This window comes from Mixophyes fleayi, chromosome 6, assembly GCF_038048845.1.
Source record: "Mixophyes fleayi isolate aMixFle1 chromosome 6, aMixFle1.hap1, whole genome shotgun sequence".
NCBI classification, from domain to species: domain Eukaryota; kingdom Metazoa; phylum Chordata; class Amphibia; order Anura; family Limnodynastidae; genus Mixophyes; species Mixophyes fleayi.
Genome location: NC_134407.1, coordinates 167,573,986 through 167,646,074, shown reverse-complemented (window position 1 = coordinate 167,646,074; position 72,089 = coordinate 167,573,986). Strand labels below are relative to the sequence as shown.

The 72,089-nt window shown below is 40.9% G+C and overlaps 2 protein-coding genes across 2 annotated transcripts; one reads left to right on the top strand and one right to left on the bottom strand.

The window, feature by feature from the left end:
• The first annotated feature begins 39,654 nt into the window (after nucleotides 1–39,654).
• CCR7 (C-C motif chemokine receptor 7) lies at nucleotides 39,655–53,664 on the top strand. Its single transcript, XM_075177128.1, has 3 exons — nucleotides 39,655–39,817; nucleotides 45,593–45,639; nucleotides 48,551–53,664. The coding sequence occupies exons 1-3, from the start codon at nucleotides 39,796–39,798 to the stop codon at nucleotides 49,619–49,621; spliced, it is 1,140 nt and encodes a 379-aa protein (XP_075033229.1). The 5' UTR covers nucleotides 39,655–39,795; the 3' UTR covers nucleotides 49,622–53,664.
• A 10,310-nt stretch (nucleotides 53,665–63,974) lies between these two features.
• On the bottom strand, nucleotides 63,975–66,698 carry LOC142160469 (death-associated protein 1-like). The gene is made up of 4 exons (XM_075215352.1): nucleotides 66,558–66,698; nucleotides 65,865–65,955; nucleotides 64,437–64,479; nucleotides 63,975–64,341 (listed from the first exon to the last, which is right to left on the bottom strand). Exons 1-4 carry the CDS (start codon nucleotides 66,682–66,684, stop codon nucleotides 64,222–64,224), a joined length of 381 nt encoding a protein of 126 aa, XP_075071453.1. The 5' UTR covers nucleotides 66,685–66,698; the 3' UTR covers nucleotides 63,975–64,221.
• Between the last annotated feature and the right edge of the window lie 5,391 nt (nucleotides 66,699–72,089).

Here is a 72,089-nt window from a genome sequence, read left to right as displayed (position 1 = left end):
TCATCGGCTTATAGTTAGGGGCCATCCTGGACATCACACTTCCACCAAATAATAAATAGAAGAAAACAATAAAGGGGAGACAATAATAATTTGCACAGTATGTCTTTTAAAATTTTGTAAGCCTTGAGCGTAAATTAGGATGCTGACTATCTAGAATCACACACCACTAATTCACTAAAGTTCTTATGATAGAAAGAAAAATATTGTCAATCCCACCAATCTGCCAACCAGTTTGTCTCGAATGCCCAGCCTGTCCCAGGAACAGCAATCTGAACAGCTGACCCGTGACTAGCGTCACCTTAGTCACTTAGCAATGAAAACACCTTTTCTGCCACCATGAAGGATTTATTATGGTGTCCTTACGTTCACCAGAACCACTTATTAATGTTTCCAAAGATTCACAGAGAATACACTAGATTAAATTTATTTAATCTGAAAAATGGTTCCAAGGCTTAGTTGGAGTTTAGCTGTCAATAAAGACAGATTGATCTCCCAAATGTCACAGGGCTTTTGAAGTGAGCTAAGGATGTCCTGAGATTGGGAATGTTCACAGGACCTTGAATTCTCACCTCTGCTCGAGTGGCTAGATGGTTTACAACTTTGGGGCTTCATACGCCTCCAAGATCCTATCTCTCCCTGGTCTGGCTTTTTTCAGCAGATTAATGAAACTTGCATAAGTTCAAACTCCTGTCATCTAGCAAAACACACATTGAGATTACTTTACAAGGTTACATAAGATATTCACATTGTCATACATGAATTCAACAGAAAATAACAATCAGTCATTAGATACACTACATAATTGTCATAGTAGCGCTCACCTTCCCTTCTCCGGACAAGCGTTTTTCCAGATGGCCTAAACAATCTGCAAGGGAATTCATTAGAGAAAATTACTTTACCCCAGTCCTCGGCAGTCCAATCAATGTACCTTTTGTAGAATATCAGTCTGTCCCTGATTTCTTTCTTTGCAGATAACCATGGTTAACAGAGAAGAACAATGATTTCAAGCAGCGCCCTCCTTTTAAAGTTTCCAGTCTGTTATTCTAACTCAATCAGCATGACAGAGTGATCTCCAGCCTTGTCCTCGTCAACACTGTTTTTCGGATAAAGTTCATTGTCATAGCAAAGAGGGACTTTGAAAGTAATTGCAATTCATCTGATCACTTTTCATGACATTTTGAAGTATAAGCAAATTGCATCATAAAAACTAAGGCAGCAGACTTTGTGAAAAATAATATTTGTGTCATTCTCAAAACCTTTGGCCATGGCTGTACACACATACACCGATCAGCCACAACATTAAATCCACATGCCTAATATTATGTAGGTCCCCCTTGTGCCGTCAAAACAGCTCGAGGCATGGACTCCACAAGACCTCTGAAAGTGTCCTGTGGTATCTGGCACTAAGTCTTTTGCAGCAGATCCTTTAGTTGAGTTGGGGCCTCCATGGCTCAGACTTGTTTTTGCATTACATCCCATACACGCTCGATCGGATTGAGATGGGGGGAATTTGGAGGCCAAGTCAACACCTTGAACTCTTTATAATGTTCCTCAATCCATTCCTGAACAATTTTTGCAGTGTGACAGGGTGAATTATCTTGCTAAAAGAAGCTACTTCCATCAGGGAATACCGTTGCCTGAATGGGTGTATTTGGTCTGTAACAATGATTAGGTAGGTGGTACGTGTCAAAGTAACATCCACATGAATGCCAGGACCCAAGGTTTCCCTGCAGAAAATTGACCAGAGCGCCACACTGCCTCCGCCGGCTCGTCTTCTTCCCAGTGTGCAATTGTGCATCCTGTTGCCATCTTCTCACTAGGTAAACGATGCAGAACCGTGATTCATCAGACCAGGCCACCTTCTTCAATTTGCTCCCTGGTCCAGTTCTGGTGCTCACGTGCCCATTGTAGACGCTTTCAGCTGTGATCAGAGGTCAGTATGGGCACTCTCACCATTCTGCAGTTATGCAGCACTATACACGAAGGTGAGATGCACTGTGTGTTCTGACACCTTTTTATTATAGCCAGCATGAACTTTTTCAGAAATTTGTGCTGCAGTGAGATTAAACCAGACATTAAAGAGGAAAGTAAAAGCAAGAAGGTGTTTGTGCGTGCATCACCTGAAGTGTGCCCATGTCACAGTATATAAATCATCTGTTCCTCCCCTTCATCACACTATCTCCTTTCATCACACTGTTACTTTCCTTCAATACATTGTTCCTCCTTCATCACACTGTTCCCTTAGATCATCGCACTTCTCCTTTCTTTCATCACACTTTTCCCCTTCATCACATTATGCCCCTTCATAAGATCTTATTTTCTTACCTCACTAAGACCTTCTTTTCTTCAGTCCTTTATACTTCATGATGACACCACACCCAACAGTCAGTGAGAAGGTCGCTGGAGTGCACAGCACCCGCAATTGCAATAGAGGGAGCAAAGCACTGTGTGACCGCCAGGTCAGACTGTACCACTGCCCTTGGCACTAAATATCTGTGCATAGCCTAGTGTGCCTCCCAGCACTAATGGTAATGTATCCTGTATGCAAAACACATGATGCACATCATATGAGAAGTGATTGTGTGTGGAAAGTGATATTAGTATTATATCCTTTTTATAAGTCTGTGTCTTACCAGTCTTTTTGTCTGTCGCGACCAGGCATACGAGAAAGGCAGGTTATCTTGTTGTGAGAGTCCCTAGTTGGGGACAATTAGAGATAAAGGGGTTGTCACCAGGATCTTCATTGTCATTCCCTGGACAGATCCTAGACTGGTTGTTGTCACTGCCACATGTGGACTTCTGCAGGTATCCATATTTATGTAGAGGAGGAATCCGACATGATCCTTCAAGGTCTGCCACCTCTCGTTCCTACTTACTAGCATCCCTTTCTTCACAGCCCAAAGCAGAACAAGTTTTAGATTAAGCCAGTGTGCGAGCTGACAGTAATCACCATAGTATTTGTACTTTAGAAACAACTACAGGGGGTAACAGAGAGCAGAACCCATCACTATAGAGGATCTGGTTTGGGTAAGACATTTAGAAAGGATATGCTGATAGATTCAATGAACAGTCTTCTCTTGTGCCCCAAAAATCATGCGTCCTTGGCAGTAGCCTAGTCAGCCTAATCAGGCACTGCTCAATAGACAGAAAATAATGTTTTTATAAGTCATTCTGCACAAACAGCCTTAATTATTTGTATATTCAACATACTAGCATAGGTTTCTGCTATTACTATATGATTATTAGAATCATTTATTCAAAAGGAGCACACTGTCAGTGGGGAACTGGGAGCACACTAGCATGAAGCAAAACTGTACCCAGGATCATGGGCGCAACAAACAAGACAGAGATACTGTAGGTGGATTCTGGCTGTATATACAGTACACAGCTTTAGGTGTGAAAAGCGGTCCCCCGGAGTGATGTGTTGTCAGTCTTCTTTGCTTAAGACTTAAGTTACTGAATTAATCAAAACCTCTATCTTGAATATTTTAATATATTCTCTGTTCCGGCAAGTATACAAAGTCCAGTAAACTGTGGTTGGAACTGGAAAACTTAGGAGACTTTGTCCATTAAAACAGTGTAGCTCAGTCTCTACCACCTCAAGATCCTATGGGTTAATAGCTAGCAAACAGCTGTCTTTGCATATGCGTGTTAGAAAACAGGAGAACAAATGTTATGTTACTACTGATGAAATGAACATGAGCCAGGTCATCTTAGTGTGAAAAAATAATTAAGATTTAGTTATGTAAATAGTTTTGAAGCAAGGGGACATAAGTTTTCAATGTTTTTCCTCTCCTTTTTGAAAGAGCATACAACCCCGAGGACCAATCAGATCACAGGTAGGCAATTTATGGCTTGCCAGCTGCTGTGGAACTACAATACCAGCAGCTGTACTGTATAGAATGGATAGACCTTTCTGTACTACAATCACAATAAATAGATGATAAGTTATAATGATGTTTTGCATTTGAAATACTTCTTTTTTTTTTAAAACTATTTACGGGACTAAAATTTCCAGGTACATAGCTGTAAATCCTGCACCTGTCATTTAAAATTAGGGACATTTGGCATTTACCTGGGGTATAAACCCTTAAACCTGTCTTCTTCCTCACTTTCTGAAAACATCTATCTAATTTTGTAGCTGTATTGATAAATTGCTGATCTAAGAAAAATATCATTCAGACCTCATGTTTGTGGTGACAGAAATGACTTTATGTGCAGAAAAACATGTTTTTCAGTGTTCATTTACAGTCATCCCTCAACATCTCCCCTTGTACTGATCACTCCTAGCATGTATAACCCCCACAAGGTTCTCACATCTTTCAGGCAAGGGGTCAACTTACTGCAAATGATGATTTTGAAGACAGTTTTCTTAGCTGTCTAGTAAGGAAATCACATATTTATAATTATCAGGAATATATCAGTAATTGGCACTTTTGCGGGGTTCTCAGTTTGATGATAAAACAAGATGTCCTTTTTACCTGGTTGAACATACCATATACGTTTTGATACTGTCCTGAGAGTAGTCAGTTCTGGGGTGGATGTTTTAAAATTCATTGAAAGTGATTAAAGCCAATGCTGGATGATAAAATGAGTGGTAGGTAAGATAATTCCTGTAGCTTCTGTCCACACTACATTTTTAAGTTCGGTAAACTCAAGTAAGTGGAAACACCAGGTGGCCAAAATGAACAGCTATGATTTGTTGTAAATGCATGAAACTACCTATACCAGCTCATTTCATTGTGGCCCCTTTCACACAGTAGTGGTATTGGCACAGGAACCTGCCTCTGGCACAATACATACATAGATGTTGAATAAACCAGCCAGATCATCTCATATTGGATTCAAAACCTTATAATATGCTCTGTCACTTTGACAACATTATATATTGCAGCCAGTTAATTTGCACATTTATCAAAACTGCTTTGTACTGGTGAAAGTAGCCTGGAGAAATACCCTAGTGGTTTAATAACAGATCCTACCTGTTGTAGCAGGGCCACTGATAAAAAAAAAACCTCTGGACTGGTGTGGACCCAAATTGCTATTTCGCCCCCTGGGTATGTAGTAGTTACTACTAGGGCAGAGGAGGTCTCTTTTCAGAGCAGACAGTGCCTCTTCCTGCACTTTTGCCCAACCACTGAATGAAGATTCTTCAACTCTGAGCAACATATAAAGGGTTTTGCTTTTGTAGCAAAATGAATCACCTGATGAAATTTGCAAACCAACAGGAAATTTAAGTTAAGTGTTCCTCCATAATCTTTGTATGTCACCATACATAATTCAACAGACATTCTTGGTGTGAGAACACATTCAGCACTTTTGATACTGCCTGGTGAAAATCTATGGGATTCCTGTAAAACCTTTAGCTTAATACACAAAGCATATATTGTGTATCCCGCACAGTAAACACAAATTTATAGCAGCAACAAAGGACTCATTGCCCTTGGAATTTGACTTTATAACCACCCTCTTGAAGTCAGTCTTCTACCACTCATTCCACGGCTTCAATGGGAAAACGATATTGAGACCGAGGTGGAGGACTAGAACCGTATGTCCAACTGGACTACAATCATCCTTCCACAGTCTATATCCCTTATCTTTGGATACTTCTACACAATTGCTTTAAGGTCTGTGTTGTGTCAGACATCTCGCCATTTGTGTACAAACATGTTAACTGCTCCCCAAATTGCATGTATGGGTGACCCTTCTACCATAACACAAACCCTTGAGTTTCCTGAACTCTTCCATGCAGTTTACTAAATCTAAGATCCACCCATTGTGTCCCATTACATCAGTTCCAACTATGCTGACAGACCCTGAGCAATATCATATTAGAACTTTTAAATTCAATGTTAATTTCCACAGTAACTTTGTTAATTCTATGGATCTGTGCGTTCTGTAATACTCTTTGTTGTTCATCTGGGCATATCTGATTGTTAACTGGATCTAGACATTGCTGTGTCTGTATTTGTAAAGGTACCAATGCATATACTTGCATGTAGGTTAGTTCTTCTACTTGTCCTGTATACATTTCTGTATCTGGTCTGGTGGCTGTAACTCTGCCTGTGTATGTGATTGCACATACGTTAGCTCTATCTATTTGGCATAATGACATTTATTTTGAAACTATGATAATTACCCTAATTGTCAATGTTATTTGCATTCTCTTTGCGAATTGACCCCTGGACAATTCGTTTTATTTGTCCATATTTTAGATTCCCCCCTTTCTCCTGTGATGGCGCTGTAGAGTGAATTTGTCTGTACAAGCTATCATATTGTGTGTAGCAGCCATCTTTTGATCTCACGTTCACCACAATATGTTCTCTGAATTTAAGCCACTTCCATTTTTTTAACAAATCTTGTCTGTTTTCTTCTATAACCAAAGTTGCATCTACAAGCGAGGATTCTTTTGTTGCACTGAAATGAATTGTTGTATCAGTATATAGGAATTTTTCCGCTAATGATACCTTGGTCTTTGGTCACCTTTTTGTACTTGGCTTCAACCAGCACAAAGGTTTAAAGTTAGATAAAATGGATAAAGTTAGATAAAATAACTAGGGTTACTACAAAATGACGTGTTACTAATTTCATGAGATCAGAGAGTCTATCCCCTCCATCATGAAAATGATCATTATTTGGAATAGCTTTCCCTGTTGCCCCATACCTTTAGTTGAGGTGAGTGGGTAACCTCAATTTAAGCAGCTTCAGGCAGTGTTGTGGGGCAAAACTAAATTTAGCACGAAGTCTCTCACAATTATTGCAAGAAGTAAAAGGGTCTATACAGTACAGTACAGTTTTCCAGCCACTGCTTAACCAATAAAATAGATTATCTATAATATGCGTGATCCATTCCCCATGGGTATTAGGGAATCATTTAGTGTTCATGCTATTGGATATCTGGGGTCTACTGCAGGGGGTATTGTGTCCCTTTTGTCTCCAATAATAAGTATAACATAGTAAATCCTATGCTCCCCGCCCAACAACCCCTCTTTTCTGATACACATACTTGCTTTGTAGGCATGGACGTATTATGTGAAGAGGACAGATTGATACCATGTTAGACAATTCATTTATAGCTTTTGCATATTTATTACTAGCTAAATCACTCTTCAATTCAACAGTTAAAGCCATGTTAAATGCTGTCTTATATATAAATACTTACATTTTTGTGCAAACAAACTTATCTATGTTATCATAGCATTTTTATTTTTCTAATAATAATTTCAGGCCCCAGCAACTAAGAATACCCGGGCCAATGCTAAGTAGCATTACCCCTTCCTGGTAGCACTGGTTGATGGGTATGTTATAGCTTAGTTTTTACCAATCATTATGAAGTCAAAGACAAAAGCCACCAGATCCAAGTGTCCGTTTCTTTATTTCATGCAAGCATGGGTGCAGCACTCTAACAAGAGTCTGAACAAGAAACAATGCAATTGAACAATCTTATATACCTTTACTATTGCTGGGAAGATTTTAAGTAACACAGAGGGGTAAATGTATGAACCCCTGGATTCTTCAACTCCGGCGAGTTCAGCGTCTTCAGCGCTTAAATTTCAATCAGCGCTGCCTTGTAAAGGGAAGTTTCCCCCTTTACAAGGCGCGCCGCTTTAAATTTAAGCGCTGAAGACGCTGAACTCGCCGGAGTTGAAGAATCCGGAGATTCATACATTTACCCCCGGGTGTGTTTTAGCACTATCCCTCTATCCAGAATTTGTCTTTGGAGGGGCCCACTACACATCTAGTTTAATCAAGTCTTCTGGTACCTTGGTACAGACAAACAGCAAGAATGTGTCTTATCTTCCTCTTTGTAAGGCCTCAATCGAACAGACTATTCTTCCCTGCAGAATATTAACTTGTATTATTATCTATTAAAGTATAAACACACATATATATATATATATATATATATATATATATATATATATATATAAATTAATTACTTGAATTCATCCAAATTCCATTAAATCTATAACAGGTACTAGGGAAAATATTTTAAAAAAATGACCCCTTTTGGCTAAAATATTAAATCTAGTGTGCCCCGGTCAGTAAATAAATGTAGTGTTACCCGTTCGTATCTTTACTGAATCTAATTTTCCCTGGCATCTCCATAACTAATCATCATCATCATCATCATCATCATTTATTTATATAGCGCCACTAATTCCGCAGCGCTGTACAGAGAACTCATTCACATCAGTCCCTGCCCCATTGGAGCTTACAGTCTAAATTCCCTAATATAGACACACACACACACACATAGACATATACATATACATATACATACAGACAGAGAGGTAGAGACTAGGGTCAATTTTTGATAGCAGCCAATTAACCTACCAGTATGTTTTTGGAGTGTGGGAGGAAACCGGAGCACCCGGAGGAAACCCACGCAAACACAGGGAGAACATACAAACTCCACACAGATAAGGCCATGGTCGGGAATCGAACTCATGACCCCAGTGCTGTGAAGCACAAGTGCTAACCACTAGGCCACTGTGCTGCCCACAACTAACTCATTTGTCTTTGTATATCTACGCTGTAGAACCAGGGTCACATCCAGCACCTCTGGGGTAAAAATGTTAAATGTCTACCAACATCCTATAAAGAGATTGGCACAGCTGCCCTTGGGTGATACCATTAAGAGAAGACCTGTTGTTTGAGAGAGCTTCGGGAGTTTACTAGATTCTAAGGGGTATATTTACTAAACTGCGGTTTTAGTAGAGATGTTGCCTATAGCAACCAATCAGATTCTAGCTGTCATTTTGTAAACTGCACTAAATAAATGATAATTAGAATCTGATTGGTTGCTATAGGCAACATCTCCACTTTTTCAAACTCTTAGTTTAGTAAATATACCCCCTAACTGTTACATGGATCACAATCCAACAGGCAGTGTAAAGTTCCAAATAGGTGATATCATTAAAATACCCAGATATTACTGGAGAGTTTTATAGTTGCTACTGGCTTGGATCAATTATTATTTATGTTTCAATGTTTTATCTCTCCAGCAAAACAATATTTTATCTATATAATTTATATATATATATATATATATATATATTTATTCATCTTATATTCATATATTATATCATCACTCCTTTTATTTATATTTCAAAATGTATTTTATTCATTTTATATATTATATAAATTTATTTTGATATATTTTTATATATTAGCTATTTTAGTGTATCTTCATTGTTTTTATTGTGAAACAATAAGTGCATGTGGGTGTTAATGTCAAAATCATGCATAGGAACACTTTTCTGGGCATGTGCAGAGCAAACTTAAGTTGTCCTTACTCTTTATCAGCTCCTGTGTCCCTTCAGCATTTCCCACTTATCTGCACACCTAAGCCCTATTTTAGGTTGCAGAGATATCTGCTGAGAGCAGGCAGAGGGTAGGTGTGTACCTTAATGTGGGCTGGGAATCCGAACAGGTGCACCATTGCGAAACCAAGGCATTTTGCTGTGCATATCGGTTGAGCATTGTAATGAATTCCCGTTTACAGGTTGCAATAGTGGATGCTTATATAACTATGTGCTGAGGGAAAATGGTAATTGAGAGATGGCATGTTGTGCCACTTTAAGAAGCGTGTATGTTTTATACAAATATGTGCTCCAAAAGCCTCCCCACCCAGCCTTTGTTCTCTCCACACCTGCTCATCTCACCTCTCTGCTTTCACTTCTTGTTACCCTGACATTTCACAGCTTTTAAGTGGCTTTTTGTTTTCATGCAGCTCTTGCTCTCTGCTCAGACAGGAAGGCAAAGCTTTAGTTTATGTGTACAATGCATCTACAACATTAAGTGTAGGAATATCAAATACAAGACAATTATGGACTTCTGGTAACAGTAGAGTGGCCAGAACTCTGAGCAATAGTGTTTTGTTTTCTTTATTCACATCTTTGCTGCCAAACTCTGCAAAAATAAAGGCTAATTGATATATTAAGGCTGGCAAATTTTGCCCCCCTGATGCAAGCACTCTAAGGGTTAGATTTACTAAGCTGTGGGCAGGGCCATCTTAACAACATTATGGGCCCCCGGACAAAGCAGTGCACCGGGGCCCCTAGATATATAGATATATACAGATACAGATATAAATATAGATATATAGAGATAGAGATAGATAGATGTACTTGCTCAGTGACCCTTGAAGGTTTTTTTTGCAGGTTTTTTCTTTTGCAGGATTATTTATTCTCATTTAGAGCCGTGCCTATGGAGCCCCCTTGCCCGTGGGGCCCCCGGGCAGCTGCCCATCGTGCCCAATGGAAAAGATGGCCCTGGCTGCGGCTTTGAAAATGTTGGGATGTTGCCTATAGCAACCAATCAGATTCTAGCTGTCATTTTGGAGAAGGTACTAAATAAATGAAAGCTAGAATTTGATTGGTTGCTATAGGCAACATCCCCACTTTTTCAAACCCGCAGCTTAGTAAATCTAGCCCTAAGTGACTAATAGCATGCCATAGCCCCATGATGCTACATGCTTGGGTCTTACTGCAACAAACTACCATATATAGAGGCTTCCTTATTCTATAACTATGTTACCTGCCAACAACCAAAATGTTCAGAACTTAAGTGGGAGAGAGCTTCCCCAAAATGGGCGGGATTAGGATTGTAAGGAGTGTGGTATATTTTGTTCCTATTTTAATTTTGGGGATGTTGGCAGGTATGCACTGTACAGCACCTGCTTGGCTTTTATTGAATATATTACATGTTGGCTCCTTGGAGAAAAACACCTGGGAGACAGCGTAATGCAGTATTCTACCAGAAACCAAGGCACGCTATAGCTGTCATACAAATGTTTCAGCCATGGGACTCGGTCATAGCAAATTGTTAGGATGTTTCTCCAGCCTACTAATGACTGCCTCCACTGTATGCAGGCACTTTAAGTATGGATGAATATTTCATGTTCAGAGAGGTGGGTTGTAAGTCTAGAAAATATTAAAATTGTGAAACAGCATTACGTAAATAAACAGCATTCTCATGAGGTACCCACGTCAACAAGGGAATGTCCCCAAAGAGCTCAGAATTAGAAAACAAATGTTGTTCTGAAAAATAAATGAAATGTCACTTCGTCTGGTGACATAGGGCATTTCCATCTGTTTCCTCATTTTACATACAGCTGGTGTATTTACAGGCATTTCCCAGTGTCAGACACTTTTACACAGATGGACACTACAGACATCTTTAATAAATTTCCTGTGACTTTACTTCCTTATTAGGCTAAAAAAAACTAAAAAACAAATGTCATACGATGGCTTCCTGTAGTTCTACGCCAGGATTTAATAACCATGAAATTACAATTTGTTTTATCTATTGTGAGGCTGCCATATATCATAGTGCACCTGTCACTGTATTCTCTATCTTAGTATTACATTCAAAACTACCTATATATCACACTAGCCTATTTTTTTCAGACATGTTTCATTTTGAGTTAGTTACATATGTTATATGCCTCTATCTTTTATGCCAGTTGTATCTTATGTTTAAATTATATTCCCTAATATTGTAACACCAGTTAATGTATATATGGAACACAGTCAACTACACAAATGCTTATTTAATATGGTTTTATACGAATTCAAATATGCAAAATGTTACTCTTAAAAATGAGTTAAGATTTTTAAGTTTTCTAGTAGCTGCATAAAAACTACATTTGTTCTGTTAAGTACATAGTACTATCTCAGGGGTGCACGCAGGATTGTCAGGGGGGGAGATTTCCCCCCTCTGACCCCCCCCCCAAAAAAAAACACGAGAGAGAGCTGCTGCGCATGCGCCCGCATATGCGCAGCAGCTCTGTTTCGGCAGCGCTGTCCTATACAGCAGCCGCGGCGCTGTGAAAGAAGCATCCACGGCGGTGCTGTATTGTATACAGCACCGCCGCGGACGCTTCTTTCCCAGCGCCGCGGCTGCTGTATAGGACAGTGCCGCTATGGTGAGCACTAAGTTAGTGCAGGGGGGGGTTTCTGGAGACTCAGAAACCCCCCTCTGCGTGTGCCACTGTACCTAAGAGCATTGTTTTGTATTAAGTATGTATTTAATCTTTTGGGGGGATTTCCTTGGAGTTTATAAGTGAGCAAGATGATTAAACTTGGACAGGTTGCAATCAATTACCTTTAAATAATTTCAGCTGCTGCTTTTCTGAGCTTTTAACTGAGGTTAGAGCTGAAGTGCAGAACCAAGAAGGATTTAATTTGTTTTTGTAGTTTGTAGGTTAAGGCAAGAACATAGTTTAACACAAGGAGAAGAAAAACAATGTACATCTTTACATTTTTTTGTGCAAAACGTTTGTATGGTTGTGAGTTCTTTTTGCACTCTTAGAATTTGTTTAACATATATTCTATTTAATTTATATTAAAGTATTAGTCTATTAGTACTCTAAAACTACTTAATAATACTCTGTAGTACTATACCCCTATTACATTCATTTCTTCTAGGGTACTCAAACTCTCTGCATTCCTTAGAGTAATTATCTCCATATTACAGAAGTAAAGTGCAGTCAGTGGACCTCATTTACAGCATGCATTTGATGAACCCTGTAAAATGTGTTTGTTTTGCACATGTGCACATCTTGTTTTTGCTGTTGATAGTCACCTCAGCAAACTAAGAATGCCTAGGTTTGTGGAGAAGTCAACTTTTCAAAAGTGTTATGGTTACTTCAAAAGTCCAACCTCCTACCTTTTCGAACCATAGCGATTCATACAGCTTTTAGTTTTTCCCCCTAAAATATTGATTGGTTTAGCTTTATTTATGGCTTAAATTAACCATGACAATGAAGGGACATCCGGTTTATGTTTATTATATGTGGAAATTGTGTACTTGAAGCTTTGTTTTACAGTAGGTAAATGCACCTAGGGAAGCACTTCTCCGTCAATGTGCAAATAAAAGGCACCAGATGTGTCCCAGTGAAAGTATGGAATGTGGGAAGATACCGGGTTTATCTGGCCCAATGCTACCCACTTCACACTGGCTGGCCACCCACGGGTGCCTTACTATGCCAGGGAAGTCTACCCAGTACCATTTAGGATTCGTATAGTCACTCAGGCAAATGCAGTTAGAAAGTAAAGAAATACATTTATTGTAATAAAAACAATCACTAGATTATTATGTACACACAGTAAAGAAAATGCCAAACAAGTTTACCACATCATCTGTCTCTTACCCCACTAGCTTAAGAAGTTAGTCACCTGGCTGTCCAGACTTGAAGACCCATGGATTTCTCTCAGGTGCATATGTAGACTCTGGTAGAGAACAACAACTCAAAAACCAGACCTTGTATCTTCCATTAATAAAATCCCAGAATGAACACCCCCTGCCCCCCTAGAGTGGCTCTATCTAGGGTCAAATTTCCACAGTGCTTTCCCCTCCCTGGGCAAACCCCTGGCTTTCTCTCTTTAAACATTGGTAGGTCTCGGATCAGGGGGTTGGAGATTGGAGGGGGGGGGGGGTGATGATGAGCTGTGCTTCCACAGAAGCCCCCTGCTGGGATGCAGGCACAATATCTGGACTAGTCCTATGAGAACAATTGATACTAATTGGCCTCCCCACCTCCAAAGATAAGGTAGCAGTCAGCCCCTCCTAAAATTAATCCCTTACACTACTTTGTGATGTCACAGGGTCCCCAGCTGTTCCATGCTTCCTGTAGAGGCAGGAGGGGAGAGAATGAATGCAGCTCCAGCCCCTTCACCTGTATCCTGGGCACCACCTGATCTTTATCCATAACCCACGCTTCACTTTTAAGGACAATGAATAACAACCTCACTGCCACATCATCAATATACAATACACAATATACATATTTACAATGAGCTACAATGTCCCCTTATCCACATGTAACTAGACACAGCAGTGGTATTCTGCCGAGCTGGGGAACAAAAGCAAGGGCTATAAAAAGTACATGCTATAATCCACACTTTGTGAGAAATGAGAAACAGGCTGGTTACGGGGTTATCAAACTTGTTTTGTCACATATATCCCCCCCCCACACACTTTTTTTTAGCCCTTGTTCCCCAGTGGCTCCCTTGCCACAAGTAAACCTTCCTCCTTCAAGTCCAAAGTCTCTGGCCTGCTGTGGTTTCACCTGGGTCTGATGGTAAGGTAGACAGCAGTACACAAAAGTACACATGTTGACTCCTTGGAGAAAGACACCTGGGAGATGGTGTAATGCAGTATTCTACCAGAAACCAAGGCATGCTATAGCTGTCATACAGATGTCTCAACCAAAATGATACCAATAAAGTTTTGTTTCATCTGTGTGCCCCTCTGCCTACTGCCATAAATAATCATACTGAAATTCATGTTGAAGAAAGGTTTTCTCAATGAGCATAGGAAGGTATTATTTACTGTAAGAGTGGTTAAACTGTGAAATTCCTTACCACATGGGTTGGTGATGGCAACTTCCCTAATATAATTTAAAATTGGACTGGGTGCCTTAGAACGAATTACATGTATGTTACCAATTTTGCTTAGGTTTGTAAGAACAAATCAAAGATGCTCTTGTGCAGTATCCTTCTCCAACATCTCTGGAGACCCTCATGCAGCTCGCCATCAAAATTGACAAGGCTCAAGGAGAGGAAGGTGGAAAAGGAAGTACCATCTTTTTCATCTGCGTTTATTCCCACATCAATGGACACTGAAGAGCCCATGCAATTTGGAGCATACCGTCTTTCTTCTGAGGAAAAGAATGGAAGACCTACTCAAGGCCTTTGTCTCTACTGGGGCATCAAGGGTCACTTTTCCCGCTCCTGTCCTAAAAAATCAAGAAAAGAGCAAGCCTAGGTAATAAGGGGGAAGTTCTTCTAGGTCTGCAAATCATCTCCTCCAAAAATGCAGTTTTAGTTCCTGCATGCATCACTCACGGTGCTCGTTCTGTGGCTCTCTCAACTTTTGTAGATAGTGATGTCGCTGGCAAATTTCTGGACATCGGATTCGCTCATTCTTCCGGGATCCCTTCTGTGAAGCTTGATTCTGCTATTACAGTCTGTGGCCTGGATGGAGGTCCATTGCCTGGTGGCAAAATTATTTATGAAACTCCTCTGCTGCAGTTAACTGTGGGCGTTAATATTAGGCCATCCTTGGTTCTCCCTCCATAACACAGTAGTGGATTTGGCTAAAGGGGAAATTACCCAATGAGTTCCCACTGTTCAGTCTTGTCTGATCTTGCCCCTCCGGATTCTGTTTTACCCATGTCCAAGCAACTTCCTCCTCAATACCACAAATTCCGGGATGTGTTCTCTAAAAAAGCAGCTGACTCTCTGCCTCCACATTGGGATTTTGAGTGTGCCATTGACTTGATATCAAGTTCTAGATTACCCAAAATAAGGTTGTATTCACTCTCGGTCCAGAGACCAAGGCCAGGCAAGTGTATGTAGAGGAAAATCTGGAAAAAGGTTTTATTAGACCCTCTAAATCCCCAGTAGGAGCCGGATGTTTCTTTGTATCAAAAAAATACAGTGGATTGCGGCCTTGCATCGATTTTCGGGGCCTTAACAAAACTACTGTCAAAAACACCTATCCTCTTCCCCTCATCTCCATGTTATTTGATCAATTAAAAAACTGCTACCATCTTTACTAAAATTGATCACTGCGGAGCATATAACCTTATCCGCATTAGAGAGGACAAATGGAAAACGGCATTCAACACAAATTCTGGCCATTACAAATACATAGTCATGCCGTTCGGTCTTTCTAATGCACCCGCAGTATTTCAGGATCTCATAAATGAGACGAATTTCTTGGTCAATTCGTTGTTATGTATTTGGATGATATCCTGATATATTCACAGTCCTTGCTGTTACATTGGATCCATGTTAAACAGGTCCTCCAAAAACTTTGTGATCACCATCTCTTTGCCAAGTTAGAGAAGTGCGAATTCGAAGTACAGAAGGTATCATTTTTGGGGTACATAATTTCCCTTGCTGGTTTCTCTATGGATCCAACTAAAGATCAAGCCATCCTGGATTGGGAACAACCCAATAATCTCAAAGCTATCCGCGAACTGTTATAGAAGATTTATTTGTGGTTTCTCAGATCTAGTAGCCCCTATTTTCACGCTTATCCGTAAGGGAATGGATTCCAGTAATTGGTTTTTTCAAGCGATAACTGCATTCAAAGCTCTCAAAAGGGAATTCATTTCTGCCTATGTCCTCTGACACCCAAATCCAGATATACACTTTGTTTTAGAGGTTGATGCCTCTGATGTAGGAGCTGGCGCTGGCGTCTCTCAGAAAGACCCTCTTCCTGCATCTTTGTGCATTTTTTTCCAGTAAATTTTCTGTCGCTGAGACCATATGATGTAGGTAATCTGGAACTTTTAGCCATTAAATGGGCCTTTGAAGAATTGCGTCATTGGCTGGAAGGAGCCATTCATGTCATTTCAGTTATAACTGATCACAAAAACCTCCAGAATATCGAGTCTGCCAAGAGGTTGAACCCTAGACAGGCCCGCTGAGATCTCTTTTTTACCCGTTTCCGATTCGTTATTACCTACAGACCCGGATCCAAAAACATCAGGCCGGATGCATTATCAAGAAGTTTCATTTCACATCATGTACCTGTCTGTGAACCACTGCCCTTTATTTCACCTTGTATTATTCATGCTGTATTAACTCAGGATTTAGGGGTAACTATCCATAGATTTAAAAAAATAGTCACCACAGGAACTCCGGCGAACCGTATATTTGTTCCAGTAGTCCATTTAAGAAACATGGTCCTCTCTGAAGCTCATGACAGCAAGACCGCTGGGCATCCTGATATTTCCAAGACAGAAGGGATTTTTTCACGTTCTGTGTGGTGGCCATCATTGTTCTCAGATGTCAGGAACTTCGTTTTGTCTTGTGAAAACTGTGCGAAGAACAAGATTCCCAGGAATTGTCCTTCAGGCCAGCTTGTTCCATTGTCCATTCCTTTGAAGCCTTGGATGCACTTATCTATGGATTTTATTATAGACCTTCCGTCTTCTGCAGGGCACAATACTATATGAGTGGTTGTCGATCGATTTAGTAAAATATCTCATTTTATACCCTTAACTAGACTTCTTAGTGCACGGAGTATAGCTGTTTGTTCAACATATTTCCCCACGGACATTGTCTCTGATCGTGGCTCTCAAATTATTGTACAGTTTTGGAAATCTTTTTGTATCCTTTTAGGGATTAGCATCAGTCTGTCATCCGCATATCACCCACAATCAAACAGACAGACGGAGAGGGTCAACTAGTCTCTGGAACAGTTTTTACGATTGTACACCTCAGAATTCCATGACAACTGGTTTTCTCTACTACCATGGGCAGAATTTGTATACAATGACTAATTACATTCGTCCACTCATACTTCTCCTTTTTATTGCAATTTTGACTTTCATCCCAGATCTAATTCTTTATTTTCGCTCAGCTCTTCTGGTCTCCCGGAGATACGTTCCACAGCTTCCAATCTCAAGATCATTTGGAAAAAAGTTCAGTCTTCCTTGAAGCAGGCCTCATTTCAGTCTAAAATATTTGCTAACCGCCATCGTACTACATGTTCTTTTAAAGTAGGTAAGAAGGTCTGGCTCTCTACTCGTATCATCAAGCTCAGACAACCCTGTAAAAAACTCAGACCTAAATTCATTGGACCCTTCAGTATCATTAAATAAGTTAATCCTTTGGCTTTCAGGTTAAAACTTCCTCGCTCCTTGAGAACACTTTCCATTGCTCTCTTCTCAAACCGGTGCTCTATTCAAGTCAGTTTTGATGTCTTCAGCCTCTGAGAACTCGGTCATTTAATTTGGATGGACGTCAGGAATTTGTGATTCTACAAAATTCCAAGGACAAGTCCATTTTTTAGTTCAATGGAAAAATCGTTGCCCTGCGACCCGGCTGTTGTCCCGGCCGTTGTCATGACGTCACTTCCACTTCCTGTTTCCCAGCCATTGTCAGGGAAACGTCCGGGACGCTGTTCTAGGCCAGCGCCGCGTCCCGGCAATGCTGAAATCCGGGCATGTGCACTCTAACACTTGTGGGGCTAATTAGCCCATTTATCAGTCTACTTCTGGGGGCCAATTACCCTATCTCACATCTCCATGCTGATTGGTCCTTTTCAGTATTTAACTCAGGGAGGGCTTAGCCTCCCTGCCGTTTATAGTGTTTAATTCCTTGTGGATTGCTGAACTGCTGTGTGTACTGAGTTGGTGACTCCTGATAGATTTCTCGTTTTGAACTTTGTTCTGGACCTGCTCGAACTCCGATTGCCCTGACCTCTTCTTGTTATTTGGATATCCCTGCTTGCTGCCAGCCCTGACCTATTGCCCTGTCTTTGATTACTCTGCTTGCTTCGGACCCCTGACCTCGGTTTACGTCTGACCATCCATTATCATCTGAATTGCTTCCTCCGGCCCTGCCGCTGCGGTTTTGTTAGTAAACTTACATTACAATAAGAGTTAATACCTGGGGGCATCCGAGTACCTATGAGCACATCAAGCTCTACGGGAAAGGCGGCTGCCATAGGCGAAGACCTCTACCACTAGTTCTGTTTATTACGAGACCGGCAGCCTAACAATGTATATCTATAATTAGTAAAGGACATTATGGGGCTGATTGAGTGAGGAAATGTATTCAATTGCAATTTTTGGACTGGAAGGAATTTTTACTACCTGTAAGGGTAAACTGGCAACTGTCTCACTAAGGATTTAGTTTTGTCTTGTTTTGGATTAACGCAGTTAGAATTTATGAAAGGTTGACCTTGATGAACCTGTGTTTTTTCAACCTTACAATCTGTGTATCTATGTATGACAGCTCAAACTTTCCTCTAATCTAAATCAATAGCAAAATTATTTAAGAACACCTGCCACTTACACACAATGGAGGCCATTCTGTGGGCTGAGGAAATAACCTAAAAATTATGACCTTGTGACATTACTGAGACACTTTGTGATATAGGACCCAAAAGTAAAGGTTTACAATCATAAACGGACTGTACATATTTAACCCCCGATAGGTAATCACACCTCCTTCAATGCTTTTCCTATGCTCCCTCTATCACTAGAATTGTGGGTCCCACAATGCTGAATGCAGTTGAGGAAAGTGCTGCAGGCACAGGAGGACTTGTCCCATCATAGCTGTTTGAACAGACTTCTTGGCTCCAGGAAGAAGGTACCAATGTTTAGGGGATGGTAAGCCTGGGGTCTAATTGGAAATTAGAAGTAACGTGTATATATATGTCCCTGTTTTGTTTTTTAAAAATTGTATAGTCATAAGGCTTAATTATCCATAATTCAGATTCATGCACTGTTAGGATACATTTAAATAGGTTATTTTACCTAATTTAGGACCTAAAAGAAAGTATGGGGTGGATCTTATGCCATAAGCAATTTTTAGGTCATATAGGTGTCCAGAGTTTTGCTACTACATTAGCTGTAAAACTTGCTGGCTGCCATCCCCCAGGATTGGCTGCTGTCCCCCAGGTTTTTGTTTATTTGTTATAGATATCATCATTTATTTATTTATTTATATAGCGTAACTAATTCCGCAGCGTAATAAAGCTTACAGTCTAAATTCCCTAACACACACACACAGACAGACAGGGGCATATTCAATTGTCGGCAGAAACGCCAACAATCTTGTGGTCCGCGCATTATTACCGTTATTATGTGTTAGGAACTCCTTCAGTCAGTACGACAAAACCCGGAGTCTACTCCGAAGTCTGGTGTTCGCTGGAGCCCCTAGTGGTGGGGACAGACTTGGCTGCAGACAACGGAGGGTCGTGTAGTGTGCACTGACTGGGGAGAACCCTGAGGTAGCGAAGTAGACACGGCAATGTGAGATCAAAGCCAAGGTCAAGAGCCGGCAGCAGGCATTGATACCAGATAACGAGCCGAGGTCAGGGGTCACAGGCAATACAACGAGGTCCAGAAACAAGCCAGGGGTCATACACGGGAAATCCAAACTAGAATACAGAACAGGAGCAGGGAAACAGGAACAGGAGCCTAGCTACACAGGAAGCTATAACTGGCAATGAGGCTATGTCCTCACTTGCCTTAAATAGTGAGAGGAACCAATCAGGCAACGTGCAGAATCTCCTCCCATACATGTAGCCAATCCCTGACAGCATAATAGTTCCTAAAGTACTGTAATACAAAATAGAGAGAAGAAGCATACCGCCTACCGTCCTCCAGAGTCCCTGGCAGCTGCAGCTGTAATTCATAATCTCCTCCTGCGCGCCTGTGCCCGGCTGTATGACAGCCGGCCGGGCGTTGTGGCAGGCGAGTCAGAGCGTCCCGGCTGTTGCCTAGGCAACCGGGACGCAGGAGGCAGAAGTGACGCCCCGGTCGTCATAGAGACGGCCGGGACGGCTGGGACCGCCAGAAGTGAGTCGCGGCGGCCCTTCGGGGAGCCGTGGCTCATAACAGTACCCCCCCTTGAGGAGGGGTCAAGGCACCCCGACTTCCAGGTTTCCCAGGATACTTTTTGAAGAAGTCTTTAATGAGCTGGTCAGCGTGGAGATGTTTCCGCGGCACCCAAGACCGTTCCTCCGGGCCGTAGCCCTTACAGTGGACCAAAAAGTGGATCTGGCTTTGTACCTTTTTGGAGTCTAGAATTCTTTCAACGATGAACTCCTGGTGCCCTCTGACTGAGACAGGACGAGGTCTGTGCAATTGATGTGGTCTGAACTTATGCGACCATGTGACTGCTTTTAGCAAAGAACAGTGAAAGGTATTAGGAATCTTGAGTGAAGAAGGAAGTCTTAATTTAAAAGCCACAGGGTTAATCCGTTTAATAATGGAGAAGGGTCCAATGAACCTGGAACCTAACTTCCTACAAGGTTGCTTAAGTTTAATGTTGCGGGTGGAGAGCCACACCTTGTCCCCAACCTTGAAAGAACATGGTCCACGATGCCGATCAGCATAATGTTTAGACTTGAATGAAGCTTGTTTGAGGGCAATGTGAACCTTTCTCCATATCCGGCCTAGATGAGAAATCGAAGAAGTAGGTTTAGCTTGATTCAGAACTTCCAGTGAGTTGGACCGAGGATGGAATCCCAGGTTACAGAAAAATGGGGATACCAGAGTAGAAGAATGGCACGAGTTGTTATAGGCAAACTCTGCCCAGGGAAGCAGAGCAGCCCAGTCGCTATGGCATTTGGTTACATAAAGACGGAGAAATTGCTCAAGGGATTGGTTAACCCTTTCTGTTTGTCTGTTGGACTGTGGGTGATACCCTGATGACAGACAAACCTTGATCCCCAATTGAGTACAGAACGCTTTCCAGAAAGTAGCGACAAATTGGGAGCCACGGTCTGAAACAATGTTAATGGGCAGTCCATGGAGCCTGAAAACATGCTGAATGAATAGGGAAGCCAATGTTCTGGCACACGGTAGTCCTGCAAGGGGAACGAAGTGAGCAATCTTACTAAATCTGTCTACTATCACCCAGATGGTGTTAAAGCTGGATGATCGAGGCAGTTCCACGATGAAGTCCATGGATATGTGTGTCCAGGGTCTTACCGGAACAGACAGAGGCATCAGGGGACCTGCAGGAAGTTTGCGGGAGGATTTATTCCTGGCACAGGATTCACAGGTTAAGACAAATTCCTTGGTGTCCGCAGATAACGAAGGCCACCAGACTGAACGAGACAAAAGTTCCACCGTTTTGGATACTCCAGGATGACCCGTAGTCATGTTATCATGACATTCCACTAGAACCGTTTTCCTCAAATGGTCAGGTACGAATAATTTACCCTTAGGCGTAGCCGGAGGCGCCAAATGTTGAAGGTCATGGAGAATCGTACTGAGATCCTGAGTCAGACCAAGAATAATCTTGGACGCGGGAACAATAAAAGAGGGTTCTGTGGAAGGAGGATGTGAGGCGACAAAGCTGCGAGATAAGGCATCAGCTTTCGTGTTTTTGGATCCTGGCCGGAATGAAATAGTGAATTTAAAACGGGAAAAGAAGAGGACCCACCGGGCTTGTCGGGAATTCACAATCTTAGCGGATTGAATATATTGCAAATTTTTATGGTCGGTATACACCGTGATAACATGGTTAGCCCCTTCTAACCAGTGTCGCCATTCTTCGAATGCCCATTTAACTGCTAGCAATTCCCGATTACCCATATCGTAGTGAGTCTCAGCAGAAGAAAATTTCTTAGAAAAGAATGCACAGGGGTGCAGCCTGTGGTCCTCAATATCCTTCTGAGAGAGGATGGCCCCAGCCCCGATGTCCGAGGCGTCTACTTCGATAACAAATGGTAGTTCTGGATTGGGATGTCCGAGGACGGGTGCCGAGACGAAAGCATCCTTGAGAGCCTGGAAGGATGTCACCGCAACGGAAGGCCAATTAGCAGTATCGGCCCCTTTTCTGGTCAGGGCAGTGATAGGCGCCACTAACACTGAGAATGCTTGGATGAATCGTCTATAGTAGTTAGCGAATCCTAAAAACCTCTGAATAGCCTTTAGATTGCTAGGCCGGACCCAATTAAGAATTGCCTGGACTTTACTGGGGTCCATAGAGAAGCCACAAGGAGAGATGACATATCCGAGGAATGTGACCTGGGTGACCTCGAACTCGCATTTCTCGAGTTTGGCAAAAAGGCAGTGTTGGCGCAGTTTGAGGAGGACCTTTTTAACTTGTATACGGTGCTGCTCCAATGACTTGGAATATATCAAGATGTCGTCAAGGTAGACCACAACGAATTTTTCCAGAAATTCTTGTAGGACATCATTGATAAAATCTTGAAACACCGCGGGGGCATTACATAGGCCAAAGGGCATGACCCGATATTCGTAATGGCCTGAATGGGTGTTGAAAGCCGTCTTCCACTCATCCCCTTCTCTGATCCGGATCAAATTATATGCTCCTCTCAGATCAATCTTGGAGAAGATCGTGGCCTGTTTGAGCTGATCAAAGAGCACAGAGATGAGAGGCAAAGGGTAGGTATTCTTCACGGTAATCCCATTCAAGCCCCGATAGTCGATGCATGGTCGAAGGGTCCCGTCTTTCTTGGCCACAAAGAAGAAACCGGCTCCTATGGGGGATTTAGACGGCCGAATGAATCCCTTACGTAGGTTCTCCTCCACATAGTCATCCATAGCCTTGGTCTCAGGAATGGACAGAGCATATAATCTTCCCTTAGGAAGCTTGGCACCTGGAACCAGATCAATGAAGCAATCGTAGCTACGATGCGGGGGAAGAGAATCAGCCTCCTTCTTGGAGAACACATCGTGGAACTCCTGGTATGATGAAGGTAGAGTTTCAGGACTAGGCAGAACCACCCGAAGGGGAAGGGTGAGACAGGTTGATGAACAGGTCTTACCCCATCGTAGGATCTCCCCGGTGCCCCAATCGATGTGAGGATTGTGGAGTTGAAACCAAGGATGCCCTAAAATCAATGGCACGGAGTAACAGGGAATCAGAAAAAATGAGAGGACTTCGGAGTGGAGAGCTCCCACGGTAAGGTGCAGAGGCAGAGTTTGGAATGAGATCCTTCCATCAGTCAACGGTTTACCGTCCAATCCGCAGACCGTGATCTCCGAGTCTAAGTTTACAGAAGAAATCCCCAGTACTTGGGCGAATTTTACATCCAGAAAATTCCCAGCTGCACCGCTATCTATGAAAGCAGGGATGGAAACAGACCGATTTCCATACATGAGCCGGGCAGGTATGAGAACAGAATTCTTGGAAGAGACCATTTGGAGACCTAGGCGTACCTCTTCCTTTACTCCTAGGCCTGGTCTTTTCCCGCCTTGTTAGGACAGGTGCGCAAGAGATGACCCTTATTGCCGCAGTATAGACATAGTCCCAGCGATCGTCTCCTGGATCTTTCCTCGGGGGACAGGCGATAAGCCCCTAACTGCATAGGCTCCGACGAGTCCTGAGGGGCCGAGTAGTCGACCGGAGGGAACCATGATGGTGAAGCAGCCTCCTTTTCAGATCTCCTCTCTTTGATCCTGCGAACAATTTTAATGACTAGTTGCATTAAGGCCTCCAAGGAGGGTGACGAAGGGTACTGGACCAGGGAATCTTTTATCTGCTCCGAGAGCCCTTGGCGGAACTGACTCCGTAACGCGGGATCATTCCACTGACTATCGACCGACCAGCGTCTGAACTCGGCACAATATTCTTCCGCTGAACGTCGTCCTTGTCTTAGCGCTCTCAGATGCGATTCAGCAGAGGCCACACGGTCGGGATCATCATATAGAAGACCAAGGGCGTTGAAAAAGGCATCCACGGACTGCAGAGCAGGATTAACCGGGGTCAAACTGAACGCCCAGGACTGAGGGTCGCCCTGAAGTAAGGAGATGATTATACCAACCCTTTGTTGCTCCGAACCCGAGGAGCGGGGCCTGAGACGGAAATATAGCTTGCAGCTCTCCTTAAAATTCCGAAACAAGGCTCTATTCCCCGAAAAACGGTCCGTAAGGTTTAACTTAGGCTCAAGGGCTGGTGCCATAGTAGCTTGTGAGGCCTTGGCGGCTTCTTCTTGAGCAGACAACCTGATTGAGAGATCCTGAACCACCTGTGAAACGGCCTGGATCTGTCCCGCTAGGACTTGAGCCGGACTGGGATCCATCAGAGGAGGGTAGGATCGTCTTTAGGCCAGTTATAATGTTAGGAACTCCTTCAGTCAGTACGACAAAACCCGGAGTCTACTCCAAAGTCTGGTGTTTGCTGGAGCCCCTAGTGGTGGGGACAGACTTGGCTGCAGACAACGGAGGGTCATGTAGTGTGCACTGACTGGGGAGAACCCTGAGGTAGCGAAGTAGACACGGCAATGTGAGATCCAAGCCAAGGTCAAGGGCCGGCAGCAGGCAGCGATACCAGATAACGAGCCGGGGTCAGGGGTCACAGGCAATACAACGAGGTCCAGAAACAAGCCAGGGGTCATACACGGGAAATCCAAACTAGAATACAGAACAGGAGCAGGGAAACAGGAACAGGAGCCTAGCTACACAGGAAGCTATAACTGGCAATGAGGCTATGTCCTCACTTGCCTTAAATAGTGAGAGGAACCAATCAGTCAACGTGCAGAATCTCCTCCCATACATGTAGCCAATCCCTGACAGCATAATAGTTCTTAAAGTACTGTAATACAAAATAGAGAGAAGAAGCATACCGCCTACCGTCCTCCAGAGTCCCTGGCAGCTGCAGCTGTAATTCATAATCTCCTCCTGCACGCCTGTGCCCGGCTGTATGACAGCCGGCCAGCGTTGTGGCAGGCGAGTCAGAGCGTCCCGGCTGTTGCCTAGGCAACCGGGATGCAGGAGGCGGAAGTGACGCCCCGGTCGTCATAGAGACGGCCGGGACGCCTGGGACCGCCAGAAGTGAGTCACGGCGGCCCTTCGGGGAGCTGTGGCTCATAACATTATGGTAATAATGCGCAGGAAAACCATTAATACGGTAATTTCCTTGCTGGATTTCAGCTCGCAGCTCCCTGAGCCGCGAGCTGAAATCCAGCTAATTACTACCGTAATAACGGTAGCGGTTTTTATGCGCAGCGAGTACGGCACAATTGAATATGCCCCATAGACTAGGGTCAATTTGATAGCAGCCAATTAACCTACTAGTATGTTTTTTGGATTGTGGGAGGAAAACGGAGCACCCAGAGGAAACCCACGCAAACACAGGGAGAACATAGAACTCCAGATATATATTTAGACATACTTATTTATATAAGTTCTTGGTATGTTAATTTATTTCATTATTATTATTATTAACTTCTATATTTATAGTGTGCCACATGAGGCCCGCAGCACCATACAGAGGGCAAACAACAAGATAGTGCATGTTATAACAGTACAATACAGTAAACAAATAACACTACAACTCTCCAAACAACTACTGGGATGCAAGGGGTACATTGAATGCAGGCTGAAACCTGTGCCCATTAGTGTGGGTGCAGCTAATAGATTTAGAACCACTAAAAGAGGTGCAAAGACAATGGAGGAGTGGAAGCAATTGGCAGAGAGCCCAAGGAGGAGTGCACACAATCAGAGCAGCCGGGCAGCACACTGTCCCTGCCTGTCACTGCCAAACGGACCTGCACATAGTGTGCAGCCGCCGGCAGCAAGCCCCCCCCCCCCCTGGATCCGCCACTGGACACTGGGAGTGAGCCAGTGTAAGAGTATCTGAGGACAAATGAAAATCTGTTTGGTGGTCATCCTAAAGACCACTTTCCCCTTCTATTACAGACAGAGGTTCTGCTTTTTGTGGAGAAGGAAGTAAATATTAGTACCAGACCACCTTTAAAATACTGCAGCTGTCCTATTTCCACACAACTGGTGCAGGATACAAGCTATGTGCAACCCACTGACCCCTGTGTATAGTTCCTATACAATCCATGCTGAACAGTATACAGAATAGTATATCACAGTCATGGAGAAGGAGGTGTTGGACCGAAGTGAATTGAACCAGTTAAAAAGTCGGACGCACCAGTTTTACAGGAGTGTGACATCACTGTACTTTGGATGCTTCGATTGGCTACATATAGATCTAGACCCTCCCACTTCATAGTTGCCTATGTATGTACATGAATGAAGGAGTTGGTTAAGCTAAAATACTGTGCTAGAAACAAAGAATTTTATAAATTATATTTCCCCTTTAATAGGCATTTCTCATAGACATATTTTCTTTGTGTAAGTTCTTCCATCTAGACTCCACCAACATATAAAAATACACTTTGACATCATATTAAAAAATAGCATTTTTCTTTGTCCTAAATGAATACCCCAGTTCATGTATAACAATAATGTGCATTGGGCAGGGAGTTCAGAAATCTGTCTTGTTAATTTGTTATTTCACCATAGCAATCCTGCACAATTCTTCACATACTAACACAGAAAAATTACTGCTTTCCTCTTCAGTTATTGTTTGCTCTCTTTAGTCGTTTTCTGCAAAAGTGGCTATTAGTGGCTGGCTGAAGTGTCTTTCAGTGTCGTTATCAACATAATGTCTGTGGTACACAAAAACAGAACTGTTGCTATCTTTAATGTTCTAATTTTAATGTTTAATGTTTTTCTAATGTTTAATGTTTTACTCTATATAGTCACAGTGAACCTGCATCTCCTCTGTTCTGTTACTATGGCTTCATTTGAGATTGGCGCAAATTACCCAGAGTATTCACCACATTCTGTATTTGGACACAGAATTTCACGTGTTCCTCCTGAAGTTGACCTAAAACTATATCTGCATTCTATATTCCTAGGCTACAAATATGGGTGTTATAAAACCGGCCATGGAAGGGTTAATTAGCGCAGCTTTGTAGCTGATGGGGTTAATTATTGTAGGGAAGGAAACGTTAAATGGCAATCTTTTTATTTTCGCTGTCTCTGGTAGACTGGAATCCATCATGTGGACACCCTAGCTTTAGATATTTTCCTATGCATGTCACTTTAAAGTGGCATAGTGCCCAATTTTGGCACACATGCAAGTCATTTAGAAAATTGCAAACATAGCAAAGCAAACTGTAGCTAATAAGTCATAACTGTGTAAATTCCTGGTACGAGTCGGCCAAGATATTCATTAGTAAGTTAACAGATTACACAGTAAGGAGGAGTAAATGTGTTTAATCTTCATGAAAGCTTAAGATATGACAATAACATATTCAGAGTTAGCATGGTAGGAGTTATCAGATGAGGTTACACATATGTGTATCCTATATATTGTTTGTGGATGTTACTACATTGGGATGGCAAGGGAAATCACCACATTTCTTGAGGGGTTTTCCAAATTCTTGATTTTGGGGGCAAGTTTTCGGAGCCAAGTATAAAAAAGCAATAAGCCTGCAACAAACACTTTATTTTAGTCTAGTTATTTTACTGTAAATGACAAGTATGGTTGAGTCACAAAGTGTTGCTTATTCACGTAGTATAAAATGAAGATAACAGGACTGAGGTCAACATTATTTGAGAAGTTTCTGTGAAATTACGGTGATTAAAATCATTTTGAAATGATAAACTGAGAAAAAGGAGCTTGTCTTGGGAAATCCTGGACACACTGAGCCTTCCAAATCATTCATTTTGACAGGTTTACTAAACTTCTTTACAATTCCTAAAATTTGCATTGTAACTATTATCCTTGAAACTTAGAAAAGTATAGAGAGGGAAAACTGCAAATGGTATATAGAAGAAAAGGCATTTCACTGTGCAGTTGGTTCAAATTGAAAAATATGGTTAATTGAAGATACAAAAACATTTCCCCAGCCAAATCTTCAAATGCTAGAACAACTGTCCGTGGTGATTAGGGACTGTTGTCACAATATACCATGTTCTTAGCTCCATCTAGAGATGCTCAAACTATTTGAGCAAACCAGGATGGTTCAATGACCTTTAAATATGTTTGTGGCTCATTGCCCATTTTGGACCAATTTTAATTTCAGTTTGACGGATGCATATCCTGTAAAACAGAGAGAGAGGAAAAGAGAGCGAGAGAGAGCAAGAGAAAGAGAGAAAAATAGATCTACTCTCAAACTTGTTTGACCACTCTCCCTCTGCTCAAACTTCTCATGCCAAATTTTTATGCTTTCTAAGAACTTATTGTGAACTTTTGACCTTTTAGTTAACAAGTTCAAGAATCACTTTCAAACAAGTTTGAGCATGTCTAACTCCTTTTAACCCTTTCTCCAGATTGCACTGTTTAGCCCTGGTTTATGAACACAAGAACATTTATTGGCCGGCAACAGGTGTCAGTTTTGTATGATACGGGGGCTTAATTATTATTGTGTGCCCGGTTCTGACGAATATATATATATTTTTTAAAAGCTGTTTATTTTCAACAACAACAGGTACAAAAGGTGAAACAATTAACAGCAGACTTTGGACATCAAAATGAAGACTGCGGTATCACATACAACTTATGTAAATGAAAGTAGAACATGTACATGTGATACTATGTATCTTAAGAGAATGGGTAACATGGTCCAGAATATCTTGTTGCAATAATTAAATACAGTTGACTGGATTCTAACAGATAGCCTCTGGTCCTGTGTCTAAGCCCAGAGTCAAGGAAGGTGAGGTTACCATGCTGTTGGGTTTTCCTATATTGGTATAGGAATGGGCGGGCATAAGGGGAGAGAAAGGTAGGTGGGGGTGGGGTGGAGAAGAAGCTGAGATGTTGACGAAAATATTTTTCATCACTGTACTTAACAATGTTAGCTTGCCTGGCCAACATCAACGAAAAGTGACTGTCCTGGTGAGTTGTACCTCCTGTAAAGATAACAATATACGACCTCTTGCACAGCTTCTTTGCAGCATTTCACCATCACTGCAAAGCTGAACGGCAGCACCACTTGTCTCCTAATCCCAGGAAAAGACCTGTACATCCAGGTATGTGCTGTCACATGCGGACAGTGACTCAAATATACATTGACTGTGTAGTTTTCAACATGATTGAAGTCAAGCAAGGGTAGTGCTTGGAGACAGGACTGACTTCCTGGTCTCCCCCCTGCACTACTGCTGCACTGTGGCCTTAATAGAACTTCACTAGACCTCTGGATCAGTAACTTTCTATTAATTCCTATTGCACACCTACAGCTCTATTTAGAAGACACTGATGTCTTTAGGAAAGAGGGGAGAAGCATACATTCTGCAGAGAAGGAAGATGTAAGCTGCCTCTTCCGGTTTTCCTCTTGCAGGTGTATTTAGATTTCTATGATTTCGCCGTCTACAACTGACGTTAACTGCAGGAGATTTAAAAAAAAAAAAAAAAGCGTGGGAAAGTTAACCATTTCGTTGCTTGCTAAATTGCCCATTTTCGTCATCCCCATAGAGGTATATGGGACAGTAATACTCAGCGTAAATGAGGTTAGCACTGGAGAAATCAGTGAATTGGATAAAGCGAAAAATAAGCTTTTATCCAGAGAAAGCAGCTGTTTTCGCTGGAGTTTAAGCTTATAACCTGATAATAAATAGACTCCAGTGATCACATCATGCAACTCCATCTTCAGTATGTGGGCATCCAACATTCACAGGCCGTGCTCTCTGCTTCCAGGATAGCTTTTTTTTAGCAATCCTCACTCTTCCCACTTCACCACAGTTCTCCCACTGTCCTGCATTGAATGTCACTCTCCAAACACAGCCTCACATACAATTCTCCCCTTTTCTCCTCCCACTCCCAGAACCCTTCATCCCAGACCTCCTCACCTTCTCCCACACACCCCAACTCTCTGTGTGATGTAAGTGGCAGATCATGGGATGTGAGCTTTTCTGCTACTATGATTCCACAAATTAAGGTACAGCAGAGCTGGCTAGTGGCTTGCTGGCATAGGACTACCATCAATAACTTAATATGGATTCAAGTAATTTCTAGCTTCACTTACACCCCTCAATGTATGCATATAGTAAGGTTGCTACTGGTCCAAAATGTTACTTGCCTTTAAAATGGGACTCGGCACCCATGTTAATAGGGTACTAACATAAAAGAGAAAGGAAGGCCAGTATTATTTTTTTATTAAAAGGTGTCAACTATAACATACAGTCAGTGAATAGTGTTGCATAGGTCAAAAAAAGGTGCTGTAATCCAGACATTTGCCAGAAATGTAATAAGTAAAATGATAGGTAGAATCTGGGATTATTTTGCAGTTACCTGTGCAATCCCCCGAGTGCCCCGTGGCTACATGAGCATGGACAGTCAGCTGTCACATGCACCTTGTGTCCTTTAACTTTTTCTGCTGTTCCTGTTTTGACTGCACACAGCTGTCACTTCACCTCCAACCTGTCCACCAGATTCCTTTGTCATTAATATTGACCTCCTGTCTAGCTGTCAACTTGTCCTGCCATGCAGCCATATATCTCCTCTTCCTGGTGACATCCTGTCCTGCAGATATTTTATTTCTGGTGTCATGACATGTAACGGTCACTTTAACCTCATCCTGCTCTGCAGCTACATTTATTTTTCCTGGTGACATTAAACGTAGACTTATATTGCCATTCACCCTGCCCTGTAGCCATGTCTATTATTCTTGTCCCAAGGCCATTGCTTAGCTCTGTCTAGACTCTTCCTGCATTACAATATAGAATACTCAGAAGCTATTCCTAATCAACATCTGATAAAGTATAGGTTTTGCTACATGTACATATTAACTACTGTATTTAAAATATATTCAGCCAGCAATCAATGACAGAGTTCCTGGACCCAACAATATATCCAGTTAGGACTGAACAAAAATGGGGTGAGAAAGTTGTGTATTTTAAGAAACATATAGGCGATGTATTTTCTTTTTACTGTATTATGCAGTACTTAAGGCATATTGGGGGTCATGTAGAGACGGACGAGACATGTCTTCTTGTTGCGGCTCTCTACGCTTAGAGAGACAGAACAGGGCAGGGAAGGTACGGGTTGGGGTAGGCATAATACAGTAAGTTGTGTTAATGCTCATTACATACTAGTAGGATGCAGATAAGACTCTAGGAGGCATATCTGTTGCTGCTGTTTTCCACCCTGGTGCAATATTCGTGCTGATGATTATGATCATCAGCACAGGCCATGCCCTAGTGAGAATCTAATACACATTGTAGACTCATTCCCATTCTGTTCATACCCGGTTCTTATTTGCACATTCCACTGGAACAAAGATAACATCATTGAGGTATGTGAGCACCTCCAGCAGCTTTATGTGGGATTATGAGTATTTGGACATTCCCGGAGTTACCCTGATTACATATTGCCAAAAGTATTTAATATTCTGAACTGATCGGAAAGAGGGATTTTTTTAAACTTTGCTTTTAAGATGACTCAACTCTAATTTCCTTATTGACTTTATGTTGTGTGTTTTGTATGTAGTTTTATACTCTCTTATATGTGGGATAATAAACATAAACCTCCTTTTTTGTTCTAAGGAAGTCCAATGACGTTTTATATTGCATATTATAAAAGGGGCATATGAAATTGACATTGATTTATTGCCATTAAGACTAATAGGTTTACAGTTATTGTGTCAAAGTGTTTTTTTTTTTGTTTAAGGCGTTTATAATGGGGTCTTTCCCCCATTGCAAGAAAATGTTCAGTATTTAAAATAGATAAGAATAATTGTATAACTTGCGGTAAATAACAAGGTGACTACGGGTCTGATTCATTAAAGAAAGTACTAATCTTTTGTACTTAAGTTTTCTCCTGGACAAAACTATGTTACAATGCAAGGGGTGCAAATTAGTTTTTTATTTTGCAAATAAGTTAAATACTGGCTATTTTTTCCTAGATCAACTTTAAATTTCAGTGTACAAATAAGCTATCAAGTATCTGTGTGCTACGTAACAAACAGCCAGTATTTAACTTATGTGCAAAATAAAAAAAACTCAATTACACCCCTTGCATTGCAACATGATTTTGACCAGAAAACTTAAGTAAGAAAATGTACTCAATTTCTTGCTTAACTTCCTTAATGAATCGGGTCCCACAAGTTTAAATATTTCAGTATATTTTTACCTCTATCAGGGTATGGAATTCAATAAATGGTTCGGGATACCAAGTCAGATGGCAAAATCTATTGGGGTACCCGATTGTCAGATATGCAATTTATAACTGAGGTTTCATTGCCACAAACAGTGCACTGACATGTTTTACAGCTGGCAGCACCAGAAGCTGATTTATTTGTGTTTCAGTGGTTTATCCGTCATTTGTCTTGTATGGAAACCCACTACAGCTATCAGAGGCACTCCACATCTCCACAAAATGGAGCATTAAACATTCTGTGGGAATCTGTAACTAATGTTCTCAGCAAGGTTACTAACTTATTATTTAGACAGAAATGTCACAAGTTATTGTACAGTTTATTTCACTATCCCCTCCCCTGAAACCACAACAAAGCCTGTGCTATGGATCCCACACCCAAAGCCTGGTATAAAAAACACAACACATGTACTCAAAGTGTAAAGCATTTTTTATGCTTATCCACTTTAAATTAGGCTATTCATTAAACACTGATAGAGAAGTCACTGAGAAATATGTTATACAACAGTACAAGGTTTATGGACCCTTTATAAGATGCTCAGAGAATGTTGGCGTATTATATATCTCAATCTCTATCCGATTGGAAAATATGGACAAATTAGGTCATGTCCAAGATCCACTGAATCACATATCCATCCACCCATGCCATACCCATTTCCAGTTTGCCCCCACCCTGTTTCTGACAGACCACTCCCATTTTCATCTCTGAAAAACACAGATTGTTGGGAGGTATGTCATATTTCTGTGCCCATCGCTATCACAAGTCACTGACTCAGATGAGTAAATAGATAACTGAGCAATAATTTCTTACTGCCGTTTCCATTATTAATCTCATTATTTTAGGACTTCTACACCCATCTTAAAGATAAAAGCTAGTTAAGGCCACAGACTTATTCTTTGTCCTCACTTTACTAGAGCACTGATCAACCCATCTCAAAGCTTCCCTGCAGCATAGTGTGCTATATACTTAATGAGCAATTCCATAGAACTTTATTATATTATACTGCTTCGTAACTGTACAGGCTATGTAGAAATTGACACAAAGGTAACATTTGTCAGAAACTGTGTTTGTACAGGCCCATTCTTTTATATCATTTCTGGACTATCAGCATCAAAGCACACTTAGAAGGCTTGAAAGAAGCCTTTTAACTACTTACATTTAATGCTATGTATATATGAGGATTAAGGGCCTGATTCGTTAAGGATCTTAACTTGAGAAACTTCTTATTTCAGTCTCCTGGACAAAACCATGTTACAATGCAAGGGGTGCAAATTAGTATTCTGTTTGGCACATAAGTTAAATACTGACTGTTTTTTCATGTAGCACACAAATACTTTATAGCTTATTTGTACACTGAAATTTAAAGTTGATATTTGTGTGCTACATGAAAAACAGGTAGTATTTAACTTATGTGCAAAACAGAATACTAATTTGTACCCCTTGCATTGTAACATGGTTTCGTCCAGGAGACTGAAATAAGAAGTTTCTCAAGTTAAGATCCTTAATGAATCAGGCCCTAAGAGAGATGCGCCTGGCAATTACGCCAGCAAAGATTAATGTTGTAAAGCAGATATCTATCAATATCCATTTAAAGTTACATTTTGGAATACCTTCATCTGGCAATGTAACACAAATATAAAAAATAAAATAACCGATGTACTTCAGTGAAATCCTGTTGTGCTTTTTCCCTGTCTTTTTTTCCTATTGAGAACTCATTGGTTTGTCCAGAAGTTTCCCCTTCTCTGGGACAAGGACACCGCATCATACTGGATATTTAAGCTGTACTCGTTACGGATATGACATTGATTTTGTTCTGAAGCGAACTAAAAGTGGGCTGAAACACACTCCATAGATTCTAGTAGTATGACCGGGTTGAAAGTTCAGGTATAAGCGTCAAAAGATGTATTAAGTCACGGTATTAAACTATAGTAAAAATCTTACTGCTTAAGGATATCTCACTGCAGCATAAGAATTGTGTTAAATTATATCCTTCTGTAAAAAGCAGATCCCAACTGAATCACTCTGAGTTGCCAAATACTTTGCTGCTTACCATTCTGAAAATAAATCCTGGTGAACCATATCTGCACTTGGTTGCTTACCAGTCTGTAAGGACAGATCCCAGTTGAGTCACAACTGCAGTCATCTGTTTACCATTGTGTAAAACAGATCACAGCTGAGCCACATGTGTACTCACCTGCTTACCATTCTGTAAAAATCGAGCCCAAATAATCCATGCACACACTTGACTGCTTACCATTGCTTAAAATAGAGATCAGCTGATCCACTCCTGCACTCAGTTGCTTACAATTCTGTAAGCACATATCCTAGCTGAGCTACACCTTCACTCATCTGCTTACCAGTCTGTTATAAATATCAGCTGATACATTCCTGCATTCAGCTGATACATTCCTGCATTCAGCTGCTTACATTTCATAAGGTCAGATCCCAGCTGAGCGACACCTGCATTCCTCTGCTTACCATTCTGTAAGCACAGATCCTAGCTGAGCCACACCTGCATTCCTTTGATTACCATTTTCTAAAAACAATTAGTTTCTAAAAACAATTAGCTGTGCCATACCTACACTTGGCTGCTTACATTTATGTATGGACAAATCTCAGATAAGTAACTCCTGCACTCTGATTACCATTCAATAAGGGCAGATTCCAGCTGACCCCTATCTGCACTATATCTATATACTAATAGATACCAGCAAAATTACCCCTTACCAGTTGACTATGCTTTTGTCCTGTTCATCAATATGCTGCTTGCTGTATTTTACCAGATGCAATTTACTTTATTAATTATGCACTGTTTTGACTTGTCTTATGCTGATCTACCTCTAAATTAAGTCTTAAAATTAGATACCAGCTGAACTGTTCCTGATCAGTTTCTTACCATGTAATAAGGGCAGATTCCAGCCATTCTGTTAACCACAGACACCAGCTGAGAACATTCTTTGGGCACTGTGCTACATGCAGTGTTGCCCCTGTGAAGTAATGAAACCCAGTCTGCCCAACCAGTATCCTTCCTTGCTGTGATCTGCTGATTTTATTCAGCTTCAACAGATTCCATTCATCATATAAATAAAAGAAAATCAGGATGGGTAGGAAGGTAAATGACAAACAGAGATGTAACTCCTACCTAAAATGGATTCTTAAACCTATAGCACTACCACTAACTTCCAATATCCACTTCTATTATCCAACAGCAAATCTAGGTTTTTCTGCCCTGACAACTTTCAAATTGGTCTCCAAATAGTCCTTTGGCTTGTCATGTGCCTAGGGAGCAGAGAGTCATCATCCTAAAATGAATTCTTTAAACAACTGGCCAAATTGCTAAATGCAGCATTTCCTATCTATTTTCTGTGTTGTCCATTGGGATTTAATTTCACATTTGTCTGAATAGACCATGTGAAATGGAACGTGGCTCACACGTGCAAATATTCTTATGGCAACAAACCTGAGTCCAAGAAAGGAGGAGTGGTAAGGAAGGGTATTTCTGGAGCTCTATAAATGTTACAAGGAGAGGCTATAAGTTAGTAGGACTTGGTGCAAGATAGGTATATAGTTCTTTATTGACTTTCCTAGTTGCATTTCAGGAAATTCTGATGGTCCAGGATTAAGTGAATCTGTGGGCATATTAGCAAAGCACTTCCCGCTACATTCCTACTGGGACAGAATCAGCTATGGTTTTCACTTCCAGAGCAATATTGATGCAGTTCACTATGCCAATGTCCCACGGTGTGTGTGTGTCAAATGCCAACATTCCAATTCGAGTGCAAAGTCTTCATGTATGCACTTCATGTAGTTGCAGCCTACACTCCAGACAGGAGATGGACTGCCCAACTTCTGCTGCTGGTATTCTTTGTCTTCTCTGGCTCCTTCTTAAGCCTTCCAGAGAAGCATTCCCAGGTTTGTATACCAAACTGGACTTCAATAAGTCAGTCAGAATACAGAAAAGCCTTAGTCAGCCACCAGTGATGGTGGAGAGATGAATTCAGTTACTACAAGCTGTGTAAAGTGTAGCTTGCAGGTGCACCAATACTGCGGTAGAACACATGCAGTCACATTTCAGTTTGTCCTTCAATGCAGGCATTCCTCCTGCTATGACATAAATGCATCCATCCAGAAGATGAATGTGGATTGGTAACACAGAGTACCTATAACAATATGGTACATATTGTTATAGGTTATAAGGAACAGTAGGGGAAGCATGCAGCCAGTTATGAAGAGCATGCTATGGAGTTATATTTAAACATATGTTCACACAGAGCCACTAGTAGTATAATTAAACAATATATTTTTATAAATACAAACCAATCAAATTATAACTTCTCTTTTATTTTACAACATGTCTATGCAAATTTACACAGTGAATTTCAGGTGGACAAATAAGCACATGACAAAAGTATTTTTAACCTATTTACTTGTGTGCTGGACATTTTACCCAGCATGTATTAAATATCAAAGACAGTAAGCCTGGGATCTTACAAACCCCCACCCCCTCCCTTCCCCCTTTCCCATATACATTACAACACTGTTGTTATTTTATTCTGTTAAAACAGTGTTTCTGCAGTATGAAATGTATCCCTTAGTACTGCAAAGATACTAGTGAGTTTAAATGTTGCTTCTCAAACTAAGAAGACAATGAAATGAGTGTTTGCAAATTAACTTCTCAGCTGAGGATAGAAATGTAGAAACAATTGTGTGGGCAACTCTTTTATGTCTCCCTAGCTCCTAAACAAATGATGCTTTACATTATATTTCAGTAAGTATCTGTAAAGGAGGGATTGGATTAGTGTGAGATTAGTAAAATAAACCTACATCAAATAAAATGGACAATATGTAAAAGAAAAAAAAAAGGTTTATGTGGAACTGCATAATACAAAACATCCTGTTCCTGTAAGTAAACAATTGACATACATCAATGATTACAACTGTAATAAAACTAGCCTGATGAGATGAAAAATGTGTATAACACATGTTGAACAAATAACAGTTTTTCCCTATTAAGGTATTATACCTTGTGAAAGACAAAATATATACACAGTGTGAATGCATTATAGAGACTTATTTAGAAGTGAGCCTTGTAAATTTACTCAAAGTCCATACATCACCGAAAGTTGCCAGGGTGAAAATAATATTTGCTTTTCAAATAGGAAGGTCTCATGATCTATTCCTAACCACTGGAGATATTGTTTAAAGACTACCTTTATCTAGGTGAGCAGATTCAGTAGCACTAATAGGGCCTGATTCATTAAGGAATTTAAATGCCAATATGTGCTGTATTTTCCATACAATCGCTCTGCACATGCCCAGAACCAGACTATACGCCAATGAACGCAAGAACATTACATTTTCCTTTGCGTGCAAAGGACACTTATGACAGACTATGATTCCTTGGGCGGACTGGGGGGGGGAATGGGCATATGCATGCAGGCAATGTACAGTAATGGCATGCAAAGTTCAAGTATATGCAGCAGTGCCTGATTCAAGCTTTGGGCATCTCGTAGCCACGTGTTTTTCTTGCACTAGCTACAAGGCAGGTAAAAGTGCTGAGTGATAGTGATGACAGTCGTGTATGCATGCTATAACATGTGTTTGCAACCAGGAACAACTATAAAAAAGCATTTTATGTACAGTAGACATTAATAACATTGTGATACATGTATTTTATGGGGGGAGGGAATGGAAAAATGTAATACTTTCTTTTTTTTCTGGGCTTTCTGCTGGGACTTTATAATATTCCACATGGGTATTGCACGTATCCAGCAGTGTTTTGTCTATCAGAGTAGAGCGTACCTAGATCTGTACTCAACAAGAGACGTTTCTTTACATCCTTCCCTGGTTGGATACGAACATGCGTTAAAAAACCATAATTTATTTTCGCTCTGCGTGCCTTAATGAACCAGGATCAGAGTGTTTATATTTTCCCGCATATTGTTCCTGCCTCATGTAGGCTGATTGAGAAAAGAATCACATTTGTTTGAAGCACAGAAATTATTCTTTTGCAGAATCATATGGTTTGTACAGTACACACAATATTTTCTTTTTTTCAGGTACAAATCTGCGCCAATGGATTAACCTAATACCATAAGAATAGAATCACAATATAAGTAGCACGTGCTAAAAATCATATTAAGATTTAATTATATTTCCTTAAAATTTTTACTTTAATGGTGTTGTCTTATTGTCCGCACTAAACAAAATAAGGGGGACGGGCTATTCCGTAGTCTTATTTCTAATCCGTCCCTGCCAATTGTGTGATGACAAGAGCTGGTTTGAACCATGAAAACTCAATCCCTCCATAGCTCTGTAATTGAGCTTTATCGAAAATCTCTGAACAATTGTAATAAGATAATTTTGTGCCGGGAAAATTAGTGTGCCATTCTGTAATATATATATATACTAGATACAAAGCAAGAAACAGCCATCTATGTAATTAAGTTTGAGTGAAATAAAATATATTTTGATATATAGAACAAGTACACAATTTACTAAATTCATAAATTGTAAGTTCTGTGGTTCAGGGATCAGTATCATCACTCATAGCTGAGCACATTATATAAAGTTCTTTAAGGCTCATTGTAAAAAAAAAAAAAGTGCCCCTGCAGTGCATATGCTATTTTGGGACATCATGCGCTTGTTACTATAGGAGGCACATTCCCCTGCATATTACATCGGTGGCATCTGCAGGGGTTGCACAAGTTTCCATCTTCTGATGGGAACAGCTAGGTGGACAAGTAATTTCCTGGTTGAATGTGACCTGGGAGCACACATGTACCCTGAGATTAAAGGGGTGGAGAGTGTGCATTTATTGGATTCCCTTCTCCCCAGAATAGAACTCAGACACTGGTAATTGGCAGCCATTCTATATTTTTAATAGAGTGGCTTTTGTACTAGTCAGGTGCATTTGATGCAGGTAAGAGCATTAATATGTGCAAAAATACTCAAGTATTAAAAACATTCAAAGAAAAACATGTGATAGAGGCGATGCTCCATCACATTCATGATTCATTTAAGACCTTAATGAAGGGCATAGTCCTAGGTGGGACCTTGAAGCTATGTTTTCATATGTCCCTAGAGCTACGCATATGTCCCAACTTGCGAAAGCGCAAAGTGGGTGTGGGGTTTTTGGTTGCATGCGCCAGCCGTACAAATAGACACTATAAAACGCTTTGCACATCCCCATAGTTTGCAGTTAGTAAATAAACCTTGTGTATCATCATATTAATCTCACAAATATCATGTACCATGCTGAAATTCAGGAAGCAGGGGAGGTGTTACAATGCATATACTGTCTGCACGGGATGAGCTCACACTCATTGACTCTAGAGCTCACACAGGATCTCTTCCAGCACACAGAGTAACTCATCACCAGACACCATGCTGCTTCTGCAAGGATGGGGTAAGTCCCTTAGAGAAGTAGACCAGACACAATGAGATGCCACAGCACACAGCATAGACCAGATGCAGGGATTTTGATTTATTTACGCCAGTAAACTGAAAACATACCTTATTACTAATAAACCATGGATGTATTTAATTAATTTTAAGGTTTCACAAAAGTACATAAATCTGTCTTCAAATGTTGTGTGCTCTGTAGATGCTGGTAGAAATAAAGTTTGGGCTTAATATCCAGTTTAAATTAATTAGTCGAGTGGTTTAGTAGAAGAATAGATTTCCATTTGTGCCTTTGCTAATCCAATTGTTAACATCTGTATACCTGATTATTTGTACGCAACCACATTTCACTAATGCTTTAAAAAGAACTATCTGATAGTGTTAAACAATATTATTGTAAATATTGGTAAATATTAACCTTGAAAATATTAGTAAAATATAAAGTTTAGAACTCAACATTGCCTGTGTCCTATTCAGTCAGCAACAAGCAACAAGCGAAGACACAAAACGGAAACAATCAATACTATGCCATAATAAAAGCATTATAGACAGATGACAAAATAAAGCAAATGAAGCATATTCATAACAAAGTTAGAATGGTTCAAAAAGGCACCAGTCTTGTGAAATAAATATAAGCAATCACATTTGGTAACTTACTAAAATTGGCAGGTGCAATTTGTTTGTTATAATTTAATATTTGCCATCTTAAAGTGAAACATATGTGGCCATTTATACCTTGTTTTGAATTTATTTTTACAAGGAGAATCAAATGCATATAGTACATATATAAGACAAATGCCATATGTGTATAAATACATATTGTATCTATAAAATCTTTTGGGGGAGGAAATGTCATGGGGGTTATATTTTTAGCTTGTGACATTCTTGTACAGACACCCACCACAAACCTGTAAAATACAAACACAGCATAAAATACAATTTCTGGGTCTTTTTGAAACGTCAATGCCTAAATAACTAAACATTATCATCTACACAGCTTACAAGAAGAATGGGAAGAGGTTATGTAGGGAGGGAATGATAAACGTTAGTATCAGCTAAGTAAGGCAGCAGTTCTGTATTCACTAAGTTGTACGTAGCACAGGTAGTACAGTAAGGGGATTGCTTACTAACATAAGAAACTTGCAAGTGCAGTTATCCAGAGCAATAAATCATTAGCTTTGATTAGTCCACCTTGCACTAGTATTATATATCACTATATTTTGCAACCTTGCACTTATGTTAACAGCGGCGCACAGAGGATTGTCAGGGGGGGGGGGGGCTTCCCCCCGCCGACCCAAAAAACCCCAAAAAAACCTGAGAGAGAGCTGCTGCAGCTCCGTTTCGCCAGCGCTGTCCTATACAGCAGCCGCGGCGCTGTCTAAGAAGCGTTTGCGGCGGTGCTGTATACAATACAGCACCGCCGTGGACGCTTCTTTGACAGCGCCGCGGCTGCTGAATAGGACAGTGGCCACTTAGTTAGCGCAGGGGGGGTTTCTAGAGACTCAGAAACCCCCCCTGCATGCGCCACTGGTTAATACCATTGGAAAAGCTGCTGCCTTTATAAGCAGCTACTGATGCTCATACTATTCTTTCACCCATTCTGTCACAAGAGGTAAAATCCTACATCAAACCAGTGGCGGATCCAGGGTGGTGGGGTGTGGGGGAGGGGCGATCGTGGCAATAGAGCCCCCCGCCCCCCATCTCTGATTGAGTGTTAAACACAATCTAAACGGCCGCTTGCATTACTCTGCCTGCCTGTCTGCTGACACGGACCTGCTCATACTCTTCTGACAGATGCAAAAAAGGCTGTAGGGACTAGTCTTCCCCCCTAAATTAAAATCTAGATCCACCCCTGCATCAAATTGAGGGATATTTACTGACAATGTACAACAGAGCAGTAGCCATAGCAACCGTTACCTCATTTGCTTCAAGTAAGGCTCATTTACGAAGTGCAGCATATGCAGATGGGCAGAGCATTTAATTTTGCGTCTCTATGCACATAGGACCTCATTTAGAGTCAGACGCAAAGTCCGTTTAAGAAGTGTAGGAGTGGGAGTGTGTCGCAGCTTGGTAGGGTATTAGGAGTGGCAAGCAACCCCAGTTACATCCCACTCTTAATACCCTACCGAGCTGCGAGCAGTTCCTGCAGCTAGCTAACTCTTGCACCACCTAATTCCTGCCGCACAGCTTTAGCCCTGTTTTCACGTGTGTTGCGTCTGCGCCTCACTGCGACTAGGATGCATTTACATGGTCACGCCTTCACAATTCCGCGTTCCTCCAATTCTCTCGTAGTGAGTCGCAAGTGTTAATTGCGTCCAAGATGCAGGCGGATTTGGTGCTTTCCGCACATGCGTGGTAGTGTTTTTTTGTTGGATGCGCCTAAAACGGACTTTGCATACGACTCTAAATGAGGTCCATAGTGCGTACATAGGAGAGCACCCACTTCTCTGTTTGGAAAGTGCCTTCAAGCAATACTAATTGTGATATTGCGCTTCAGGATGGAAATGCACGTGGCAACAAAACATTTCCAAAATTGTTGCTTGTTTGAGCTTCATTTATATCTTAAATAACTCATGAGAGTCAGGGGAAATTGGGAATGTTTCATTTAATATGTCACATTTGTACATTTGCATATTTTTTTTTTATTGCATTGGTGTCAATGCACGCAAAAAAAAAAAAAATATCGGACAATGCTCGTTGTTCAGTACCTCAGCGTACCACTTAAAACCAGGAAGCAGTAAAGCCCCATAAATGTGCACTCTCCACCCCCTGAAACTCAACTTGCCCTGCAACACTGACATCTGTTTTTTGTATGTAGGGACGATATGAGGCACATGAGTGCACCTAGTTTGTATTCAGCAAGATGTATCTAGATATAGATATACCAATCTGCTCAGCTACTCCTATTAGAGGAGGCAGTTTACAAAGTGTAAAATGACTGAAAGACAGCATTAGAGCTGTGGGGCCAAATTTGGACATTTGTATATTTAATTTTGTTCCAGCTTGGCAATTAATATTGCTACCATAGTATTCATGCAAATTTGTAGAGGACCATGTTCCTATTGCTACCATAGTATTCATGCAAATTTGTAGAGGACCATGTTCCTATTTATATATTATTATACAGTAAGTAGGTTTTCTATACAAAGCTGTCAAATAAAATATACAATCTGTAAATATACTAGCTATAATAAAGGTTTCATATACACAGTTAATATTACTTGTTGCACAGTGTTTCATGCATTGTGTCACTGCTGTGTTGTAGGGGATTAGGGGTACCCTCTAAACAGGAAATGTGGAGCTGTTGCCCATAACAACAAATCAGATTCTAGCTATCATTTATCTAGTACATTCTATGTTAGCTAGAATCTGATTGGTTGCTATGGGCAACAGCTCCACATTTCCTTTTTATATGTTTTTATACATCTACCCCTCAGACTGTAAGCTTCAATAAGGCAAGTACTGATGTGAATGATTACATAGGACAAAATCTGAGCATACACAAAATGTCTGCCTCACCTTAAAAATATGTAAAATGCTTTGAATCCTATTTGGGAAAAAGGAGCTATATAAAAAATAAAATTATAATTAACTTATTTAATTATTACTATCCCTACTGGTAGTGATAGAGTTAAACAAATATTCATTGTAATAGGTCAGTGTGAATCAACTGACATTAGCTGAAAGGGACTTTTTAAAATGACTTATCTTCTAGAGAACGCAGTTCATGGGGAAAAAAAGCTTTGTTTTTCAGTTGTATTTTCTAAATCGTGACCGAGAGTGGTTTGGTTCGTGGAAAAAGTGACTTTTTGAAACAGAAAGTGGTAAAGTAGGGTTAAGGTCAGATTACTAGGTTTTTAGGTATGAGTGCATCCCATTGTTTTCTGTTTAGTGAAATTATACAAGTCACAAAACAGTTGATGTGCACATATAGACTGCACTAAAATACAATGTACTGACAGGATGTGAGAAAATGATACAGACTCCATTCTCTTGCAGTCCTGACATTGTCACATTGCTGTTGAGAAGGCAGCACACATGGTACGGCATACAACTCAATAGATCTATAGTAGTGAGGAGCAATCCTCTTTGTTGTGGGGGCCACAATGGGAGATTATGTTCATTTGAAGGGGCCACAATAAAATGTTAGCTTGCTTAAAAATGAAAAATACATTCAAAAGGGGAAATGCATACCACTCAACATTCTACTTAGGACTTGGAAGTGCAGACATCACCACAAAATGGTTGATGGAGTGGTCGTGGCCATGACACATAAGTGCATGGCCATGTTACATAGTGGGCTGGCATGCTTCTTTCCTGGAATGGTGGGACAGTCCCTTCAAATTGGGACTGTCCCACCTAAATCGGAACAGTTGGGAGGTATGAGGATATATTGATAACAGTTGCTATGGCAGCACAATTGCACAGTCATTAGCATTGCTACCTCACAGGGCCGGATTAAGACAATGTAGGCCTTATGGCTTAGAGTACTGTGAGGCGCCCAGTAATTTGTAAAGGCCCCGCCCCCCCTGCAGCCATTTCACCCCCCCAGGTAGGGTCTCCCCCCTCAGACAGACAGCAGGTCAGCTAACAGCATCAGATTTGCTGTTAGCTGTGCCTGCCGAGCAAAAATCAATGGGAGTAAATGGCATTGACAGTCGGGGGCGGGGCCACCTCCGATCCCATCGCCAACATTATTAAGTAAAAATCGTTGTTTTGGTCCCCCAGCTGCACGAGACTCCTGGGCTATAGCCCAGAAAGCCCATTACGTTACTCCGGCTCTGCTGCCTCACAGTGCTGGGTTCATGAGTTCGATTCCAACCAGAGACCCATCTCTGTGGAGTTTGAATGTTCCCTACGGTTTCCTCCCACAGTCCAAAAACAACTGTTAACAAACTGTATTGTATTCTGTGTGGGAGTGTGGTAGCGAATTTAGATTGTAAACTCCAATGGGGCAAGGAGCGACGTGAATGACTATCTATTCACTGTACATTATTGGTGCTATATAAATAAACAATAATAATACAAGTTAAAAATAAAATGAGATCAGTGTGTGAGTTACATGCTTACTCAGTGGTGGACCTAGATTTTTTTTAGGGGTGGGGCCCTTCTTTCTCTGTCAGCCTCGCAATATGTACATGTCCCTGTCAGCTGACACCAGACAGATGATGCTGTCTGTCCGCTCTGATTGTGTTTAAACCACAATCAGATGGGCCGGGCAGGAGCTCTGTCTGCCTCTCAGCTGACGGGGACAAGAATAGAGTGCGTGGTGCCTGCATTTGCTAGGGGGAGGCGATTGCCCCAATTTCCTGCCCTCCCCCCCTGGATCCACCACTGTGATATCTGTTTAGCACCTATAAAATCACAGTGTAATGATGACAGTGACAGATATAGTGAAGTCCCTACAGAATCAGAGCACACTGACTAATGCGACAAGTGGTTAACAAATACACCGCGATCCTTCTACTGTTATCACCATCTCAGCTTGGCAATAGCAGAAGATATTCAATGAAAAAATGTTTTATTATTAGAATGACAAATATTGCAAACATGGTAATAATTGTACAGTTTTTTAATAAATCTCAAAAAGGACATCCTGTACCATCCATCTAGGACTGAGGTTCACTGTGCTGGAGACACAAACCCATATTTTATGTTTGAAAATATGAATATACTTTTCTTCATGATAAAATCACATTTAAATAGATTAAATGCGTCTGTACAATGCTGTATCTACAAGAAAAACATAAACTGACTGTTTCCTTTTTTTAATTTCCAGATATGGTGCATATCACTCAGTACGTTCTTTTCCTTGCTATTGTGCAGGTGAGTATTTGGAGATCATGACAAACACTCATGGGAATCTATAAGATAACATCTATAAGTAGCCATATTGCTCTATTTGGGGGCTATGTGCTGCAACGCTCAGGTTGCTGTAGCATAACCACGCTTCTCTGCCAAACGTGCGACCACTCCCTTTACTTTCAATCTATTTCTCTCAACCACTTCTTTATAACGTCTTTCTCTGACTTGCTATCTGTGAATCTGCTGCCTTTGATACAAAGAGCTCTACTATAAAGACAGTATCCAAAATAAACATCCCGCCCACGCAGCCCCCTGTGTAGTAGAACTATCTCTGCAACTGTAACTGTACCTGAGACAACGCCCAGTTTATACAACATCTTAACCTCACAGGTCCTAAAACAATTCCGCTCCTTTGTTGAAAGGTTCTTAGAAGAAAACTAAACTAGTTACATATACTGTTATTATTATTGTTGTTTAACTGTTAAACTATGATGTAATTTCCAAAGTGGTCAAATTCACACAATATTTTTTACTTTTTAAAGACTACAGAAGTCTCCTTGGTCTTCACAAATTATATAAAACATATATGGCCTAATTTAATCGTGCACATCACAACGCATATAAAAAATATATATCATAAAATAAAAGAACAACTCAAAACAGTATAATCATTAACAAAAAAATGTATAATTTTTTATTTTACATTAATACATAAATCAAGATGTTCGTAATGCATACTGTACATACAATTCGTGTCTATAGCCTATCTTACTTGTATACATCTGTTCTGTGCTAGCTAGTGGCACGCATACTTGTACTTTTTCAACCAAATACTGTGCAGTACACCTCGGCACGCCCTTACTATACATTGCCTATGTCCGTCCACCCCTGTTCCGTCCTTCATGTCATAGGTAGTAGTAAGCGTCATTCGCGATTGGACGTGAATTGCACGCAGTTGTATTCATTAGCGTAATGTTAGTTTCTGAGCATGCATAGATCTATTTCACTCAAAGGGACATGAATCAAGTCCATAATGTATTCCAAATATAAGAATTAATAAAGCTTAGTAGTCTTCCTCCAAGGTATCCCAGACAGAAACTATGGGAGAAACTTATAGTGTAGTATAACTTAATAATATTTATTAACACGAGCCTTGGAAAACGTAATACAAATTATTAAAACAACTTATCTGTGTTGCTGGATAGATAGCTACCATCCTGGACGTTCATTGTTAGTCCATCCTCCGCTCAGCAAATTGGAGATTAGTTAATCCAGGGAAAGGAGTATCAGACATATATTCTTTTCAGCAAGGTTAATATATCTATATATCTACATACAGTAAATAGTTCTATGATAAAATGTTAGTAAATAATACAGCTTGCTTGGATATCCAGTAATGATTAAATATCAGTAACATTCCTTTTTTTCGAGTACTGGCCATTTTTTAAACATTTTAAAACAGCTGCATATAAATCCCATTCCCTGTGTGCACCAGATTATTGTGGCTGATTGTGAATAATTCAACCACAAATCCTAGAAGAGTGATGGACAACACAATATTTTTCAGGGACCTTAAAATTGACTCTTGGTTCTCCAAGTGTAGGGCTTCACATACATGGGGCTGAAAGTGTCTATATGAACTCTAGTAGAGTTCAGCTAATGAGTACCTTATGGATCCAAATCTCTATCTTCAGGGGACTGTGTATATCCAGACCTCTCTTTAAGCCCAGCTCCCACAGTTGCATGATCTGGCCACCATCAGCAGCTTGAGCTAACTACTTCAAACCTGATGGCATCAACGGCATCATGCCGTTGGGTTTATAAGTTGACGGTGGGGGCCAGGCATAGAAAGACGACTACATTTGCCTGACCCTAAGGATAGCGAATCAGATCCATGAACCGCTCTGCTAAAGACTGCATTTAACTTACAGTTAGATTATTCATTACTTGCTATGACATTTTGCTGTCTAAAATAAGAATAACAAAAGGCACGGAATAAAAACCACCCATGACAGCTTAATGAATCACTCCCATTGTCTCTGGTCTTGAGCTCAGAATTTTGATCGTGTGAACAGCAAAGTCTTAGCGTGGTTGCACCTGTTGAGGCAAATAAGTCTTGTAATTCTCAATATGAATCTGTGGCTTCCTGTCCTTTCACTCCAGGTAAAACAGGATGTGGCTTAGGAGAGAAGTTATCATAAGCTACATTTAGAGAAAAGCAAATATGTGCAAAGCAAATTAAGATTTTAACATGTGCAAATGTTGGCTCTTCACTTATTATATACTGAAGAAAGCACAAACAGTACATCAGCTTGTCCGACACAACGTCACATAAATGAAAGCACTGGCGCAGCCTGCCAAACCCCGCTCTGCATAGGTTTCTAGGTCCATGGTTGGCTCATACAATAAGTGCTAGCCAAGATTTGGTAGCTGCAGTTAAACATTTCTCCAATTGAGTTGTCTTCATGTGTAGCGATATCTTCATTGTGTGTTAATAACTTCCCAAATATCACAGGTATATTATTTTAAATGCATCCTGCTTTCCAAGCCTGACAAGTGTTTTGTTTATAAATACAGAGCTTTCCTAGTATTACAAGTCCAAGTGTACAGCGCTAGAAATCCCACAGGCAGAGCCGTAACTTAGAATTCTAGCACCTGAGGCGAGAAAGACAAATGCCACCCCCCTAGCCCTCAATTTTAGCCAAATTAACCTAAAATATTTCTTAATTGCACCCCCCTTTAGTGTTGCACCCTATGTGGTCGCCCCTGTCGCACAGCCCTAGTTACGGCCCTGCTCACAGGTATACTCTCCACATATACAGCATTGTCCACAGGACTACTTGTCACAGTTACAGACCAATTGAATTTTATGTTTTAGCAGCTGTTGAATAAAAAAAATAAAGTCTAACATTTCTAATTTTCCTTGAAACAGTTATGCAATGGACAGGAAAATGTCACCGATATACCCGAAGAAGAGGACTCTAACTTCACCACAATGGATTATGATGCTTATCTACATCAGTGTCAAAAAAGTGATGTCCGGGTCTTCCGTTCCACATTCCTACCAGTAATGTACACAATCATTTGTTTAATAGGACTGGCAGGAAACAGCTTAGTTATGCTAAGATACATCTACTTCAAAAGACTAAAAACCGGGACAGATTATTACATGCTGAATTTGGCCATAGCGGACGTGGTCTTCCTCTTTACCCTGCCTTTTTGGGCATACAGCATAAGCAAATACTGGACTTTTGGTAATGGAATGTGCAAAGTCATATACTGCCTTTACAAAATGAGCTTCTTCAGTGGCATGTTCCTGCTTATGTGTGTGAGCATTGAGAGATACTTTGCGATTGTCCAGGCCCCTTCTGCTCATCGTCACAGGTCCAAGACTGTGATGGTCAGTAAACTCTCCAGTGTTAGCATTTGGGTCATTGCTTTCTTCTTGTCTATTCCTGAGCTGGTCTTTAGTGGAGTACAATTAATAGATGGCATCGACTCGTGCGTCATATTTTCAGCTGATCTAGAGAGCCTTAACGCAAGACTCAGGATCTCCCAGATGTTTTTTGGATTCCTGCTCCCCATAATCATCATGTCCTTTTGCTATAGCATGATAATCAGGACATTGCTCCATGCACGTAACTATGAGAAGTACAAAGCCATCAAGGTCATCATCACCATTGTCATCGTATTTGTAATGTTCCAACTTCCTTACAACAGCGTCCTGTTAATGAGGACCTTTCAAAACACCACTGTGTGTGATATCAGCAAGAACTTAGATATTGCTGAGGATGTAACCTACAGTCTAGCTTGCTTCCGTTGTTGCTTCAACCCATTCCTCTATGCTATCATTGGAGTTAAGTTCAGGAATGACCTGTGCAAATTCTTTAAGGATTTGGGTTGCCTCAGCCAGGAGAAGTTTACTGAATGGTCAACAGCCAAACCAAGCAAGAGAGGATCTTTTGCAATGGACACAGAGACCACCACCACCTTTTCTCCTTGAATGCTTTTGAACCATGAACATACATTTTTCTTAGTTGAATCTGTATATAATGCTGGACAATCATATATAGGGATTGTGAGTGGCCTATAATGAAAATGTTCTCTGCAAATGTTAAAAGGAATCTAAGAAGCAAATGTAAATAACTATGCAGCACATGGGCCAAGGAATACTTTTATGACTCACAAAACATGAAATTTGCTATGCAAGCCTTGACAGGTATATGGTAAACCTAGCCAATATACATTAAGTCATAGTCAAGGACTCAAAAACAGTCTAATTTTCTGACTCATATGTGATATGTCACATTCGTCATTGACTGTTATCAGTGCCTCTGTATCTCAATATCAAGCTATTTTATACAAGACAAATTCCCCAAGCAGCCTCTTGATATTACTAAACTGGAACTGAAAGAAGATAGCTGTATATTTCTTGCTTAAGTTTATTTTATATAAACCTTGTGTTCAAAATTCATGTTGAAATCCCTTTAAGTTTTGACGTTTTTTATACTTTTTTGAATAAGCTACTAAAATTAAATAGAAAGTGTTGCAAAGAGGAACTGTAAAGAATCATGGAAATTCCACAATGAATGTAGATAAATCCTAGACATACAAACGTACTTCCCCTCTGTAGACCTTACATAACACCACACAGGACTTTATGGCTGTTAGACCCAGGACAAGAGGAAGGCAGAGGAGGCAGCTACTTTGGATCCAGGAAAGATTGAGAGACATGGTCGACACGGAACACATTCATTTTTCACTGTGCCTAAGAAATTTTGTCATGTGTACACTTGACCACAAACTGCAGCAGAGTCCCTGCTTTTCTATGCTTTGTAATCAGAATGCAGTAATACTATGTAGGCGAGAGACAGATAAGTTCAATTTTGTATTTTCACAATGAATGGCAAAACACCTTGTCCATGGCTATATTTATTATAAGGCACTGTACGTCTGCACTTAGGGTTGGCAGTGATTGAGAGGTGGGTTTTTCTCTGCTTAAGGTTGGTTAAGCTTTTTTTTTTCTTTCATCAGCAAAGAAAATAAACAAAGGGAATTAGATCAAATTACCCACTCTGTATTGATTAAGGAGGAGGAGGAGGAGAAAAATGGTATTTTAACAGGTGGTAGGAAAAACTTGGTAAAATGTTTTAACTGTGGATGGGATGAATTATGTGCATTATGTGCTATATTTCACTCCATTATAGGAAACCAAGGCTATGAAAATGTCCTGAATAAGAGGACATGGCTATCTGATTGGGCAGTGAAACTGTGCCAAAGTTGTCTGAGAATCCAGCCATAAGCTGCTAATAGTGCAGGCTTACAGCATTTATGCAAAATTCAAGGACATATTGCCTTACACAAATAATGACATAAGATGTAAAATATTTTACTTGTACTATTACATACTACACTATAAACATTTCTGACAATTACTATCCTTCATTTTATTATATTTCTTGTTACTTTTTTGTTTTATTGTGTTTAAGCATGAGACTAGCTCGCAGAGAATAACTTGTCAATGTACCCAAGATTCTCTTTTCTACCTTTACGCTATTCTGTAATAATATTGTATTTCTGCCACTGTGTAATACAAAAATGTACATATTTTGTACAGATTGTTTTTTTGTTTTTTTTTTAAATCTTGTACCTTGAAGAAACAGAGCATTGTATTGTCCCAGTTCTGGTATGTTGTTCATGGAAACACAATAAGACTGACAAAGACAGGATACACGAGAAATAAAAACACTGGTGGGGAGCCACTTCCAGTGTTCGTGTCCCAATGAGCTGGATATAGGGTCAGTAAAGTGGATTTGTCCCTGAAACATATCAGAATGGAAAAAGAGCTGAGGGATAATAGATGGCAAAGCTAAACATTTTGTATCCTGGGTTGTCATCATAGAACTATTCTTTACATCTGATAAAGCTGGATTTTAATTAGGTACATAAGATTTGTGCTTATGAGAGCCAGCAGAACAAGGGAATCACATACACTCCATCACTACCGCAAACCATTTACAACCAAATCTTTTTCACTTACAAATAACCATACTGAAAACAGCTCTTTCCAATATATTTGTAAATAAACCAAATGATAGTTTCAACTACTTTTATCTATAGATAAAACCAACAGATCCATCAATGTTATTTCCAATAAACTTTATTTCATAATAGCCCCATCTTTGTTACCAACTGCAAGTTAAAGCTTAAGAATTTATCAACCACACAGTATATATTTTTTAATTTTTTTCAGATTTGGACACAATTCTCACTATGGGCCTGATGCTTAGCCTGTAGCGGTCTAACGTAGACTGAGTACAGTAAGGGGGGTATTTATCCACATGCGGCTGAGGCAGACCAGCACGGAGGCGCATACATACACCTGTCAGGAGTTGCATCTTTTGTACCTGCTTGAGAGCTGCTGTAAATACATAGTGGTAATTATGCCAGTCGCCAGGACTAGCTAGCTGCTTATGATTGGCTGACTCAGTATATGGGCGTAAATACACTATTTTTATGAGCGTAAATTATACCCAACATGTTTTCATCTCAACATCAGGCCCTATATGTTTTATACTCAAAGCTACTCAAGTTAACTATATTAAACATGGGCATTTAAAATGCAAAAGAATTGTACAATGTCCATTGGTTATGTCATAATGGGGATGTCGTGCCATATGTATATATAGAGTGGGATATTAATTTATGATCCAGTGGTAAGGCCATGTTTGGTAGGTATAATGACGTATATCTGCATTGTTTATTAAGATTGCATTATGACCAAGTCCAGTGATTTATGTGGGATACATGTAAAGTGCATCTGTTACATATACACAGTGGAGACATCTTGTGGGCTGAACCAATATTTATTAGAATGTGGATGTCAGCTGTTGCAATCATTCCATCTTAGATGTACCTCTCCTGCTCGCCAGTCTATCCCACTCTCCCATCATGCTGCATATATGTCCAATATAACCTGTCATTTATATTTTTGGCTAGCTACGCAAAACATGGGTCAAAGGTGCACACCTTCGAGTGTACGGCCATGACATCACTGTGCTTCTATCTAAACTATGCTGGACTTTTGTCCACTACCTGAGCAACAGGTTCTATACCCTTAGATGCCTGAACTTATCTACTTTCTGACTGAATTACTGTGTACAACCTGTCTTGTTCAACTATATTCATTTGCTTGTGACCCTGATCCTCAGCCTTATTCCATTTTGTACCAGTGTTACCTTAACTTGACCTGGGTTTGGATTATGATTTTTGCACCCGAGCTGCCAGCCCTGACATCAGACCTCAGTCCACAACCAACATTCTCCCTGTCTGTCAACAGAACTCCGTCACTCTCTTGCAAGCGATCCCGGCGAGACCGAGGTTTACCCAGAAACACTTGTTAGTTACCAGCCTATCCGTTCACTAGGAACCAGTGACAATGAAGCATTATTCATCTCACTGGTTCCTGGTGAATTAGACTGTATTCTTACGAACATTGATCCAGACCACAAATGGCTACTTCAGCTGTAGGAAGAAGACAGGTGTATTTTAAAGGTAATCTATCACCTTTGAATCTTGTGTCACTTGTTTCTATAGAATTAAATGAAATTGCACTTATAGGTACTTATTGTGATTTATTTAATACAAAAAACAGTTGACTTTTTTAGATTATAGATGTGTTTAAACACCATTTCATTTGTATTTTGGTTAGTCTGTGTCTTATAAACAACAAATATACTCATACTTGACTGCAACTTTGTCTACAACCCCAATCTCTATTGAACTAGGCCACATTCCATTTCCGGTAGGGCGCTCCCCTCGTGGATGCAGAAAAAGTCTACCCTGCAGCTATAAGTGCGCTTCTGCTAATAAAATGTATTAGCCAGTGGTTTGCAGTTTTTCCCAGATAGCAACAAACTAGATAGGATTTCAAGAAATCATATTTTGATTGTTCTCCTTTACATGAAGAAATATGAAGGACTGGTAACATTTTCCATTGTCATGTATGTAAAATAATGTTTGTCAATAAATCTTATTCTCTCTTTATAGTGTGTTCTGTGGTTTTATTTGTGGAACGTTTACAGGATTATAATGAGGGTGTAATCTTGAGCTGTGATTGAAGTGGCTGTGACATAGCTGTGTTCCCAGCCATTCCGCTGAAATAGTGACCTTCCCTCCTTTACGCTACGTACCCAATGGTGTCAAAACGATGTGTTTAAAATACCTCTTTAATGCAAGTTAAGTGCATGTAAATGGAGGTGATAATAAAAATCATTGCACCAAATGGGACCACACATATTTGCATTATTTTGATATTTGTTCCACTTTAGTGCATCTGACATGAATCAGCACAGTGGGAAACATATATACATATAAAAACATATATATGAATATCATACTATATTTTACTTGCATTTTAGCATACCTTAAAAAAAACATTTATGGCTACATAGCCTTATTCTGCTGCCTAACACAGCTGCCTCATTTCAGTTACTAGTCTGCTGGGAATTATAATATTATTTATGCTGAATATATCATAGTCTGTTATAATGTTTCATTGGACTTCTCACCCTTAATATAAATATCTTGAGAACTAACTCTCACCCCCAGGGATGCGGTTACTATACAGGCCACCTAGCCTATATACCTACCGGAGCCCTGTTCTGCAGACACCATAACAATAGATTTATGAAACCTTTTTTCCTCTATTTTTATATTTGATATTTAACCATAGTTGCCTACTCTCCCAGAATGTGTGGGAGACTCCAGATTTTTTGGGAGCTCTCTCGGACTCCCGGGAGAGCAGATCACCCTCCTGAATCCCGCCCACTTCGTTGATGAAGTGGGTGGGTGTGTGGCTAATCGTGTCATCCTGGCCCACGTCCCCTGCTATAATAGGCCAAAATTGGTATTGTGTAGCAGGGGCGGGGCCTAATGATGCGAGATCTCCCGGAGTGCTGATCTCCAAAGTTGGCAAGTATGTATTTTACAACTTATCTTCCCAGGAAGGAGTGATAGACAAGCATATAAGCAGGTGGCCTGCAGAAACGCTATCATGGCCCAGCCCGCCTGTAAATGTGGCCCAGCGGTTGTGGCAAGGGGGCAGCGCTGTTAATGAAAAAAATATCCTGCAAAAAAAAAAAAAAAAATACCTTGCGGTCACGTCAGCTGGCGCTCCGGCTCCCTCCCTGGTCTCCTCCTCCGTGCGGTGCTCGCAGTGAATGTCGGGGGTGACGTCATCACACCAGACATCCATTGCGTAGCGCAGCACAGAGGAGTCACCCGCGCGAACTATCAGCAGCAGTGAAAGATTATCTATTATCTTATTGTTGTTACTCTGAATTTGGACTTTTTGCACCATGCAATTATGAACCCGCTGTGTTCTCTGTATGTATCTAATATAAATATTAAGAGATGATTGTATTTTTAATATTTTAAACCATTTTAAATGTGCAGTGCTGAGTAGGGTGAAATTATCACCCACTGTTACACTCATCGGAGGCTGCTCCATGAGCCATTTTTCCTGCCACCCTATCTTTAAATCTCTGTAGATTTCTATTAGTCCTCCTGATGCTACCTATATCGATGACCATTTCAAACTGGTCAATAAAAAAATGATTCATGGGAGCAGAAAGAGAGAAAAAAATTTTTTGGGCATTTAATTCCCCGAACCCCACCAAGGGGCAGATGCAGGTAAGTTAAATTGCAGCTGGTAATGGGACTACTGCTTTAATCATGATTCTGCAACAGGTTTCCTAACTCTAACTAACTTCATTTCCAAGTAAGTTTAATATGTTAACTATGTTTTCTATGTTTTTTTGGATGATCGGCTATCGTTAGTGTTAGTGTATTTTATGTGCGACCCAAACCAACTCGTCGTCTTCCAATGTGGCCCAGGGAAGCTAAACGGTTGAACACCCCTGCCATAGACCAATCGACACAATTTAGTTTGTTAAATAGAGGCATCATATTGAACAAAGAAAACTATCTGATTCAATGAGCGCCTATTCTTCTATCTTTAAATAATATGTTTAAGGGAGTGAACCCTAAATATTAGAGCTGCTCTTGCAATTCAAGAAGGAGCGCAGTCCCCTATTTTTGTTAAATTTATGGTGCACAGAGATCCTAAAGTATCTTCCCAAACCTTACAGTACAACAGTACCTAAAAAGATAAATCTTTAATAGGGCAAATCTGCAAACAATCATATATTTCTAGCCAGACTGCACTTTTTGATAAAAATAGAGGATTAGTAATCCGGTGTTCACAAGACTGCTCAATATAAATGCAGAGATAAAACACCCATATTCAGAGTAGCAGAGAACTTTAAAACAATCATCATCATCATCATTTATTTATATAGCGCCACTAATTCCGCAGCGCTGTACAGAGAACTCATTCACATCAGTCCCTGCCTCATTGGAGCTTACAGTCTAAATTCCCTAATATAGACACACACTCACACACAGACACAGACAGACAACAAAACAATGTGCATTTGCACATTGAGTTACTGCTTGTTGGGCAACTCGATATATATCGGGTGCAGCCCTACTATCTCCAAAAGGGCCACATATTATCCTTTGTTTCAAGAGTAGAAAAACAGCCCCAAAAACAACCCTGACACCCTCACATTACTCATCCCTAAATGCACCCACATGCCCTTTATTTGCTCCGTAATTGCACCATATGGCACTGCCATTTGCTCCAAAATAGCCCATGCTCTCAGACCCACATTTAACACAAAATGTCCCCACATGCCCTTAGACCACCACAAGCCCTCATATTCCACATGTAGTCTAAAATTTCCCTACATATCACTCAGACCTCCCCTCATTCCACTCAGACATCCTCTCATGGCCCTTAGACCTCCCAAAATGCCCCCTCCTATGGCACTCAGACCTCCCCACACGTCACTCAGACCTCCCCACATGGCACTCAGACCTCCCACATGGCCCTCACACCTCCCATACATGCCACTCAGACCTCAACACATGCCCCCCATGCAACTCAGATCCCCCCATGTCACTCAGACCTTCCACATGCCCCTTAGCCCTCCATCAAATGCCACTCACACCTGCCCCATAAATCTAAAACCACTTACCTCCACAGCCCAGGTTCGCAGAGGATGGAGAAACAGCACAAAATACACTTTCCTCCCCCTCCTCTGACTGGATGAGCTACGTTACCTTCCTTCAGTGTGCAGAGGTTACACAACCCTGAATACAGCTGTTCTCATTCAGTCTGATTCTCTTTTTTAGAACAAAGCAGAGACTGAGGCAGAAGTGGGGAACAGAGCTGGGAAGCAACTGCAATCAGTGCACATCTGGGCACCAACCACTATTGTAGGGGGCAGGGCCTCCAAGAAGTGGGGCCCATTGGGGATTTCCCAGTGGACCAGTTCAACTCTGCAGGGGCTATAACATTAGCCAATTAGCACTTTAGCTTGTTAACAGCATACAGGCACAGTGTAGAATTATTTCCCAAGAGAGTCTGGCAATCTCGCTAAAGCCAGGTCAGAGAATTGGTGGGCGGAGCCACTACAGAGGAAATACTGCGGAGAAGAAGTAGTAATAATTAATCAGTGTGCTGAAGAGCAGTGGCCATTTTTTTGTAGTTTATTCACCAAAAGGGGGTTTGCTACAGGAAAATGACCACCGCTATTTAGCATACTGATGTAGTCATTACTTATTCTTCTCCATTTTGTGAGAGACAAATGGAGGAGAGGGCTGAGAGATAGAGAGTGGGTAGCTGCAGGAGAAAGGTGGTGATAGAAAGAGTGGGCGGAATGGGGATGCAGAGATGAAGGGAGATGTGGGAGGGAAAAAGGGTGTAAGAAAGACATCGGGTATATATAAATAGTGTATGTTCCACATGGTGGTTCTGGACACGACCCTGAGTGGCACAGACCCTTGGGCAGTGCAGGAGACATCCCATTCGTCAGTGCTACATGTGGAGCCTATTGTATGTTTTATGTGTAAACATGCAATGCCGGGATCTAGCAAATCAAAACATCTAAACATTAGCAGACAGTTAAGATAACTCCCACTGTGCACCCCAAGAAGATGTAAATTCTATATGCCCATACACACTGCAGTTTTAATGGCCACATAGGCCATTTTAAACCTAGTTGGCCACAAGTCACAGTTTGTATAAGCCCAAAAAGACCATGAGCAACAAACAAGATCAGGGGGTAAATGTATCAATATGCGGGTTCTTCAACACCCGCGTGTTCAGCCTCTTCCGCGATTAAATTTCAAGTGGCGCTGCATTGTAAAGGGTTAACTTCCCTTTACAATGCAGCGCCGCTTGAAATTTAATCGCGGAAGAGGCTGAACACGCGGGTGTTGAAGAACCCGCATATATAGATACATTTACCCCCAGATGAGGTACAACTAGATGTTGGTTGGGATGGACTGATTTTATGCAGTCATCATCCAACCACATTGTGTATAGCCAAATCTAAACTGGCAAATAAGGCACCTTAAGGCCTGGTTATTGGTAATTAGAGTGTCTGAGGAACCCCTATTACTACATTGCAGTCATAATTGTAATACCGGAACCCGTTAGGATTATATGTAGACAGTATTAAAATGTAATTGTTTTGATTTACATTTTGAGTTAAAAGTGTCGTTTAGTCATTGAATCATTACTCTTCAAAAGCCACCAGATGGTGCTATTTTGCAAGGAAATAGTAATTCTGTACCCTGTACAATGTATATACTGAAGGTTTATCATCATTTATTTATATAATGCCAGCAAATTCCATAGTGTTTTACAAATGGGAAACAGAGAGAGAGAAAGAGAGAGAGATAAGAAGACTCTGCTCGCAAGCTTACAATCTAAGGTTTTTATGAAGCACAGCCAATCATCATCATTTATTTATATAGCGCCACTGATTCCGCAGCACTGTACAGAGAACTCATTCACATCAATCCCTGCCTAATTGGAGCTTAAAGTCTAACATACACACAGACACAGACAGAGACTAGGGTCAATTTCTAAATCAATTTTGATAGCAGCCAATTAACCTACTAGTATGTTTTTTGGAGTGTGGGAGGAAAACAGAGCACCTGGAAGAAACCCACACAAACACAGGGAGAACATACAAACTCCACACAAATAAGGCCATGGTCGGGAATTGAACTCATGACCCCAGCGCTGTGAGGCAGAAGTGCTGCCAATGTGCTCAACTTAACACCTTGGTTTTTGCACAAGTGCACTGGAATGGTTTACCCAGCACACATTAAATGCAAACCTACCCTCTGCAAGTTAGAAGTGCCCATAGTGGAGATGACCAAAATCGTGCACAGCACATTTCATAAGGGTGTGCACCCAAGGAAATACAGACATGGATACTCTCCGTCACTACTTGCCACTGTAGCACCAACAAAAGGGGAAGGTGTCTAGAAGTATCTTAAAACATTAGAACAATAGCACTCACATTTAATAATTATGCCTCCATCCCCAACGAGTCCCGATATAAAATTAATAGCATTTACATTTAATAAATAGGCCTGTTTCCCCCTAACTAGCTCTGACATTCAAATTTAATAAATAGTTCTATTTCCATCAATGAGCCCTGAAATTGAATGGAAAGCCCGCACATTTAATATAGATCCTTCATTGCTTTAGTAGCCAGTACAATATATTAACAGCCCCATGTGAAACCACACAGTGGGATATTTGGATTTGTGTGAATAAAGCAGAGGGACACTCGCGATCCATTGCTACATCTGCATAATACGAACTTTCAATCTCTCACTGCTTTACAATTTATTTGCATTTAATATTCTTGTGTGTCTGTTTAACATATGTATGCCGTGCATATTTATATTGTTAGGAACAAGTTTACATAAAGCAAGACAAGATATTCTTAAATGACGCCAGGTGGAATGTAACTCAGGGATAAGTGAGGACGAGATGTCTGGGTTAAACTATTGGTGCACACATGTATAATGTTATCAAATCTCTCCTGTTAAGTCAACCAGGTCAGTGTTATACTAGTATTCCCTGGATTAGACTCCTAGGCACCTTCTCCACAGGGAGCCAAAAGACCCCAATCGCCATCAGGGAGGGCCCTCAGGGTTATGCCTTATCAGTGACGCACCTATCATAATCTGGCTACCGCACCTAGTCCGCCCACCATTAGCTCCAACACCGTGGGAATATTAAAGGGGATATAACCTGTGTTTTGACTGTACTGAGAGTGTTCGTGGTGACTAGGGACTACGCTTCTGTCATGTGTGTATACTGTTGTACCTGCGAAGAATCGCATCTGTCTGGTGATTGTATTTCCACATGTTCGTATTGCCATTTAAGGAATAAATTGCATTTTGGGTGAAATAAAATATGCCTATGTGATTTTCTAAGAACCTACTAGAGTTCTCACACTACAACCCCCACATTACATTAATAGCTCCCACATTTCATAAAGAATAACCACATAACAGTAATAGCCTCCACAAGACCCCACATTTAATTAAGAGCCAGGAGGGAGAAGGGAAGGAGGGGATCACTGATGTGAGGTTCAGCTCATGAGTGGCTGGTGCAGGGTGAAAGGGGTCAGCCACAAAGATGCAAAGCAATTGCTGGTCCACCCCAATAAACCTGGGCTGCTTAGTCCAGGGCCACAGGCTCCCTACAACCCTCCTTGTTAGGTATTGTGTGTTAGTTTTAAATAGTCGGTGGCTAGGTTAATCTGACTGGGGCCAAGGATGCCTAGCAGGTGCTGTCCCTAGGTAAGACTGGGAAAACTGAAAGCCAAATTCTTCCAGGCAAAACATGCACAATTTTATGGCCCAATGAGAAATTAGGCAAATATTCTGTGGAACAGATTTGAACATTTCATTCATCTCTATTACCTTGGATTGCAGTGAAGTGAACAATCTCCTACTTTAGAACATGTAGCTGAGAATGAGGGGACTTTGAGACATTGTGTATGTGGAAACTGTGCTTATGTGAAACTTTCTATTACATTGTTTCAAGTACGCCTGGAATCGAAGTGCAACATACGCCCATTGAAAAGTGTAGGGCAAGACCCCAATAAAGCTCAGAGTTAATGCATAATTTAAGTACTTTTGCATGGTTGAAATGTGCTGCTCTGCACAGCAAGAATAGCCCCTAAAATGTGCCTTTATCTTATTACAACACTCTCACTTGCAGAAATAAATCCACAAAACAAGGCGCAGCTCTGCAGACACTCCATACCTTGCACTCTGCCTATGCAAACAACGATATCCTGCTCCATAAACCTGTGCGTCTAGGCCAACAGTCTAAAGCTCAGAATTTGCACTTTGCAGTGGCTGATTTGCCCTATATGACCAACATCCACTATACTACAACACAGATTATCATCATCATCACCATTTATTTATATAGCGCCAGCAGATTCCGTAGCGCTTTGCAATTGGGAACAAATAGTAATAAAACAATACTGGTAATACATACAGACAGAGAGGTAAGACGGCCCTGCTCGCAAGCTTACAATCTATGGGATTATTGCCATTACTCTTAGAGAATCATTTATAAAGAGGACCTGCAGGGCATAGGACTCACAACAGGCAATCTGACATCATAAACCAGCATTTGTAGACTGTGCACCTCAATACACCTGACTGCACCTAAATTTGCAAGTCAAGATGACTGCTGAGTAATGAATAGGAAAATCTGGGCCTGTTGATGAGCATAGCAGGACAAGTGTTCTCAGTAACTAATGCTGGTATTCCTTACCAGTATGGATTAGGCCAAGATGCTCTTTAAGATACGGGAGATTGTTTTACGGAACAAGATATAAAAAATAAGTGGAAATTTTGTATATTTGAAGAAGTGCTTGACATTACAGAAAGCCGTAGGGCAAATGAGCCATAAAAATCCACCAACAAGAACTTTGTGTATCCAGAAGAGAAAAACAAGTCCATATGGGCATCCAAGTGCAAGTAATGCAGAATATGGGGAATGTATCCAGGTACACCAATGCAGTACATCAATTCATATGGAATAAAAGCAGCTCCAAATTAAAGATGAGTGAATCCAGCAGTATTGTGTAAGAAAGTCAGAAAAGGATGGAAGAGGGGGAAGGATGTCAATTGATCATTCCCAGTTTACGCATTTTTTCTAGGCAATGCGTATAGAAAACTTTGTGCCTAATACCAAAAGTTCCAACAGCATCCTGTTAGATGAATAAAGATATGTGAATGCAGCTATGCTTCAGCAACCCATACATCTATGTGCAATAGCACAAATAAATAAACATATGATTCCCTGCATAAATATCACGGTTAGTAAATTACCCCAACTGTTCTGCAATTTAGGAGGCTGCAAAACTACAGGCCCACTGTGCAAATTGAGTTTTGTGATATTTTTGTGCCTATTTTTTGTGTACATTTGTCCACTTTTCCAGGAGGCAGATAGCTAGAAGTTGAGATGGCTGCATCTGTGGGGGCTCAAAAGTTTGCAACTTCCTAGTTGAGGAGCTGCCCGTTCTGACGTTCCTTGCTGAATGCAGGCTATGAGCACTTGTGTACTTTCTACTGTGCCCACATGCAAAAACAAGATTTGGCTTAAAGGATAATATATTTAAATGTAATTCAGTGAATATTAAACCCCCTTTAATAGTCAAAACCAATAGTCTTACTTGCTTCAAGTCAAAAATATATTTATAGATAGATAGATAGATAGATAGATAGATAGATATTATATATTCATTCAAGAGCTTCATATAGACAAACAATGTAACTGACTCCACCATGTATATGAATAACAAATCTATCAGAGGAATCGCACTGCGAGATGTGAAACTTGCATGACAACTGACTAACCTAGCCTATGTTTTACCACTTAAAAACACTAACAAAGTTTATTTCTACGTAAACAAAGCATCTCAAGTGTCTGCTTGGACTAAAACTGGCTACATGTGACCAGATAGTATTTTATCATTGTACAGAACAACCCCCATGTCAGTTCATCTCTTCATTGGTCAAGATAACAGCTGCACTTCAATCATTAGCCAGCAGATGGCAATGCACACACATAGCTATGTTTCTACACAAATTATGGATTATTTTCAAACAATAAAAGTGCAAAGCCGCGCGCAGTTTTTTTTATGACATCACAAGTCTACTCTTGTGACAAGATTATTTAAATGGGATAAAAGGAAGAAGAGGGTACATTCACAGGAGTGTTCCCTGCTTTTCCGAAGGCTCAAAGCCCCCCTTACCCCAAGAATAGGAGTTCGTTTTTCCACAGTACGCATTCTTCACCATACAGAAAAGCACATTTGTAGGTGCACTTCTACCAATATTGTACAAATCTTCAAACACACAAAAGTGTCACCCAAAAGTAGCAAAGGCAATGCCCATGTCTGCATACCATCATGATTAGTTTAACGGCCAATATATCATACTTACCCACTTTTGAAGGCAGCTGTCCGGGAGGGGGTCCGTCGAAGGGGCGTGACCACGCGTGGTGCGTCGTTAGGCTCCGCCCCTGTCAATCTTATGTAATTTCGGCCAATTGCAGCAGGGGGCGGGGCCACAATTCTGCGTTTAGCCCCCCCCTACCCCTATTCAACAATGGAGATAGCTGGATCCGGGATTTTTGCCTGCTCTTTCGGGAGTCCGGGAGAACTCACAAAAATTCGGGAGTCTCCAGGACATTCCGGGAGAGTAGGCAGCTATGCAATATATTAGGAGAAAAACTGAAAAGTTTAGATGAATCAAGAGGGTTATCCTAAAGTGCATGTAAGTTAGACGTTGAAGTCATGTTTCACTTTTTCCACCGACTGCAATTTCCAGCAGATCTTCCGATGGATTTTCCAGGGGCAGTTCAAAGAACAGCGAAGTGAAAAGCACTATGGGGACTATTAAGTGCTCTTGCACACATTAAGCATTGCATGGCTGCGCTTTTTTGCGGTTCACAAACAAGCCTTATTGTTGTCTTTATTCAAGACCATTTAAAACATATTGGACCTGATTCATTAAGGAAAGTTAAGTAAAAATATTGAGTAAGTAGTCTCCTGGACAAAACCATGTTGCAATGCAAAGGGTGCAAACTAGTTTTATGTTTTGCACATAAGTTAAATACTGTCTGTTTTTCATGTATCACACAAATATCAACTTTAAATTTCAAATGTACAAATAATCTATCAAGTATTTGTGTGCTACATGAAAAAACAGACAGTATTTAAGTTATGTGCAAAATATAAAACTAGTTTGCAGCCCTTGCATTGTAACATGGTTTTGTCCAGGAGACTACTTACTCAATATTTTTACTTAACTTTCCTTAATGAATCAGGAACATTGTTATTGCAATACGCAAGGAAAAAAGTGTCTAATAAATGCTGGGTACCAATAATATCATCAACTATTTTTCTTTATTGAACATATTTTTAAATGTAATTTTATTGTTTGCAAGACAGGTAACCTCTGGTAACAAACACTGCACGGTGCATATGCCACATGTATTTCCATTTACTAATCTCCTTATTCCTCCTCTATTTAGCTTTTATCTAGGGCCACGTTCATTGTGCTTAGTGAAACTAGTGACACATGACAGGCTGACACTTAGACAAGCTACATAATCATGGGCTGACACACCTAGCGCGTTCACTTGCGTGGCTGTTGAATATGCTGCTTGATATGATAACATGAAGGCAGTTTCTCAGTAGCCGGATGAGGCTTCTGATGAGCGACTTGTGCCGCAGGCGGAGGGAAATCTTTATCACCCTAGATGTAAACATAAACATGACCAAATTATAACTGTGTGGGAAATCCAAAAATTTTACCGTTATTAACTACATGAAATAAAAAAAATGTCATACCCGTGCTAATGCTCTAGATATGATGAGAACTGGTTTGTGGAGGCTGTAAAAAAGCAGAACACAAAGTTAAATGAGGAGGTGAGAGGTACATGTCTGATGTGTGATGTGTATTAGGAGGAGGTGAGAGGTACTTGTCTGATGTCTGTGTATTAGGAGGAGGTGAGAGGTACATGTCTGATGTCTGTGTATTAGGAGGAGGTGAGAGGTACATGTCTGATGTCTGTGTATTACGAGGGGAGAGATTCATTTCCTGATTTCTGTGTATTAAGAGGAGGTGAGAGGTACATGCCCTGTTGTCGCTGTATTAGAGGAGGTGTAAATGTCCTAATGCCCATGTATTCGGAGGTGAGAGGTAATAGTCCTGATGCATGTGTATTAGGAGGAGGTGAGAGGTAAATGTCTGGTATCTGTGTATTAGAAGGAATGAGATTAATTTCCTGATGTCAGTGTATTAACAGGAGGTAAGAGGTAAATGTCCTGATGTCTGTATATTAGGAGGCGAGAGATTCATTTCCTGATTTCTGTGTATTAAGAGGAGGTGAGAAGTACATGCCCTGTTATCTGTGTATTAGAGATGTAAATGTCCTAGGGCCTGATTCATTAAGGATCTTAAATGAAGAGGATTCTTATTTCAGTCTCCTGGACAAAACCATGTTACAATGCAAGGGGTGCAAATAAGTGTTCTGTTTTGCATATACGATAAATACTGACTGTTTTTTCATGTAGCACACAAATATCAACTTTAAATTGCAGTGTACAAATAAGCTATCAAGTATTTGTGTGTTATATGAAAAAACAGTCAGTATTTAACTTATGTGCAAAAAACAGAACACTCATTTGCACCCCTTGCATTGTAACATGGTTTTGTCCAGGAGACTGAAATGAGAATCCTCTTCATTTAAGATCCTTAATGAATCAGGCCCCTAATGCCTATGTATTTGGAGATGAGAGGTAAATGTCCTGATCTCTTTGCATTAGGAAGAGTAGAGGGTTAAATATCCTGATGCCTGTGTAACAGGAGCAGAGGCTGGCTGACACTCGGCTCAGTAGCCTATAAGGAACATTTTGAAGGAAAAGAAATACAGGAAGATCAGTGTCCCAGGTATCCCACTATGGGACCGGCCTGGGGGACATATGTCCCCTGTCCCCCAGCTCAGCCTGCCCCTGAATAGAAGAGAGGTACATGACCTGATGTATGTGTATTAGGAGTAGGAGAGAGTTAAATGATCTGTTGCCTGTGTATTAGAAGAAGAGAGATAAATGTCAGGGTATCTGTGGATTATAATAAGTTGATAAGTAGGTGTCCTGATCTGTATATTAGACAGAGTTGAGTTTACCATGTCCCAATGTCTGTGTGGGAGATGAGAAGTACAGCTTTGGTGCCTGTAAATTATTTTCCTGATATTTTTCTCTTTCCACCTTCATCACCTGTTTTCCAATTTTTTGTTCTCTTTTTCTTGGGTGTGTGAATCCCCACTGTTGTTGTTTTTGCGCACAATTCGTTTTCCCCCAGCTTTAACTATAAAGAAAAATAGAGATTGTAGATAAGAGTTAATGAACTATTAAAACTGTAGATGTTAAAGATAACTACTAACGCCAAAACTTATTTTTATGGCTTTTCTATATGTTGTAAGTTTTTGTGTAAATAAGTATAACACAACTTTTGAGATCTGGAAACCACAGTGACAATTAATCGTTATGACAAAATAATCCTTTTCATACTTTGTAGTATACAACCGTCCTCAGAATGAAAGGCTTCCACTACTTAAATATTAAAACAATACAGCAATCACTGTGTGCTTTGTGATTTTCATAAGTTACACCATATTCACTTACAATGTGTCTTCCCAATGAGTTGAAAACCTCATGACACCATGTAATAAACAAAAGTAAAATATGGAAAATATATAACTCTTATTAGTCATGTGTATTACACCAGGCTTGCTTCTGGCAAAATGTGGCTCTCCAGTGTCTGTGGAACTACAATTCCCAGCATTTGCTACAGATCCATATGCAACCGGCAAAAGTAATTAACTATGGTGTTCTGTAGATAATTAATCAATTCACCCTATGTAATGACCCCTAAAAGAAACTTGGTATTAGTCAGGGGAGCACCGGCACCTGCGGGAGGGTGGCCAGCTCTAGTCTCGGGCGTTGTGGACATCTCTTCAGCCGGGGCCTTTAAGTAATAGCAGCTCCAGCCTCCGGTCTCCATAGCAACCGAGCAACCCCCATCCAGTATGTGCATTAGCCGGGATGATACAGAGGGAGGGACTTACAGGTGATGTCGAGTCTTACACCATGGATAAGTGTAACAATAACCACGTGTTTACCAGCCTTACCCCGAAATAAATCCATACCCCCCCCCCTCACATACACATGACACATGATATGGATCCCTTCTCCCTAATGATTTTCCAATAGCACTACCCTAAGCTAAATCAATAGTTGTTGAAGGTGTTTAAAATAACTTATTGTAATTCAGCCGGGGGAGGTTATTGTATTTTTCAAATAAGGGAAGGAAGAAAAAGAGCAGAGCATGTTGTAGTGGGTAATTTGAGCTGGGCCTGATTAAGCATTTAGGCCGCCTAAGACTAATACATTCGTAGTGCCAACTCGCCTTCCATGCCAGGCTAATACGCGGAATGTATAAACAAACTCATCCCTAATTTAAACTCCAGCTTACTTCACCTCCCGCTACTCCGGTGCATAGATCCCAATATTCAGAAAGTGGTACAAAATAAGTCTCATCCAGCCACAACCAAACTCCACCTACACATGGCCATATTTGTTAATAAAACTTTCAATTGAGCCCCACCCCTTTTGCGGGTTGCAAATTGGGAAGCCCCGCCAAAATAGAGACACTAGGAAGGTATGCCAGGGTTTATGTTACAATGTTTTCAAAACTCCGCTCCACTTGGCTTTTTGAAAGTATCATGGCAATCTTAGTCACTCATTTCATTAAAATCAGAACTGGATAGCAGGATGGAGGCATGAACGAGCGCTACTGAGGTTGAAGATGTGGAGGGGACTGTCACACCTGTCCTGTCGCCATCATTGTTTCTGCTACTTGCTTATCCCCAATGCTTGCCCAAGGATGACTCATTGGGCTAGATTTACTAAACTGCGGGTTTGAAAAAGTGGGGATGTTGCCTATAGCAACCAATCAGATTCTAGCTTTCATTTATTTAGTGCTTTCTACAAAATGACAGCTAGAATCTGATTGGTTGCTATAGGCAACATCCCCACTTTTTCAAACCCGCAGTTTAGTAAATCTAGACCATTGTCTTAATCCTTTATCATGGGAATACGTCAAGATTAAATCCTTTGTTCTTTGATGTTTTCATTTTACTTTTGAGAACAACTATTGGTATTAAGTATATGCACTCTGGGGCAGATTCAATTAGCCGCAATGGCTGCGCATTTTTACCCTTACTACTGTAAAAATATCTGCTCATTTTTCCTCGCACCTCTATGGGGCGCAGGGAAAAATGAGAGGATATTTCTGTAAAAATATCCACCGTAAAATGTCTACGGAATTCCCGCGAGACACTTTGCGGTTAATTGAGTCTCCCTCAGTGTGTGCGATTGTGATTGTTGTAGTTCGAAGTGCAAGAAGGTAATTCCCTTACTAGATGGTCAGGGATTAGCTGTGATAATGCAAATCACATCATTAAGCTATGCCCAATGCTTGGTGGGCATGATGACACAATTAGTGTCATCATACACATTTCCCTGCCCACCTCATGATGCAATTGTTGCCATCAAACCATGTCTACTTCTTTTTATACCTGTCCTCTGCATCTCCCAGAGAACGGTTATAAAAAAGTAGCCAAAAATTTTGGATAATATATATTTTTTGGGTGTAAAGAAAAGACTGTGGGGTACATTTACTAAACTGTGGGTTTTAAAAAAATGTATTTAGTACATTCTATAAAATGATAACTAGAATATGACTGGTTACTATAGGCAACATCTCCACTTTTTCAAACCCGCAGTTTAGTAAATATACCCCTGTAGCTTCAACAGAATACAAAGCAATGGAGCATTATTATATCTTCATTTAAATATTCATTACTAAGTTGCATGTTATAGGTCATAACCAAGAGGCTGTTCAGACAATCAGGAGATTGTTCCAGAGGAGTAAAACAATATCTCAAGACTGTTGAGATCTGGAAACATAAAACAATCTATGCTGTTAAAATGCTGGTAAAGGTCTGTTCCCCACTGAGACTACTGTGCAGATATTTCAGGAACGCAAGGTGACTGCCAGCACTTGCCACACTGATTGGAATGTGTAGCAGTATCCTCTAGGTATGATAGAGTTAAATAGGTGTTAGTGACCAAACATGCTGGAATTACAAGGAGTGGCATTGCCAGTAAGGTGTCCCCCCTCTTAAGCAGTTCACTTAAACACAACTATGAGCATAAAAGCCGCAGACAGAGAACTGGGAGGGGTTCGGAGTAAGAAAACCTGATATTTCCTATAGGAAATAAGACTGTGTGTAATTTGTGCAGGGAGGTACCTTTAGTTATATAACATGTGCAAGTGAATCACACTCCTTTCAGTGATGAACATGTCTGCAGTACTCACTTGTGTTTATTAAGCTTGTTTTACAATTAATACAAAGATAGAATGGGACAGCAGATAGTGGTCAGCTGTACACTACTAGCTTTTTTCTTATTCAGTGAAACCTCAAAACTTATGATCCTTTGTCTTCTTTTATATTCAGCATTTTGTATATTCAAAGTATTTTAGCTAAATTTGAAAATTACTAAGTTGAAAATGTCATGAAGTAGCCAATGCAATAAGCCAGTTCTTGGAATCACCTGTATTCTTAAGAGTGCAAACTGTATAAATGCACTATAGAAACAAAACTGGCAGCGCCTGCCCTGACCAGTATATATACCAGTATATATATGTTTATATGTGCTAGGTATATACAGATCAGTGTACATTAATTATATAGAGATGGCGGTCTCTGTTTATTTATGCACATGCATTATGATGTGCATGCGCAGTCACTCATATACATCATGCCTCACACGTTCTGATAGTCTAATTGTTGCTTCCTCTTTCTTCAGTATATAAGACCCACCTACACTCTGCTCATTTGTAGGGCTCCTTCTAGTGTTCTGTATTGTTGTTTTCTTTAGTTTTGACCTCTGTCTTGTTTTTTGACTACATTGTTTGTAACCTTTCGTTACCCTTGCTCAGTGTCGGACTGGGGCATGAAGGGCCCACCGGGGGACTGCAATGCTAGGGGCCCACCAGTGGGGGTGTGGCCGGCCATCATAGAGGCGGGACCAGACACTAGAGGGGGAGTGGTCAGCTCACGAAGGACAGCTAGTACCATAGTGTAGTATATAAAGAATGCAGTGTGTATATAGAGTACACAGTCTTGACCTGCCCCTTAGATTGGGTAGAACAGTCACCAAAAATTGGGATTGTTCCAGTAAACCAGGCTTGGCTAACCTGTGGCACTCCAGGTGTTGTGAAACTACAAGCCCCTGTAGCAGGGGGGACGCCGATCACCAGGTGAGCTGACCCCCCCCTTTGATCCAGAACGTGGCTGCCGGCTGGATGACAGGATACGTATGTTCAGCAGCCATACATTAATTCCTGGTTTAAGTTAAATATTCTACGAGTATTCCCTTTATTATTCCGCTCACGCTCAGACAGTTTGTGTGTAACACACTTACTGACAAGAAGTCTGATGTGCGTAGGGGGAACTGTTCCCTGTGGTAAAACCTTATCTGGAAATATCTGACAAGAATCCATGGACCTGGTCTCCCAGCAGGCACACGCTCCTTTGTCTAACACGCTGGCAGGATCTGGGCACACGTACTCCGTGTAACACGGGTGATATCAGGATGGTGATTGGGGAACTCTCCACACCAGGTCGGCAGTGAGAATGATTACAAAGGTTTATAACAAGCAGACGAGATGAACTCTGTACACACAGCAGCAGGGACGCCGGGGAGGGCAGCAGGGATACCGAACATGTGAGCTGAATGGGCTCCGCCCACTTCTAGAAGGGGGTGTGGCCGTAAGGCAGAGGGGCCTACCGGTGATTTTTCTGGTAGTCCTGTGGGCCAGTCCGACACTGCCCTTGCTAGTTTTGCAGGTCTCTCCTTTGCCCAACCATTTGTTTTAATGTTCTGCCGCAAACATTTGTCTGTCCTGTCTAATCCTCGCTAACTTGCTCTAATTATTGTACTGAACTTTTCTAGACCTCCTGTGGCCAGGTCTCCCTCACCTCCCACATGGCCATGATGACTGGGTTAGTACCTGATGTTGCTGTGCTGATTGGGTTAAGCTTCAGCACTAAGGGATTAAAGATATATTAAAGAGTATATTTATTAATTTAAATGTAAATAGTTAACTTGTGGGCATTGTGTTAGTATCAGCGCTCAGCGCCAGAAAGGGCTAAGTACCCGCGCTGGGCGATGGGAGTGTAAATGTATTTATTTTCATATTCATTTATGAGGTAATATGCCATGTTGGAGGAAGCCTGTTTTTTTGTAGCTTTTCTAAATAAAGTCCCTCATGTTAATTAGGCCTTTTGATGTGTGAGTGTCCAACACATCCATTAGCTTGAACACACAGCAGGGAGTCGTTAGACTGTCATCCTGTGTCTGAGAGAGATAGAAAATCCCAGATTGGTGCACATTTTGTTAACTTTACATTGCATTTAAATTCAAGTTTAGAGAACATATTGCATCCTGATATTAAATATCGGATGTAATATCTCAGTCTTTGCAGTGCCATCTAGAATCAGGGGACAGGGTTACCCCCTGCCAACATGTGTGTCAGAATCTATATAAAAAGGGCCCTGTTTGACCATGTTATATATCATTCCATCTGTAACTTCTGGATCGCTAGTACCTCAAACTAGTTTGTAACTGTCCTTGTAAGGACTACTTTAGCTAATAAAACATCATTGCTTCAAGATCCTGCTTTACACCTACTTACCTGCTATAATTCCTGTGACCAACAAATAAGACCAATCTAATCCATTATCCAGCTGTTCTGAGGCTGGGACCAGCATCTAGTACCAACGCTCTGCATACTACACTGCAGCTCTGGCCAGTGTGATAGGCCATGGGAAACCATCCACAGCATCCCTAATCTGAAGGAAGAGGTCAAGGGTACCAGCTCAAGTGCCCAGCATGGGGTGCACTAGCAGCAAGTTACCCATAAGGAAGCAGTTCGACGTACCGTTGAAGTAACTTAGTGGTAGCAGCAGGCCCCTTTTACTGTGTTTGGAGGGGCCATTTGGGATAAAGAAAGTGAATGGTGGTAAGGCAAACCCAGCCAGTCCACAGCAACACGGACAGGGTGGCATAGTAGGTCCATTCTGTTTAGAGATGGGCGGGCTCGGTTCCCCGAGAACCGAACCCACGCTAACTTTGGGTATCCAAGTACCGAGCCGAGTAGGAATCCAAATCGAGGCCGAACGTCATTGTGACGTCATCAGATCTCGGAGCTCGGTTCTCGCGATACTTGAAGATTATAAATACACGCCTCCACAGCAATCCATCGCCATTTGACAGAGGGAGAGAGCAGGGTGTAGTCACAGGCTGACTAGAGCAGGGACAGAGAATACAATATTCTGATTCCAATTGTGCTAACAAAAATCGCTAGAGAAG

What these genes read in the sequence shown, in the direction of transcription:
- CCR7 (XM_075177128.1), top strand. Translation starts at nt 39,796, where the DNA reads ATGCTGCTTCTGCAAGGATGGG. An exon ending in GCTGCTTCTGCAAGGATGGG is followed by an intron (nt 39,818 to 45,592) that starts GTAAGTCCCTTA and finishes TTTAATTTCCAG; the next exon opens with ATATGGTGCATATCACTCAG. An exon ending in TTTTCCTTGCTATTGTGCAG is followed by an intron (nt 45,640 to 48,550) that starts GTGAGTATTTGG and finishes TCCTTGAAACAG; the next exon opens with TTATGCAATGGACAGGAAAA.
- LOC142160469 (XM_075215352.1), bottom strand. Translation starts at nt 66,684, where the DNA reads ATGCACATACTGGATGGGGGTTGCTCGGTTGCTATGGAGACCGGAGGC. An exon ending in AGCTGGCCACCCTCCCGCAG is followed by an intron (nt 65,956 to 66,557) that starts GTGCCGGTGCTC and finishes TTTTCTTTATAG; the next exon opens with TTAAAGCTGGGGGAAAACGA. An exon ending in AACAAAAAATTGGAAAACAG is followed by an intron (nt 64,480 to 65,864) that starts GTGATGAAGGTG and finishes GCTTTTTTACAG; the next exon opens with CCTCCACAAACCAGTTCTCA.